The 72,089-nt window shown below is 43.3% G+C and overlaps 2 protein-coding genes and 1 long non-coding RNA gene across 3 annotated transcripts; 2 read left to right on the forward strand and 1 right to left on the reverse strand.

The window, feature by feature from the left end:
- Window positions 1-15,065: 15,065 nt before the first annotated feature.
- Window positions 15,066-20,025, forward strand: LOC149113602 (uncharacterized). The gene is made up of 6 exons (XM_089287362.1): window positions 15,066-15,081; window positions 15,380-15,403; window positions 16,196-16,325; window positions 18,617-18,719; window positions 19,213-19,294; window positions 19,928-20,025. The coding sequence occupies exons 1-6, from the start codon at window positions 15,066-15,068 to the stop codon at window positions 19,963-19,965; spliced, it is 393 nt and encodes a 130-aa protein (XP_089143488.1). The 3' UTR covers window positions 19,966-20,025.
- Window positions 20,026-26,575: 6,550 nt separating this feature from the next.
- LOC149113603 (uncharacterized) lies at window positions 26,576-40,931 on the reverse strand. Its single transcript, XR_016206307.1, has 3 exons — window positions 40,367-40,931; window positions 35,546-35,613; window positions 26,576-27,206 (listed from the first exon to the last, which is right to left on the reverse strand). It is a non-coding gene; the product is annotated as an uncharacterized LOC149113603 (long non-coding RNA).
- On the forward strand, window positions 33,622-35,552 carry LOC149113604 (uncharacterized). Its single transcript, XM_089286158.1, has 2 exons — window positions 33,622-34,988; window positions 35,489-35,552. The coding sequence occupies exon 1, from the start codon at window positions 34,306-34,308 to the stop codon at window positions 34,639-34,641; it is 336 nt and encodes a 111-aa protein (XP_089142284.1). The 5' UTR covers window positions 33,622-34,305; the 3' UTR covers window positions 34,642-34,988; window positions 35,489-35,552.
- Window positions 40,932-72,089: the final 31,158 nt, after the last annotated feature.

Raw genomic sequence — 72,089 nt, forward strand, 5'->3', positions numbered from 1 at the left:
TCGCCCTACGCGCATTGTGATTTTGACCAACTTCGGCTCGATTTCCCGGAATTTTGGAGATATTTTCCAAACCCGGGAACCCTAAACTAACTCCTGATGGCCTTGGTTTGCAGTGAAATGGACACAGGTGAAACGACTGCACGCTCACTTTCGAGCTTCAAGGCTGAAATATAGCCCAACTTCACTTTAATACTGAAAGAATATTCGAGACCGCCTTACGCGCATCGTGATCTTCACCAACTTCGGCTCGATTTCCCTGAACTTGGAGGATATTTTCCAGGCCCGGGGACTCTAAACTAACTCCTGACGGCCTTGGTTTGCAGTGAAATGGACACAAAAATTTTTTGAACGCTCAGTTTCGAGCTTCTGTGCCGAAATATAGCCCAACTTCACTTTAACACTGAAAGAGTAGGCGACATCGCCTTACGCGCATTGTGATTTTCACCAACTTCGGCTCGATTTCCCGGAACTTTGGAGATATTTTCCAAACCCGGGAACTCTAAACTAACTCCTGATGACCTTGGTTTGCAGTGCAATAGACAACTGTAAAACGATCGTACGGTCACTTTGGAGCTGCTAGGCCGAAATATAGCCCCACTTCACCTTAAGACTGAAAGAGTAGCCGAGACCGCCTTACGCGCATCGTGATTTTCACCAACTTCGGCTGGATTTCTCGGGGCTTGGGGCATATTTTCACTCCTGATGGTCTTGGTTGGCAGTGAAATGGACGCAGCAAAACTTTTTGAACGCTCCCTTTCGAGCTTCTGGGCCGAAATATATGAAGTTGGGCCAACTTCACTTTAAAACTGAAAGAGTAGTTGACACCGCCTTAGGCGCATCGTGATTTTGACCAACTTTGGCTCGATTTCCCGGAACTTGGGGGAAATTTTCCAGTCCCGGGGACTCTAAACTAACTCCTAATGGCCTTAGTTTTCACTGAAATGGACACAGGCAAAAGGATCGCATGCTCGGTGTCGTTGTTCTAGTCCGAAATATAGGCCCACTTCATTTTAAGACTCAAAGAGTAGCCGAGACCGCCTCACGCCCATCGTGATTTTGAGCAATTTTGGCTCGATTTGCCGAAACTTGGGAGATATTTTCCAGTCCCAGGATCTATAACCTAACTCCTGATGGCCTTAGTTTTCAGTGAAATGGACACAGGTAAAAGAAGGATACGCTCGGTGTTGAGCTTCTAGGCCGAAATATAGCCCTACTTTATTTTAAGGCTAAAAGAATAGCCGAGACTGCCTGACGCGCATCGTGATTTTCAGCAACTTTGGCTCGATTTGCCGGACATTGAGCGATATTTTCCAGTCCCAGCGTCTTTAAGCTAACTCCTGATGGGCTTAGTTTTCAGTGAAATGGACACAGGTAAAAGAAGCGCACGCTGCGTGTCGAGGTTCTAGGCCGAAATATAGCCCCACTTCATTTTAAGACTAATAGAGTAGCCGAGACCGCCTTCCGCGCTTCGTGATTTTCACCAACTTGGGCTCGACTTCCCGGAGCTTGGGGGATATTTTCCAGTCCTGGGTACTCTAAACTAACTCCTTATGGCCTTGGTTTGCAGTGACATGGACACAGCAAAACTTTTTGAACGCTCCCTTTCGAGCTTCTGGGCCGAAATAAAGCCCCACTTAACTATAAGATTTATAGACTAGCCCAGACCACCTTGCGCGCATCGTGATTTGACCAACTTCGCCTCGATTTCCCGCAACTTGGGGTATATCTTCCAGTTCGCCGGACTCTAAACTTACTCTTGATGGCCTTGGTTTGAAGTGAAATGGACACAGCAAAACGTTTTTAACGCTCAGTTTCGAGCTTCTGGACCGAAATATAGCCCAACTTTTTTCTACGACTCATAGAGTAGCCGAGACCGCCTTCCGCGCTCCGTGATTTTCGCCAACTTCGGCTCAATTTTCCGGAAGTTGGGGGATATTTTCCAGTCCCGGGGACTCTAATCTAACTCCTGATGGCCTTGGTTTGCAGTGAAATGGACACAGCAAAACTTTTTTAACGCTCCCTTTCGAGCTTCTGGGCCGAAATATAGCCCCACTTCACTTTAAGACTCCTAGAGTAGCCGAGACCGCCTTGCGCGCATCGTTATTTTGACAAACTTCGGCTCGATTTCCAGGACCTTGAGCGATATTTTGCAGTCCCGGAGACTTTAAATTAACTGCTCATTGCCTTGGTTTGCGGTGAAATACACACAGCAAAACTGTTTTACGCTTACTTTCGAGCTTCTGGGCCGAAATATAGCCCCACTTCTTTTTAAGACTTATAGAGTAGCCGAGACCGCCTTGCGAGCATCGTGATTTTGACCAACTTCGGCTCGATTTCCCGGAATTTGGGGGATATTGTCCAGTCGCGGGAACTCTAAACTAACTCCTGGTGGCCTTGGTTAGCAGTGAAATGGACACAGTAAAGTTTTTTGAACCCTCCCTTTGGAGCTTCTGGGCCGAAATATAGCCCCACTTCTTTTTAACACTCATAGAGCAGCAGGGACATCCTTCCTCGCATCGTGGTTTTTTACCAACTAGGGCTCGATTTCCCGGATTTTGGGGGTTTTTTTTCCACTCCCGGGGACTCTAACATACCTCCTGATGGCTTCAAGTTTTAGTGAAATGGTCACAGGTAAAAGGAGCGCACGCTCGGTGTCGAGTTTCTTGGCCAAAATATAGCCCCACTTCATTTTAAGACTGAAAAAGTAGCCGAGACCGCCTTACGCGCATCATGATTTTCAGCAACTTTGGCTCGATTTGCCGGAACTTGGAAGATATTTTCCAGTCCCGGGGACTCTAAACTAGCATATGATTGCCTTGGTTTGCAGTGAAATTGACACAGCAAAACTTTTTTAACGCTCACTTTCGAGCTTCTGGGTCCAAATATAGCCCCACTTCACTTTAAGACTCATTGACTAGCCGAGACCGCCTCTCGCGCATCGTGATTTTAACCAACTTCGGCTCGATTTCCCGAAATTTGTTGGATATTTTACAGTCCCGGGGACTCTAAACTAACTCCTGATGGGCTTGGTTTGCAGTGAAATGGACACAGCAAAACTTTTTGAACGCTTCCTTGCGAGCTTCAAGGCCAAAATATAGCCCCACTTCTTTTTAAGACTCATAGAGCAGGCGGGACCTCTTTCCGCGCATCGTGATTTTGACCAACTTCGGCTCGATTTCCTAGAACTTGGGGGTTATTTTCCAGTCCCGGGGACTCTAAAGTAACTCCTGATGGCCTTAATTTTTAGTGAAATGGACACAGGTAAAAGGAGCGCACGCTCTTGGAAGAAATATAGCCCCACTTCATTTTAAGACTGAAAAAGTAGCCGAGACCACCTTACGCGCATCGTGATTTTCAGCAACTTTGGCTCGATTTGCCGGAACTTAGGGGATATTTTCCAGTCCCGGGGACTCTAAACTATCTCTTGATTGTCTTGGTTTGCAGTGAAATGGACACAGGAAAACTTTTTGAACGCTCCCTTTGGACCTTCTGGGCTGATATATAGCCCACTTCACTTTAAGACTTCTGCCTTCTGTGCATCGTGATTTTGACCAATTTCGGCTCGATTTCCCAGAACTTGGGGGATATTTTCCAGTCCCGGGGACTCTAAACTAACTCCTGATTGCCTTGGCTTACAGTGAAAGAGACACTGGAAAAGATTTTGAACCCTCCTTTTTGAGGTTTATGGCCAAAATATAGCCTCACTTCACGTTAAGACTGATAGAGTAGCCGAGAGCGCTTTGCGCGCATCGTGATTTTGGCCACTTCGGCTCGATTTGCCGAAACTTAAGGGATATTTTTCAGTCCCGTGAACTCTAAACTAACTCCTGATTGCCTTGGTTTGCACTGAAATGGACACAGCAAAAGTTTTTGAACGCTCACTATCGAGCGTCTTGGCCGAAATATACTAAAACTTCACTTTAAGACTGAAAGACTAGCCAAAACCGCCTTGCGCGCATGGTGATTTTGCTTAACTTCGGCTCGATTTCCCGGAACTTGGGGGATATTTTTTTGTTCCGGGGACTCTAAACTAACTCCTGATGTCCTTAGTTCTCAGTAAAATGCACACAGCAAAACTTTTTGAACGCTCCTTTTCGAGCTTCTTGGGCCGAAATTTAGCCCCACTTCACTTTAAGACTCCTAGAGTAGCCGAGACCGCCTTACGCGCATCGTGATTTTCACCAACTTTCGCTTGATATGCGCGAACTCGGGTAATATTTTCCAGTCCCGGGGACTCTAAAATAACTCTTGATTGCCTTAGATTTCAGTGAAATGTACACATGTAAAAGGAGCCCACGCTCGGTGTCAAGCTTCTAGGCCAAAATATAGCCCTACTTTATTTTAACACAGAATTAGTAGCCGAGACCGCCTGACGCGCATCGTGATTTTCAGCAACTTTGGCTCGATTTGCCGGAACTTGGGGGATATTTTCCAGTCCTGCGGACTCTAAACTAAGTCGTAATAGCGTTAGTTTTCAGTGAAAAGGACACAGATAAAAGGCGCGCACGCTGGGTGTCGAGCTTCTAGGCCGAATTATAGCCCCACTTCATTTTAAGACTGAAAGAGTCGCCGAGACCGCCTTACGCGCATCAAGATTTTGAGCAACTTTGGCTCCATTTGCCGGAAGTCGGGGGATATTTTCCCGTCGCGGGAACTTTAAACCAACTCCTGATGGTCTTAGTTTTCAGTAAAATAGACAAGGTAAAAGGAGCGCACGCTGGGTACCGAAATTGTAGGCCAAACTATAGCCCCACTTCATTTTAAGACTGAAAGAGTAGCCGAGACCGCCTTACGCGCATCGTGATTTTGAGCAACTTTGGCTTGATTTGCCGTGACTTGGGAGATATTTTCCAGTCCCGGAGACTCTGAACTAATTCTTGATGGCCTAAGTTTTCACTGAAATGGACACAGGTAAAAGGAGCGCACGCTGGGTGTCGAGCTTCTAGGCCGAAATATAGCCCCACTTAATTCATTTTAAGACTAAAAGAGTAGCCGAGACTGCCTTATGCGCATCGTGATTTTCAGCAAATTTGGCTCAATTTGCCGGAACTTGGGGGTTATTTTACAGTCCTGGGCACTCTAAACTAACTCTTGATGGCCTTGGTTTGCAGTGAAATGGACACAGCAAAACTTTTTCAACGCTCACTTTCGAACTTCTGGGCCGAAATATAGCCCCACTTTACTTTAAGACACAAAGACTAGCCCAGACGGCCTTGCGCGCATCGTGATTTTGACCAACTTCGGCTCGATTTCCCTGAACTTGGGGCATATTTTCGAGTCCCAGGGACTCTAAACAAAATGGTGATGGCCTTGGTTTACAGTCAATTGGACACAGCAAAACGTTTGAACGCTCGGTCTCCAGCTTCAAGGCCGAAAGATAGCCCCACTTCCCTTTAAGACTCATAGAGTTGCGAAAACCGCCCTGTGCGCATCGTGATTCTGACCAACTTCGGCTCGACTTTCTGGAACTTGGGAGTTATTTTCCAGTTCCGTGGACTCTAAACTAACACCTGCTGGCCTTGGTTTGCAGTGAAATGGACACAGCAAAACTTTTTGAACGCTCAGTTTCGAGCTTCTGAGCCGAAATATAGCCTAACCTTATATTAAGACTCATAGAGTAGCCGAGACCGCCTTACGCGCATCGTGATGTTGACCAACATTAGCTTGATTTCCCGGAAGTTGGGTGATATTTTCCAGTCCCAGGGACTCTAAACTAACTCCTGAAGGCCTTGGTTTGTAGTGAAATGGACACAGCAAAACTTTTTCAACGCTCACTTACGAGCTTCTGGACCGAAATATAGCCCCACATCACTTTAAGACTGAATGACTAGCCGAGACCGCCTTGCGCGCATCATGATTTTGACCAACTTCAACTCGATTTCCAAGAACTTGGGGGATATTTTCCAGTCCTGAGGACTCTAAACTAACTCCTGATGCCCTTGGTTTGCAGTGAAATTGACACAGCAAAACTTTTTGAACGCTCGCTTTCGAGCTTCTGGGCCGAAATATAGCCCCACTTCACTTTAAGACTCATAGAGTAGCCGAGATCGCCTTCCGCGCATCGTTATTTTGAGCAACTTTTGCTCGATTTCCCGGAACTTGGGGAATATTTTCCACTACCGGGGACTCTAAACTAACTCCTGATGGGCTTGGTTTGCAGTGAAATGGACAGAGAAAACTTTTTGAATGCTCACTTTAGAGCTTCTGGGCCGACATATAGCCCCACTTCACCTTAAGACTGAAAGACTAGCCGAGACCGCCTTACACGCATCGTGATTTTGAGCAACTTCCGCTCGATTTCCCGGAACTTGCGGGATATTTTACAGTCCTGACAACTCTAAACTAACTCCTGATGGCCTTGGTTTGCAGTGAAATGGACACAGCAAAACTTTTTGAACGCTCGCTTTCGAGCTTCTGGGCCAAAATATAGCCCCACTTCACCTTAAGACTAAAAGAGTAGCCGAGACCGTCTTCCGCGCATCGTTATTTTGAGCAACTTTTGCTCAATATCCCGGAACTTGGGGAATATTTTCCACTACCGGGGGCTCTAAGCTAACTCCTGATGGCCTTGGTTTGGAGTGAAATTGACACAGCAAAATTCTATGAACGCTCACTTTCAAGCTTCTTGGCCGAAATATAGGCCCACTCTACTTTAAGACCCATAGAGTAGGCGAGACCGTTTTACGGGCATCGTGATTTTGACAAACTTCGGCTCGATTTCCGGGAATTTGGGGGATATTTTCCAGTCGCGGGCACTCTAAGCTAACTCCTGATGGCCTTGGTTTGGAGTGAAATTGACACAGCAAAACTTTTTGAACGCTCGCTTTCAAGCTTCTTGGCCGAAATATAGCCCCACTTCACTTTAAAACTCATAGAGTAGCGGAGACCACCTTGCGCGCATCGTGACTTTGACCAACTTCGGCTCGCTTTCCCGGAACTTGGGGGATATTTTCCAGTCCCGGGGACTCTAAACTAACTGATGATGCCCTTGGTTTCCAGTGCAATGGTTACAGAAAATTTTTTTCAACGGTCACTTTAGTTTCTGGGCCGAAATATAGCGCCACTTCACTTTAAGACTGCAAGACTAGCCGAGACCACCTTGCGCGCATCGTGATTTAGATCAACTGCGGCTCCATTGACCTAAACTTGGGGGATATTTTCCAGTCCTGGAGACTCTCAATACACTCCTTATGGCCTTGGTTGGCAGTAAGATGGACACAGCAAAACTTTTTGAACGCTCACTTTTGACCTTCTGGGCCGAAATATAGCCCCACTTCAATTTAAGACTCATTGAGTAGCCAAGACCGCCTTACGGGCATCGTTATTTTGACCATTTTCGGCTCGATTTCCCGGAACTTGGGGGATATATTCCAGTGCCGGGGACTCTAAACTAACTCCTGATGTGCTTGGTTTGAAGTGAAATGGACACAGCAAAACTGTTTGAATGTTAACTTTTGAGCTTCTGGGCCGAAATATATCCCCACTCTATTTTAACACTCATAGAGTAGCCGAGACCGCCTTCCACGCATCGTGATTTTGACCAACTTCGGCTCGATTTCCAGGAACTTAGGAGATATTTTCTAGTACCGGGGACTCTAAACTAACTGCAGATGGCTTTCGTTTGCAGTGAAATGGACAGAGCAAAATCTGTTGAACATTCCGTTTCGAGCTTCTGGGCCGAAATATAGCCGAGACTTCATTGCCCGCATTGTGATTTTGTTCATATTCGGCTCCATTTCTCGGAAATTGGGGGATATTTTCCAGTCCTGGGGACTCTAAACTAACTCCTGATGGGCTTAGTTTTCAGTGAAATGGACACAGGCAAAAGGAGCGCACGCTCGGTGTCGAGCTTCTAGGCCGAACTGTAGCCCCACTTCATTTTAAGACTGAAAGAGTAGCTGAGACCGCCTTACGCGCATCGTGATCTTGAGGTACTTTGGCTCCAATTGCCGGAACTTGGGGGATATTTTCCAGTCTCGGGGAGTCTAAACTTACTCCTGATGGCGTTAGGTTTCAGTGAAATGGAGACAGGCAAAAGGAGCGCACGCTCGGTTTCAAGCTTCTAGGCCGAAATAGCTTCACTTCATTTTAAGACTGAAAGAGTGGCCGAGACCGCCTTACGCCCATCGTGATTTTGAGCGACTTTGGCTCGATTTGCTGGAACTTGGGGGATATTTTCCGGTGCGAGGGACTCTAAACTAACTCCTGATGGCCTTAGTTTTCAGTGAAATGGACACAGGCAAAAGGAGCGCACGCTTGGTGTCGAGCTTCTAGGCCAAAAAATATAGCCCGACTTCATTTTAAGACTTAAAGAGTAGCCGAGACCACCTTTCGCGCATCGTGATTTTGAGCAACTTTGGCCCGATTTGTTGCAACTTGGGGGATAGTTTCCAGTCGCGGGGACTCTAACCTAACTCCTGATGGCCTTACTTTTCAGTTAAATTGAGACAGCCAAAAGGAGCGCACGCTCGGTGTCGAGCTTCTAGGCCAAATTATAGCCCCACTTCATTTTAAGACTGAAAGAGTAGCCGAGACCACCTTACGCCCATCGTGATTTTGAGCAACTTTGGCTCGATTTGCCGGAACTTGGGGAATATTATCCCGACCCGAGGAGTCCACACTAACTCCTGAATGCCTTAGTTTTCAGTGAAATGTACACAGACAAAAGGAGCGCACGCTCGGTGTAGAGCTTCTGGGCCGAAATATAGCCCCACTTCATTTTAAGACTGAAAGAGTAGCCGAGACCGCCTTACGCGCACCGTGATTTTGAGCAACTTTAGCTCGATTTACTGGAAATTGGGGGATATTTTCCAGTGCCGGGGACTCTAAACTAACTGCTGATGGCTTTAGTCTTTAGTGAAATGGACACAGGTAAGACGAGTGCACGCTTGGTGTCGAGCTTCTAGGCCGAAATATAGCCCCACTTCATTTTAAGACTGAAAGAGTAGCCGAGACCCCCTTACGCGTATCGTGATTTTGAGCAACTTTGGCTTTATTTGCGGAACTTGGGGGATATTTTCCAGTCCCAGGGACTCTAAAGTAACTCCTGACGACCTTAGTTTTCAGTGAAATGGACACAGGCAAAAGTAGCGCAGGCTCGGTGTCTAGCTTGTAGGCCGAAATATAGCCCTGCTTCATTTTAAGACTGAAAAAGTAGCCGAGACCGCCTTACGGGCATCGTGATTTTTGCAGCTTTGGCTCCATTTGCCGAAACTTGGGGGATATTTTCCAGTCGCGGGGACTCTAAACTAACTCCTGATGGCCTTAGTTCTCAGTGAAATGGACACAGGTAAAAGGAGCGCACGCTGGGTGTCGAGCTTCTAGGCCGAAATATAGCCCCACTCTATTTTGAGACTGGAAGAGTAGCTGAGACCGCCTTACGCGCATCGTGATTTTGAGCAACTTTGGCTTGATTAGCTGAAACTAGGGGGATATTTTCCAGTCCGGGGGACTCTAAACTAACTCCTGATGGGCTTTGTTCTCAGTGAAATAAACAGAGGTAAACGGAGCGCGCGCTCGGTGTCGAGCTTCTAAGCCGAAATATAGACGCACTTCTTTTTAAGAGTGAAAGAGTAGCCGAGACCGCCTTACGCGCATAGTGATTTTCCGCAACTTTGGCTCGATTTGCCGGAACTTGGGGGATATTTTCCAGTCCCGGAAACTCTAAACTAAATCCTGATGGACTTACTTCTCAGTGAAATGGACACCGGTAAAAGGAGCGCACGCTCGGTGTCGAGCTTTTAGGCCGAAATATAGCCACACTTTATTTTAAGACAGAAAGAGTAGCCGAAACCGCCTTGAGCGCATCGTGATTTTGACCAACTTCAGCTCAATTTCTTGGAACTTGGGGGATATTTTCCAGTCCCGGGTACTCTAAACTAACTCCTGATGGGCTTGGTTTGCAGTGAAATGGACACAGTAAAACTTTTTGAACGCTCATTTTCGAGCTTCTGGGCAGAAATCTAGCCCCACTTAACCTCAAGACTGAAGACTAGCCGAGACCGCCTTGCGCGCATCAGGATTTTGACCAACTTCGGCTCGATTTCCCGGAACTTCGGGGATATTTTTTAGTCCCGGCGACTCTAAAGTAACTCCTGGTGGCCTTGGTTTGCAGTGAAATGGACACAGCAAAACGTTTTAAACGCTCACTTTCGATCTTCTGGGTCGAAATATAGCCCCACTTCACTTTAAGACTGAAACACTAGCCGAGACCGCCTTGCGCGCATTGTGATTTTGACCAACTTCGGCTCGATTTCCCGCAATCTGGGGGATATTTTCCAGTCCCGAGGACTCTAAACTAACTTCTGATTGCCTTGGTTTGCAGTGAAATGGACATTGGAAAACGTTTTGAACGCTCACTTTCGAGCTTCTGGGCCGAAATCTAGCCCCACTTAACCTTAAGACTGAAAGACTAGCCGAGACCGCCTTGCGCGCATTGTGATTTTTACAAACTTTGGTTCGATTTTGCGGAACTTGGGGGATATTTTTCATCCCCGAAGACTCTAAACTAACTTCTGGTGGCCTTGGTTTCCAGTCCAATGGACACAGCAAAACTTTTTGAACGCTTACTTTCGAGCTTCTGGGCCGAAATATAGCCCCACTTCACTTTAAGACTGAAAGACTAGCCAAGACCGCCTTGCGCGCATAGTAATTTTGACCAACAATTCGGCTCGATTTCCCGGAACTTGGGGGATGTTTTTCATTCCCGGGGACTCTAAACAAACTCCTGATTGCCTTGGTTTGCAGTGAAATGGACACAGCAAAACTTTTTCATCACTCACTTTCGAGCTTCTTGGCCGAAATATAGCCCCACTTCACTTTAAGACTGAAAGAGTAGCCGATATCCCCTTACGCGGAATGTGATTTCCCGGAATTTTGGAGATATTTTCCAAACTCGGGAACTCTAAACTAACTCCTGATGACCTTGGTTTGCAGTGAAATGGACACAGGTAAAACGACTGAGCGCTCACTTTCGAGCTTCTAGGCCGAAATATAGCCCAACTTCACTTTAACACTGAAAAAGTAGCCGAGACCGCTTTACGCGCATCGTGATTTTCACCAACTTCGGCTGGATTTCCCGGAGCTTGGGGCATATTTTCACTCCTCATGGCCTTGGTTTGCAGTGAAATGGACACAGCAAAACCTTTTGAACGATTACTTTCGAGCTTCTGACCGAAATATAGCCCAACTTCACTTTAAAACTGAAAGAGTAGTTGACACCGCCTTACACGCATCGTGATTTTGACCAACTTTGGCTCGATTTCCCGGAACTTGGGGGAAATTTTCCAGTCCCGGGGACTCTAAACTAACTCCTAATGGCCTTAGTTTTCACTGAAATGGACACAGGCAAAAGGATCGCATGCTCGGTGTCGTTGTTCTAGTCCGAAATATAGGCCCACTTCATTTTAAGACTCAAAGAGTAGCCGAGACCGCCTCACGCCCATCGTGATTTTGAGCAATTTTGGCTCGATTTGCCGTAACTTGGGAGATATTTTCCAGTCCCAGGGACTCTAACCTAACTCCTGATGGCCTTAGTTTTCAGTGAAATGGACACAGGTAAAAGAAGGATACGCTCGGTGTTGAGCTTCTAGGCCGAAATATAGCCCTACTTCATTTTAAGACTAAAAGAATAGCCGAGACTGCCTGACGCGCATCGTGATTTTGGGCAACTTTGGCTCGATTTGCCGGACATTGAGGGATATTTTCCAGTCCCAGGGACTCTAAACTAACTCCGGATGGGCTTAGTTTTCAGTGAAATGGACACAGGTAAAAGAAGCGCTTCCTCGGTGTCGAGCTTCTAGGCCGAAATATAGCCCCACTTCATTTTAAGACTGAAACAGTAGCCGAGACCGCCTTACGCGCATCGTGATTCTCAGCAACTTTGGCTTGATTTGCCGGAACTTAAGGGGATATTTTCCAGTCCCAGGGACTCTTAATTAACCCTTGATGGCCTTAGTTTTCAGTGAAACGGACACAGGTAAAAGAAGCGCACGCTGCGTGTCGAGGGTCTAGGCCGAAATATAGCCCCACTTTATTTTAAGACTGAAAGAGTAGCCGAGAGCGCCTTACGCGCAGCGTGATTTTCAGCAACTTTGGCTCGAATTGCCGGAACTTGAATGATATTTTCCAGTGCCGGGGACTCTAAACTAACTCCTGATGGCCTTAGTTTTTAGTGAAATGCACACAGGTAAAAGTAGCTTACGCTGGGTTTCAAGCTTCTAGACCGAAATATTGCCCCACTTCATTTCAAGACTAAAAGAGTAGCCGAGACCGCCTTACGCGCATCGTCATTTTGAGCAACTTTGGCCCGAATTGCCGGAACTTGAGGGACTTTTTCCAGTCCCGGGTACTCTAAACTAACTCCAGATGGCCTTAGTTTTCACTGAAATGGACACACGTAAAAGTAGCGCACACTGGGTGTCGAGCTTCTAGGTCCAAATATAGCCCCACCTCACTTTAAGACTCATAGAGTAGCCGTGCCGCCTTGGGCGGATCGTGATTTTCACCAAATTGAGCTCTATTTCCCGGAACTTGGGGAATATTTTCCAGTCCCGGGGACTCTAAACTAACTCCTAATTCCGTTTCCTTCTAAGATTTCCCTTTTGAACGATCACTCTTGCCAATTCAAATATTGACAAATGCATTGGCTGCAACCGAATGTCAGGTCTCATTAGAAATTTTAAATGTTGAGCTTAGGAACGTGTTGGAATTAACGAGCAGAACAAGACATCACGTCTTTATACGCACTAGACCCAGTTAAAAACAAGTCTCAGAAATGATATCAAAACTGCTAAATCCCAGTAGTTCGATATAACAGTTTTTATGTCAAACTACAGCGATTGAACAGTTTTTAAAACGTGTCTAAGAGCTTTTTTGTAAATTCGTCTAGGTCTGTTCTCCTCGAATGTCAGGTTCAGTTGAGATACTGGTGACTCTCCTAGTATCTGATACAGCCCTGGCCTTTCCCTAGGCTGGGTTTCTAGCAACAACTTCCCTCTCAGGAGAGAACTAATGGTTCCAAGAAGGTAAAACCGGGAGGGTATTCAGAGAACCTATGTGGGGAAGTGCGGTGCGTTTGTTGAAGCTCCTACCGGCCTAATTCAGAACAAAACATGTGATTTCGGAGGTGACTCTAAAATGGATACCTTATTTAAACTCTTTATATCTAAGGATAGGTACACGCTGTTAGAACTCTTTCCGTCACGTGATTTTTTCAGCCAATACTTCCCTCTGAGGAAAGGACTAATTGTTCCAAGTTGTAGCAGACAAACCCGGGGACTCCCCGAGATTAGGTGGGGATGTGCAGTGCGTTCCTTGAAACCCTTACCCTAATTCAGACCAAAGTATAGTGACTTTCGATTCCCTTTTTCAGACCTGGGGCCCTTTTCTCGAAACCCCAGGAAACTCTGTTCCGACCCGTAAAGCCATAGCAAAATCTCGAACCTAACGATTACAGAGCTGTTTTATTCACATATTCTTAATATGAAGAGAGGTTCCCTTCATATAAGAAGTTTCAGGCGTATAAACTTCTCCGTTTTTAGATACACATGAACTAAAAATGGCTTTACGGGCCCTAAAACTGATACCCCTAAAACTGATACCCTATTTCAGCTCTCTATATCTGGACTTGTTCAACCAGGAATGCCTTCAACTGAGACTGCTTATATATGGTAGTTCCCTGAACTTGCGGCAAACAGAATAATTTTGAACAGTAAAATTTAGAATATAGGTAACTTATTTGAGTTTAGATCTATCGTCAATTGATTTACTCTTTTAAGCAACCTGCACGAAATTGTATCAGAGTTCTATGATCTTGATGTGGGCACTGTGGAGAGGATTGAGATAAGACCAAGAAGAGTCAAAAACAGCTTTTTCGGAAGTGATACCTGGAACCTTAACGAGGTAGGTAGGAAAATGGTAAAGTCTGCATACGAGCCAAGTGGCCCATCAGGCCGGAGCTTATCCTGGTTTCAGCAGCATGAAGTGACCAGGAGTATTTCTAATCCCCCCTGGATGGGATGCTAGTCCATCGCAAGGTTCCGTGAGAGTAAAGTGTCTTGCCCAAGAAAATAACACAATGTCCCGGCCAGGGACAGAGGAACAGCAGTGTACGACTGCTTTTATTATTATTAAATTCCATTCCACACACGACATATAATACTTATTATAAAATACATTTAGTACAATGCATTGCTCAGTTATATATCATTACTTTGTTTCCATGCGTTTACTAATTTATGAATGACACATAAATTACCTACAATACATTACTTTCTCACTTACCTACCTACCTATCTACCTGCCTACTTACTTCATTTATGCTTGCTCGCTTACGTTTGCCACCGGTGGGCGAAAGACTGGTTTATATTGACAAACAAGCGGAAAAGATGCGCATGTTTAGACCTGGTATCTGCAGTAAGAGTAATACAATAAGTAGCTCTAAACTAGCCATTAATTTTGTGTCACTCAAATGCTCAGAACATGTCACTTAAAGAATATTTGGTGTGTTTTTGTATCAGGTAAAGGTTACAAAGGGAGACGAAACGCGAACTGCAGTGTTCAAGGAAACTATTCCAGTATGGCCCTCCGACATCCGCTGGTATTCTGGTACGTCCTGACGCCAAAACAACAGCTGGAAAATATTATTTGTTCTAGAAATCTAATGCCCATGTGTACTCTTAAAACTAGACCTTATTCAAGCTAAAACTTTCCAATGCACCCATAGTAGTCTAATTGGTAAGTAATTGGTTTGGTTTTGGTTTTAGGACACTCAATTGAAAACCACTCTATGCTCAAGGTTTCCTAGTACCGTATGATAATTTTCTGAACTCTATTATTAGTATAGGAAATCGTATGAAAGCGAGTGCAATTAAGGACTACACCACGAAAATGAAACCTCTCTAATTGTTAAAAAATTGTACGATTGCTCATTCCTGGCTTATTTATTATACGCCTACCCGCTATATATTATGCATTGTATTGGATTTACTTTTAAGTGTGATTATGCATTTGATATATTTTATCCACTTTAACTGGTAGGTTACTTAGATACTAGTTAGTTACACATGACCCCTCAAGCATGTAATGCTTTTAATCTTATCGTATTTAAATAAAGGATTTTACTAACTTACTTACCTCCTCCCCCGAAAGTTGACGCTCACGCGTTCAGCCGTCTCTTCTCGCGGAGGAACGTAGACCAGACTCGAGAGAGCGGCGGAAATCGAGCCTTCATCAGAGAAGGCAGAATAATTCTCCTATTCATGCTCTCTTGACCGCACTGCGTAATAATAGTGGCATATGGCCATTATGATATTAAAGTGTAACACAAACAGCTTTATGAAGTCAATTTAATAAACTTATCTCGTATTTTGCTTTGCAGTTAGAGCCTGGCTTAATCCATACGGTAAGTAGAATGAGAATGACGCAAAAAAGTATAAATAAATTTAAATATGATGAAAGAAATTATTGAGATAAAGTTAAGAAACCATTCTTATGAGGGTATTTAGAGCTACTTAGAAGCCGCTGCGTACAGAACCACTGTGTTTTGGCCTTGGACCTGAAATTCTCAGTCGAAAGCTTTCAATCGTCAACGGCTTAAAACTGTATATATTGTATCAACTTCGGTGATTTACAAGGATTTCCGGCCCTGAGAAAAGCCGAAATTGAACATGTGAGTAAACCTACGATAATTTAACTGTAATGATATCAATGACGTGATGTTTGATATCAAGGCATGCTTGACCCTTTCACTGTACTTAAATTTGTTGGTGTTAATCGAAACATCTTCAGATGTTCCTCGAAAGTCTTCTGCAACTTCGGTAATCTTCGGAAATTTTCGGAAAATGTCTTCGGAAACGTGCGTGGGCTTAGGAATCGTTTGGAGAATACTTAAAAATTTTCGGAAACTGGTCGGAAATCTTCCAAAAATCGTCAAAAACGTCGTTATTTTTATGTTTATGTAACAAACAAAATAATACATGGTTGCTTTTAGATATGGAATTTCTATTCTCGTGTTCAACTTTATATCTTAGGAGTGAGCGCAGTTCACTCGTAAGATATCCAGTAGAACACTTGAAGTTCCTTATCTACGATTACCCATGCATACATGTACGTATCATTCTAGAAAAAAATGCATGTGGAGCCTGTCTTATTTCATAGCATGCTCCTTTCATGTTCATTCTGTTTATTTCAACAGTTTCCTACTCGGTCAAAGTTTACGGATCGGACACAGAGACTAAAAATATCTTGTCACTGGCTGTTGTGATTGAAGGAGAAGATAACACAGAAACTAAATTCAAATACTTGACCAACAAAGCGACAGAAGGGTATGAAATGTTCATCATGTCTTCAGCCGAAATGGCGGGTCCCGGTCGGGGGGCTGGAGGGGGGGGGGGGGGGGCTGGTATAGCTTAGCATGTTTAATAAATTGATCAATGTTTATCCTGGCAGCTGGGAACACAATACGTTTGGAATCAGAGAGAACTGATACCTTTTATAGGTGAAGAAGGGGGAGACGGCATGGCCGAGTGGTTAGGGCGCTCTGACCACTAAGCTGGATTTGTTTCTCAGTAGACCCTAGTTCAACTCTTCGGCAACGCTTGTAAATAGCCAAGTGTTCTGCCTCCTTCCAGTTGGGATTTGCAACTATGTTATGTTCATTTGCAATATTTGTTTCATAAGGTCTAGATAGCAGCAGACACGTAAAGATTTTGAGGAAAACGACCAATTTTTTAAGTTTAAAAGACATGTTTCGACAGAACTTCTGTCATCTTCAGTTGAATGAATGATTACAAAGCAAGTTGAACAATAAGTAGTACTTTTGTACAGGACATTCAATCTTTATCTATGTTTGGTAAATTTATGGTTTCCTTCGATGTTGAAAGTCTCTTTACTAACATACCTCTTGAGGAATGTATTGATCTGGCGGTCAATTACATTTCCGAGGGCAATCCTGACCTCAAGTTAAGTAAGCCTGAACTTAGAAGCCTTTTCACTGTAGCCACCGCCCAGACCCATTTCTTATTTAACGGTTCTTTCTATGACCAAATTGACGGTGTGGCCATGGGGTCTCCCCTTGCTCCCGTATTAGCCAATCTTTTTATGGGGCATCATGAAAAACTATGGTTGGAAAATTTTCAATATTCTAAAATTTTATTTTATCGTAGGTATGTTGACGACACTTTTGTTTATTTCACTCGGAGCACGATGCTGTTATATTTTTTGACTACATTAACTCTAGGCACCCCAACATAAGGTTTACTATGGAAAAAGAACTTAATCGCAAATTACCCTTTCTAGATGTCCTTATTGATAATAGTGACACTAATTCCTTCCTAACTAGGGTTTACCGTAAGAAAACCTTCACTGGGTTATTAACTAATTATTTTAGCTTCACCTCGTACTCATTTAAAGTAGGTCTCATTAGGACTCTTGTTGACAGGGCCTACAAGATCAACAACACTTGGTCGGGGTTACACGAGGATATAACCAAGCTTACTGAAATTCTCAAAAAGAACCTTTTCCCTGCCCATTTAATTGAAAAAGTGGTTAACCGTTACATCACTGGGACCCATAGCAATCATTGTCCCCGGGGCTACCCCCTTACCACCTCGCCCACGTTTTACTTTAAGCTGCCGTACATAGGCCATTTCTCTGTCATCACTCAGAAGAAGATTCGACACTTAATCAAGCGCTATTGTAATGATTTAGACATGAAATTAGCTTTTTCTTCCTTTAAGATAGGTAACCTTTTTGGTGTGAAAGACCCTATCCCCGGCGGGCTTCGTTCACGTGTGGCTTATAAGTTTACATGTGCGGGCTGTAATGCCTGTTATGTCCGCGAAACCTCCCGACATATTTTTCCACACGCGTACGTGAGCACTTAGCCGTTGATAGGGCCTCTCACATCTTCAAACAGCTTCAGAATTCTGAACGTTGTCGCTCATTGTGTTCAATAGACTGCTTTCATATTTTAGATCACGCCACTACCAGCTTTCAACTCAAGATAAAGGAGGCTATCCATATTCAAAAAGAACTACCTTGCCTCAATCAGCAATTACACCATGTAAATCTAAAATTATCCTTTTAATATACACCTTTTCACGTTCTGTTGTTAATATTTGTCTCAATCAGCATTTTTGTCTACTTATTATTCAACTTGCTTTGTAATCATTCATTCAACTGAAGATGACAGAAGTTCTGTCGAAACATGTCTTTTAAACTTAAAAAATTGGTCGTTTTCCTTAAAATCTTTATTTGTTTCATCATTTGGTTTCTTTGGCCCTGAAAAGCCCCATCGGGGAAGTAGTCAATTAATTAATTTATTTATTTATTTAGTTAGTTATTTAGTTATTTATTTATTTACTTATTTATTTATTGATGTAAAAAGAATTCCAGCAGCGCCCACAAAATGCGATTCCGGTCCTCTTTCTCGTCCCCAGAGCCTCCGTTTCTTTTGGTCATGTGGTCGGCAATTTTAAAACGAGTAGCACTGGGATCGAGAACTGGGACTACCGATGATAGCTCTCGTCAAATTTATCTCCCGTACGGTTACAGGGAGGAAAAATCTATAAAAATCGGTTCTTATTGCCAATTTTCTCTTGTTTACTCCCTTTAGTAACCAACTCGTCATCAAAGGCAGTTTCAGGGATATTAATGTGGGTATTATGGAATGGATTCGGGTAAGAGCAGCGACAACAATTGATTGGACTCTTAAAGAGGTACAGTGATATTTCCGGTAAAAGTATCTTTAGTGACGTAGTTCAAAAAGTTCAGGCACTGGCACTTGAAGTAATTTGCCTCTACAAAAGTTAACACTTAGAGCGGTTTTCAATTGTGTATTGTAAAACCAAAACCGATGACATCCCTCTGACCAACCATGAAGGAGGTAGCCAGTCCAATTAACCAATCAACACTCGAAGCAAATGCATGAAGTCGGCCCGATGCGCGGGAAAATCTGCGCGAACGAGTTTTACAGGCCTGCAAATGATCTCGGGACTGCAAATCATCCCCAAATTGTACCGCAAATGATCCCCCGACCAGAAGTTGTCGCTTCGCTATTTTAAGCCAATTACTTAGCGTGGTAATTTAAAACCAAAGAAAATGGCCTGCTGCATGATCTACTAGCACTAAACTGAAACTTTACTCCTGCCTCTACCCCGTTTTATTGATTCCAAGGGTCGCCGAGTAATATTTGTTTTGCTTGTGTATCAGGTAAAGGTTACAAAGGGAAGGGAGACGGTAACTGCAGTGTTCAACAAAAAGACTACCGCATTTAATCTAAATAATTATCGAGGTAGGTCAGATCAGCTGACTTGAAACTACTCAAAATAGTATTTACTTTTTGTTTTTGTTGTCAGAAGTGTTTTAGCTCTCGTAAGCTTGTAATATTTTTTTTCCTGCTAGCAGCTGTTATTGTTTTGAGGCTAGGGGCATTGTTTCTGTTGTTTTGTCTATTGTCCTCTCAAAGGGTATCAAGCCATTCGTATGAGACCTTGCGAGAGCTACCACCCGACCCCTTGTTGTTGGTTCCCTAGACTCAAGTTGTTATGGGAACACGCTTCACTTCTCGAATACAGCCAATTTGGGTTTTAATTTTCCTAGCTAGCGGTCCGAATTACCATGAAAGTATTGATCAAAAAAAATTATGACAACACTTCGAAGATAGAATTGATATTCCTACTTAATTCAAGTCCTATTTTTTCTTTTGATTTCCACTGTGTATTGGTTTCGCGTTTTTCATCTATCTGTAGGAAATTTGGTGGCCAAAGATAAATTTTATAACATTAACTGAGTAAATAAAGCAGTATCGGACTAATAATAGTTTCGAGGAAAGTTGGCTGTATAATGCTGTAAGCTGATTAAAGTTCGAACTAATAGAGCCAGTTATTGATTATCAGTTAAAATGATTTTGCATTTTGTTTTGCAGCTAGGGCACAGGCGTCTAGCCCACCGTCTGGGTCATAACGGTCAGCGGAATGGGAACGGAGCACAAATAGCATGCGCATAATCTGCAATGAGAGAAAACGAGTGAAAAAAAAATAAATAAAAAATTTATGATTGAAGTTTCTTTTACGACTTATTCAAGTCCAGTTCTTAAGTTTCACGGATTCCCAGACGGTTACAGTGAAATCGTTATTTCTCAGTGAGTTTGAAACTTGCTCGGTATAAGAAGGGACTTTAGATATCTTGAGCGCTTACCATCTGTGTAGAAAACCAGCAATCAAAATGAGAAGGGATGAGTGTGTACCATTTGACAACATTTGAAAACCTTCCATTGGAAAGGACATTCTCGACTCCAGAGCTACTCTCTTTTGCGCATGCCTGATGGCTTCGTGTCTTATATACCTAGTCCAGAACGCGAAGGTCTGAAGCGGGAATGGTGGAAAGGACTGTTTCCATTTCCCAGTTTCCCACCGAAACGACTGCGTATTTCCCGGCGGGCTGAAGTTGTCTTCCAATTCACTACAGAATCTCCTGCTGCCAATTCCCCCGCTAGAAGTACACTACCAATTTGTTTCCCTTTTGATTTTATACAACTGCTGCAATCACTAGCTTTCTAACCCCGCACGCAACCGGAAAATATCATTTGCGCACATGCAGAACTAAACAACACAAATGTAATATGGTTTACGTATCAAGACTTACTTAGAAGCACGCATAACTATGGATTTTCACACGGTAATAACCTTTTAGGAATGCTTTCGCTATTTTCCAAACAATATAACATGCTTTTCGAACGCATATTTCACCTCTTGGTATTAGAACCCTGTCTCTTAAACATTGGATGGAAATATAATCCCTAACATGTGAGTCATGGCTCATAAACGTAGTGCCAACTTGCCACGACGTCTAATATTTGGGTCCAATAACTTGTTATGTAGTGCCTTGGTAGTTTTTGGCTGATATCAAAAGATACCACAGTCGCCAAAACCTTCATCTCTCGCTAATAGAATCACGTCTCTTTCACGGGTCGAAAAAGAGTATGATGTCAAACTTTGGATAGGTATTACTTATATTCCACCATCTTGAAACTAGATTTAACCTTTGGGATCTAATATCTTTTACTGTAGGACCTTGCCAACAGTAGTCCATCTTGATATTCAGTCCGCAAAAAGGACCAAGGTACAACACAAAACGTTATTAGACTCGAAAAAGTGGACATAGTTTTAAGACAAGAATTGGTTGGAAGCTGCCGGCAGGTTGGTGAAAAAATGCTGGGAAACTTGGAGTGATAAATTACAACATGGCTTTTAACATAGTATCCAGTCTCGGACCACTTCAAGATTATGTAATCTACTGCTCATATGGTGTTTGTAAGCTTAGACAACCCCTGTGCTGTTAAATATAGAGACTGAGGGGTCACAAAGCCACCGCGCCCTAAAGGTACTATTACAAAAAAAACAAATATTTGCTCTTTCCCTGGTCCCCAGGGCTCCACTTCCTTAAATCCACGGTCTTTTTCAGTCTCGCATGGAATATAAACAAAATACTTGGGAAGAGTGTGACTTTTCCGTCCAAGTACTTTAAAAGTGTATGCCAGCGAATTTTACATTGTGGACCTTACAACCCGTTCTGCCTTTTTATTAGTCCGTCAAGCGAAAAGGGACAGAAACAAAACGCATGTGATGACATAAGGCGTGCGCGAGAACACAAGCGGCCGAGACGCGCCCGCATAATGTGACGGAGGTTTAGCCGGCCGCATCATACAGCAGATGGTTTCAGGGGCACAGCACAAGGGCGCGCTCCGTGTTCGTGTATCGCGCTTTGAGTATCGGAGCTCTGCCCCGCTAAACCACCTGCTGCGGGCTACAGAAATCACAGGAGAACCTGATGAGAGCAGGAAGACTTGTTTGTCCACAGCCATTTCTTCTTTTCTTTCTAAGTAAGCGCGAGTTCCATTTCCCGAACAACGCCGACTGGTAATCGAGCCTAGGCTACGCCTTACGCACACCCCCCGTGAGCGGACATCGGTCAAGAAACATCTCAGGTTTTATTTCCCATGAGCGGGACCCCCTCCCAGCTGGGTCTTTTTCACTTGCTAAAAGCGTACGCTAAACGGAAGATTTGTCTAACTCCGTAAACACGTTACATTATACTGTGATTAAACACAAGGAAGTTCTACTGAAGTCTCCTAAGCATGCTCTAACGAAATATAAAATAAGCCCTTAAATAAGGGGACGTTATTCCTGCGTGTTTGGGAGGTGTGGAGGAGTTTCTTTTTTTTTCACCTATCGGGCACCTTTCCCCTGCGAGACATGACAGAAAATCGAGCGATATAGCTTACATAAATGCAGAATTTTGAACATTTCACGATGTGGCTTTTGCAGAGGACAAATGGCTAACCTGTAACCTTCATTTAACCTTTAGCTGTGCGGTATTTTCGAGTGTTTTCTCATAAGAAACCCCAAGAAACCCATAGCAAAACCATTTAAAGGCCAGTGCAATTAAAAAAGCCAATCAGAAACCAGACCTTACCCACGTGGGTCAGGAAGCCAATAAGAAATAAGGTTTAACCTAGGTGTTAAGGATTACTCAATTTCGCGGGTCCTCTTCGTCCTTGAAAGTCTACTTTAAAATCTTGAATGGCGAGAAGAAACGGGAAATATTCACAGAATTCGAAGTTATATCTTCTAAAACATCTTAAACTTACAGTTTTCAAACTGCGTAATGGCTTTTTTCATCAAATTGAAAGTCACTGACAGTCAATGACGTAGTCGACGAAAGCCCGTGCAACGAAACAAGCCAATCAGCGCAGAGTAGTTTATCACGTGATGTGCGGCCGAAAAAAGCGCTGCTTTCAAAATTTCATTCCCCGCCAAATATGCACCTCGAAGGAAGTGAATTTTTTTCACTGAAGAAGCTCGGAATTTCTATTCTTTACCGACTTAATTGACGGTGTAACCAGCTTCAGCAACATTCTTGCAGTTACGAGAAGCTAACTGCGATAAACATGTGAGTGTATTATTGTTTCAGGCCACAAAATGTTTCAAAAATCAACACATGTTTGCGAGTTAATGTTGCTTCATTCGCGGCGAAGAAAAGCTCGTTTTCCGTTCACGTACGTTTTCCTCAAAAAATTATACGTACGAACTAGTTCCTCTTTAGTAATTAATTGTAATTTTGTATTTGTAGGCAGAGTTTGCCAGAGAAAATGAGAACATTGGTCGTACACCTCCGTACACAAATTTGCTGTACACTCGCCCTCGCCATGCCGGATTAAAAACCATGTTGACAGTTCACAAATCGACAGGTAGGCGAAATTCACTCGTTACACTTGAGCTAAATTTAAAAAAAGTAGCTGGAATTATTTTTATACGCAAAATTTTCTTTCAAGTTCCCTTATTATTCTAGAAATGAGGAACGCTAGAGAGTTCCCGCGCGAAGCGCGACGTTTGCCGCCAAACTGAACCAAAATGTTTCTCAAGTGGTTATGCGTTTTTCGCGGAATGAAATTTTTTTTTTCGAAGTCGCTCTATAAAGGTAAATTACTATTCTTTTCTTTAAATTATTGTTGCTGCTTCTAAATTCCGCAATTAAAAGTTAGGGAAAAGTGAAATTCCTTAGAAAGTCGCCATAATTATCTGAAGATGCGACTTACGATTTATAGTCAAATTTCTTGTTAGCACCTACGTAAACAATATTCTGTTTTGGACTATGAGCGTATTTGGTTTTGGAGCGATTTTACAATACCGGGCCACTTGTTAACATATCAAAAAGAATCATTCAAATTAAGTGAGATGCAAATGAGTTGTCCGTTTTTCTAAAATCGTGCCTAGGTTTTATGGGATCTTGAATTTAAGTTGTAAATAACGGCCTGAAAATGTTTAAATCAGTTATGTGACACTCGAGTTTCTAACACCGACTTCAACAACAGTTTGCTGTACAGATAATTACCATTTCCTTTAAAATCCTTAAACTTGAGTTAAGCAAAGTGCTTCTTTTAAAAACTTTAATTTCTGTACGTAGAGTTAATTACTTTTAATTACTTCGGCCGCTTTACAGTTCATGTAACTCCGCACACTCGCGTTCTGAATATTTTGTTGCGAACTGCATGAGACAAACATGACTTGGTAAATAATCTTGAAGGAAATAACTGGATCATCGTTCAATGAAAAATAAACTGACTTAATAGTTGTTGTATCGAGAAATGTGTTTTTAATTATAGATGCAAAGAAGCTTACATTATATTCGAGACCTACGTTTTCCTAACATTTTGTGACTAGAATAGTAAACCCATTCAAAGTCGGCTGAAACATTTGCGAGTAATTCAATTTACGGGTTTGAATGGTCTTTTTAATCCACAGTAACCAAATCTGATTCCAAAATCACTTTACTGTAATAATAATAATAATAATAATAATAACAATAACAATAACAATAACAATAATAATAATAATAATAATAATAATAACAATAACAATAATCATAATAATAAAAAACAAACAATAGACTGTAATATTCCAAAGAGCGAAATTTATAAAAATTGTGACATCAGTCTTGGTGATATCCTCCCACGTAGAACAAAAAAAAAAAATGCACACTTATAAACTTTGCCAGGAGTCACATCCTTTGTTCCACTTGGAACTTAAAGGATTAATCCAGTCAGCTGTTTTTAATTGTATGTATGATGTGTTGCAATTTCTGGAGCAAACTTGTTACCAGCATACCTTGTGTAATTAGTTCTTGTTATCTTTCCTTGGTTTAGTGTTTCTTGACCTTGGAGGAGGAACAGGCTTGGTCCATCACTTCAGCACCATACAGTCCACCTGTGCAAGACAAGGCCTGACTCTGACCTGATCGACTCTGATGGGGACATTATAAGATGCAAGGATAATGTAAGGGTGGGGAAGATGAAGTAACCTCTTCTCTTTCCCCCTTCCCATTGTCTACTGCTACTTATGATTTACTCAGAGGAGGAGAGTGGGAACGAGTCAGTTCAAAGATTCTGAAGGAAGACTCTTTTGCATATCTAAACATATGCAGTTGGTTGGTAACATTGATTGTGGGTTGGTAGGGGAGGTTTTAAAATACTGTAAAGCTCTGGATGAACCTTAACACTAAATTTCGGCCAGAGGTCAACAAACCTCTGATTCGGCTTAACTTAATGTAGTTAGATTAGCTAGTTGGGTCCCAAGGTTTTGGGTGGTTCCTCCCTTAAGGTTTGTCCATTGGGTTCCTTTTCAGGTTATTTCGGTCAAGATTCGACTTTTCTTCAATTCGATGCTGGGTCTGCTTTGAGGATTTATTCGGACAAGATTCAACTTTGTTCAACTGGACACTGGCTCTACAATGTGGATATTTTCGGCATCCACTTTGGCTTGACATTTTCATGACTGCGTCTCCCGCTTAGCTGCGCAATAAAAACTTTAATTCTTTCCATGCTTTACTTGATGACAGGGACTGTGATCAAGTGAAACTATTTCGACCAAAATTTTTCAAAAAACTTTTCATCATTAAAACCATTTCGGCCTAAAGGTTCAACCAGACATGACTTAAAAGTAGATAACTGGAGATTTCAGGTCATTCAGCTGAAAGGAGGAAGGCTGGTTTCCTACTCCTATGCAGTTTAGTGGCTTGACTGTGGTTGTAGCTAATAGTTAAGGCCAGGAATACAAAGCAGTTTAGGAGGGAATATAGGGGACAAAACACACACTTCAGTTTAGTTCGCTTGCATACATTTAGGCCAATTGTCTGATGTCATATTTTGACAGTTTCACAACTGTCAGTCAAAATTTTGGGCCATTGTGTACATTTTAGGGTTTAAGCCAATTGTCTTGTTGTGGCAGTTTGTCAACTGTCTGCTAAATTATTACATCAACATCGCACAAATAAAAAGGTTGTCAGTTTTCAAGTTTCCACAATGGCCCATACAGTTGTTTTCACTTCACACTTTAGGCCAATTGTCTTGACACGGCAGTTTCAGCTGCCCGCCAAATTTTCATAACTTAAATTATCGCCAATCTTGTGATGAACATGGAAAGGAGGAGGAGCACTGGTGTTTAACAGCAATCCATGTAAGGTAGGGCAAGTTCTACACCCTGGCATCAGGTACGTGGTGTAATTTAAGGACGACAAATTTCGCTTTTGGATTCGGTTTTCGGTTCGGCTTTCAACTCGGAACACCAATTGGCGCTAATTTACAAACAAAGGCTTGGTATTGACTATAACTCGTTAGCAAGCCGCTAATAACCCCCATGTACCATCCGGGGCACCCTAAGTGTTCATTTCGGGGTGTCGACATTTACTGACACAGAACACTTGAGGTTTCTCAGGATGTCAAATTTTTCACATAGGAATGCGCGTCCCCTTAATTAGGTCCTGTGGATAATGTAGGAAACATGTAACATACTTTAAATAATAAATCCAACACAACTGTGTGTCTGTGTCATTTTTTTAAACCTATTAGCTAAGATTAATTCAAGGCAGTTATGGATAGCGTGAAGCATTGTTGAACAGTGCAAAACAAGATAAATTAAGTACTAACCATTTTCAATTTCAGGACCTTCGACTATGGTAAGTATTTTATCCGCACTGAGCCCATTTTCGGGGGCACGCCCATGTTAGTGTAGCATAATGTAGCAAACATGTAATATATTTCAAACAATAAATCCAACAAAACTGTGTCTCTGTGTCTTTTTTTAGCCTAATGACTAACATTAATTTACAGCAATAATGCATAGTGTGAAGCATTGTTGAACGATGCAAAACAAGACAAATTTAGTGCTAACCATTTGCAAATGGTAAGTTACTTGAGCCCATTTTCGGGGGTTCGCCCATTTTCGGGGGTTCACCCATTTTCGGGGGCGCACTTGCAGCCAACGCACAGTTAAACAAATTTAAAAATAAGGTGAGTAGTCAAGGCATTTCTGGCCCACTTTTAAGGGCTGGCTCATTTTCGGGAGCAATATCTCCAGTCTAGTATACGGGTGTAGCTGTGCAACGTGGTCCTGAGGGCAACACCATCACAGGAGCCATCAGGAAGGAACTTGAGGAAGTTTGAGAGAACAGTTGTCTACATGAAATTAACATCTGTCTGAGTTTCCAGGAGGATTTTGGATCATGTGTGTTTGGGTGGTAAGTCATACATGCATACATGTAAATAGGAACATGAACATGATAACATTTGTGCTCTCATTTAAGTTTCCAGGAAGCCTCCACACAGCCAGTGACACCAGTCACAAGGAAAGAGCCTCTTCCAATGCAACCTAAAAAAAAAACAGGTAATGACACAAATAAATTCTGCCATTTAGCTGCTGACTTTTTTTTTTTTACATGGATCATTTTTAAGCAATTAAGTTCTTTCATCATCTTCATCATCATCACATCCTTTTCCCATCTGGGAAATAAGGCTTTATGAATTGCCTGTGGATGAATTATTGGAAAAAAAAATTACCTGAAGGTGCCTTTTTTTTTTTCAACAGCACAAAAGATGAGGCAAAACACTCAAGATCAATTGTCTGTGAAGGAACCAAATTATATACCCTTATTTATGGCATTTACAAAATATTTTTGACACGATATATTCAAGGTAAATTGTCTGAAATGAGATCAAATTTTACACCATCTTTCACCATCGACTGTGGACAGAGGAGGTCAAAATTTTGGTTTATTCATTAATCAGTTATCACTACTAAATTATTGACTGTTATTTTTATCAGGTACAACTGATGTCACCACTAGCTATTGACAAGACAGTTATCTGTTGAGGAGCTCAAATTGATCATATGTCGCTTATCAGCGTAAAACAACAGTGCATTTATCCTTATTTTAAGACAACAGGGCCCTATTGATGACAGTGATGTGTAGAGGCTACCCTGTATGATGCAGAGTGATGTGAATAATATGTCTCTGTATGTCTTTTCCAGTGTCATAAAGAAAATACACAAAGCCAATTATAATACCTTTGGATGCTTTAAGCCAATTGTCTGTCAAGCAGCTCAAATTATAGACAGTTTTTCGCAGTATAACTGAAAAAAATAATGGATTACATGGATTATTCCTTTTGGAAGGATGCTATATGCCCAATTGTCTGTTGATGGGAAAAATAATGGGCAACATTTTTCAGCAGTGTGCAAAAAACATTGCACCAGGATAATTGTCTGTCACTGCAAAATTGTTTTAAAAAATAATGGGCAACATGTTTCTGCAGAGTACAAAAGACATTGCACCAGGATAATTGTCTGTCACTTCGAAATTGTTTTAAAAAACTTTATTCCACATTATGCCTCAACAGTGTCTAGTTTTAAATTTTGCTAGGAGCAGGATAATCTGAGGAACAACAACCTTGAGGTTGAGCAGCCAACAACACAGATGACCTCCAGACGCCATAGTACCAATGGTCTCAGTGGAGAAACTTATCCATGCTTAACTGGTTCTGCCGCAAACTTGGAAAGAACCTGGTAGCAAAGAAGGATGACACACCAACACTAAACAGTTATGTGCATTTCAAAGGAACCCGACAGGAAGTAGCAGGTCACATCTCAAAAGCAACAAGTGAGGACTGGTAGTGAAATGAAAGATGGACTAAATGGAACTGCTTGTCATGTTTGATGGTGAGGGGCTTTTTTGAATGCTATGCGTCACTCTTTTACTCTGCTGGAATAGAGAAGTCTCTCAAGGTGATTTGGATGCAGTTATAGAATTTACTCTCCTGTAGTAAAGTCATAACCCCTATCAAATGACTCTTCATTGTCCAGCCGTTTCATTTGTCGATAATGATATGCTGCCTCTTCAGTTGGCAGAGTTTGTCTGTCATCTTGACATGTTAGTCAACATGCAGAGGAAATAATATTCTAGTCAGGGAAGCATTGTGTTCTTTGACAAACCACTGCATACTGCAGGGTCCTATATAAACTGTGCCCTTGAACCCAAAGACTTTTAATACAGAGATGACATTGCTCTTGATGCAATGTTTTGTCATGTTACATGTAAGTCATGGGGTGATCAATGTTGGCACAATTCTACTCACTGATGAACAATTAGTTTATGTTTTGGAAGCTGTGCAAGGGATCATCAGTGTCGCTGAGCAGGGGCCGCTACATTAGTCCAATATTGTAATCATGCCTTGTATTTCTCAAGAATCACACTTTCTTTCAAGGTTTGATTTTTCTGCCTGTAACATCTAGTACACCTGGTAACATCTGATACACAGATACCAGGCCAGAATACTGTACTTCAGTGGCCTATCAGGAATCACAATTTATTTCAAGGTTTGATTTTTCTGCTTGTAACATCTGGTACACCTGATAACATCTGATACATGGATACCAGGTCAGAATACTATACTGCAGTGGCTTATCAGGAATCACACTTTATTTCAAGGTTTGATTTTTCTGCCTGTATGTCCCTGTTCACATTCCATTAGACTATAGATAGTGATGGCCTCCAGCCATGATTTGAATTGGTTATACATTCAAATGAACTGACATCAATTTCCAATCCTCTGACAAAGACTTTAAACTTAAGTCTTTTACAGGCTCAGTTAAGCAGTCCTTTTCAGGACTCTTCCCCCCAGACAGTCACACTAGAGGAGTGTGATTCTTTACAACTTACAATTTTTCTTCTTTCTGGAATACATATACCACAACAATTAACCAGACTCCTCACTTATCGTTGGATGGACTACATTGCTAATTTAGTGATCGAGTTGACAGGGAAAAATGTTCAGCTCTGGACAAATAAGACCTCCACTGCAACATTAATTAATTGGAGCCAAAAGTCTTTCTGTGACTTCCTGTGCTATCAGTCTGTCCTCTGTCAGTGCTTTTGATGATGTAGTAAATTGTGGTAACATCTGATATATGGATACCAGGCCAGAATACTGTACTGCAGTAGCTAATTATGCTTGTGCAAATGCAAATAATAAGGTAATAAATGTACTCAGTATCTGATGATCTGCTTGCGAATATTACCAGTAACATTATATGGAACAATGTAAAGGTGCACCTTTGAGCAACAGAATGCAACAACTTAGAGCATGTGTATCTATCTCTGTCCTTTTACAGCCTTTGTTTTTATCAGCTTGCATCTGAATGCAACCAACACACAAGGGACTCCAGTAAGCAGCTGTTGAGCTCTAAGTCTTTCTCTTTCACAATGTAGAGCTTGGTTGTCCTCAGGTATTATTACCAGTCCAGTACTATTTGTGTATGTTGTATGGCTATCTGAGGCCAGAATTCTGCACCCTGAAGATGTGATGTGGCACATTGGCAGCAAAATTAAAATTACTTTATGATCTTGTCAAAAGAGATGGCAAAATCAGCCAGCAAGACCAAAACAATCATGAAGACACACAGTGACAAAAGAGTTGGAGTGCACCAGGACGAAAAAGGGTGAGACTGAACTGATTGCAAACAACAGAGTACAGTGAAGAGCTACATGTATGGTACAAGACCTGTGCCTCACAAGGGGCAAACACAATTGAGACTAAGACTCAATCTAACATTAAATTTGCTTGCCTCAAACCTTTGTGTCAACACTGCATTTAGCTCTGTACTCTTCCACATTAAAGGAGTTGTTATAAGCTGAGTAAAGATCTGTGCTTGAATAAAAACTGCGCAGAAAAACTCTGCAGGTATTCTCATTTCTACAACAGACTGAAAAAGCTCATTTGGCCTAGCTCTAATCATCACAAAACAACTATGTGAATTTAATGCTGAAACTTAAGGGGTTATTTGATCTTTCTGACAGACTGTAGAACTTGATGTTATTGACTGTGTTTTCATTCACTTGTAAATTTCTATTTGCTTTGCTGATGCTTTCAACGAGTGCTTCATCATCAAATCTACAAAAAATTTAGTGGATACCAGGCTTTAATACTGCAACCAAGTAGCTTGTGTTCTGTGAATTGAAGTGCAAATATTTCTCCATGCCCACATGAGCTCCACTCTAATTTTGATTAAATGTCTTTGCTCAAAGACTACCAACAACAATCACAATGCAGCTGCCCCCACTAAACCACAGAGATTTCTGTGCTAACACTCAACTACAGTGTGCATAGGTATGGCTTATTTGTTACTTTCCCTACTTGCAATAATTCAGTTCAGTCCTTTAAAGCCAACTTGGACCATGATTTTCCAGATTACATTGCTCTGACTGGCTCTGGCCTTGACCATCACATCACATCACATCACATCACATCACATCACATCACATCACATCACATCACATCACATCACATCACATCACCCTTGACTAGAATGTACACTACAATGTAAACAGCTCTGGTATGTTTCTACAAAAGTGGGGCCACTGGAGGACAACAGTAATCTCATTCAAGATGGCAAAGAGCTTACTAGAGATATCAGACATTGGATAGAGATTAATCAAGTGTGCATCAGCAAAATTACAGAAAGATGGGGGAACTTACTGTAAATATGGACCTCATGGTGGACAGGAAGATTATTTTAGACTGCTGTGGAGACCTAATCTAATTTCATTACATTAGTTATTAAAGAGCAAGCTGCACATCTTAAAAGGAAACCTGCAAATTAATAATGGTGCTTGAGTGTCTGAGGGACCTGGAAGATGTTTATTTTGTGTCTCACATCCAATAAATAGCAAAACTTACAGCTTACTCACAACATCCTGCACATTTCCTGGGAGGAAAGATCACCGAGAAAGGAACTTTGGAAGAAAATAAGGCAAGATAGACATTTGGACCTGCTTAATTCAATGGGAGAAGACTGTCCACCACTGAAACATCACCATCAAAAACTGGTTTCAGTCACTTAATGTCTGCATGGCTGCTTGTTTCTCAATGCTGTCTAGCTTCATGGCTAAGCCAGAAGCTATTTGTGTCAGAGACACAAAAGACCTGTCCTTTAAGGGCACTACCCCCTGCTGCCATAGCAAAGTACTCATATGCCACAGCTTGAACCTGTGGTCACTGGGATCCTTGCCTAAATATACCCCAGGCCTGCAAAATCTTCTAGTTTTCTTCCTGGTGATTCATCAAATTAAAGATGAGTTGAAGGGTGGGACCTTTTGTTGCCCCCAGAACCTCCAACAGCAGTTCTATTGACCTGCATTTCTTCAAGTGGCTAAAGAATTAGAGCACCTGGAAGTTAACATTGTTCCTCCTAGTTCACTCCTGCATTATCCTTGTCATCATTGATTGCAGCATTAACACTACTTGATCATCTCTTCTTGCGATGAAGACTCCACCAATTACAATGTACCACTGCAACCACATACAGGATTTAGCTTTCAGTTCCATATCTAAATCATCTCTCAATGAAATTTTAAGAAGCATCGATGATGTATTTTGCCTGGGAAGCCTTTTCTCTCTTCATTGGTTACCCCCTCCAAGCTGACTTTGCTTGCAGCCATGTGAAGGAGATATTCATCACAACTTACGACAATTCTTGGTTTGCCATTTCAAGTAAATCAAACAATATATTTGGAGTGTAATCACATACAATCTACAGCTGGATACAATTTGGACTTCACCTTTACATGACACATCAAGTAATCTTCAGTGCAATCATCTTGTGAAACCTTTCTCTACTTGATGACACATCCCCCTATTGGAAAATCAACGGGAAAAAAAATATGGAAGATAATCTGCCCCAAACTAGATTGCATTGTGTGATTCTGCTCTTATTTACTGTATGCTGTAAATACCTGTCATGACTGATCTACATGCAAGAGAATTTCAACCCCTTGGCTCCTGTGGACTGATCAAAACTTGGATCACCCCTTTTGAGGCCTTACCTACTCTTACAATATTTCAATACTGGTTTAAACAATGTTTGCTAAAAGTACTGAGCTATTCTCTTCTCAGCAGTATCTCAGGTTTAACACTATTCAATTTCTTGCTAGACAGAACACTCACATGCCCCTGACATATCAAGAATTGATGATTATAAATTTTCTGTTATTTTTGAGAATTCACTCTTCACAACCTCACATAGAATTGGTCTACAGTTTTGTTCCCCTTCTGGATACTCAAACATCTTCCTCCAAATTGATGCTTTTCGAAGTGCACATCTGTCCTCAAGTTTCATTAGTTTTCAAATTGCAGACCAATTGTCTCTGACCAGCTTTATTTCCTTGCCTCCTTGAGCTAATCATGCTGCTGAAAACTTCAATAAACATGGCATACTTCAGCCAGCAAACTGGGTCACAATGGTTTTCTTGACCTGAGGGTCAGGTTGTGGTTTGTTGTCTCACATCATCATCTTTGTCCTTTCTCTATTCTGAGTGATTTAGGCTGTTTTTGCTTGTCTATACTCTACACAACTCTTTTTTGGTAGGATTTTCTGACTCCTATCAGTCAAACCCCATCTGCCACACTGATCTATTTTTGTTTATTCTCAACAGTTTTCCGCATTTCATAAATAATCATTCTTCTCCCGTTTTGAAACATTTTAAGTTCAAAACAAACTGTCATATTTTTTTGGGAAAGCAAGTAACAAAATGTATTCAAGCTAACAAAGGGATTCAAACCCATAACCTTTCCATAGGTTATTGGTTTCAAGTGCTGAGCTGTCAAATCCACTGGAAGTGTTTGAGGCCACTTACAGTGTTTAAAAAATTGTCTTACCTATATATGGATACTGTGAAAATTGTTTGCTGTTCAGAATTTTCTCCAGAGTTTGAACAGAATTACGTTATTATGTAGTGACTGGTCAGCCAGCAAAGTGTTTAACAAAAGTGAAAATTTAGGCTTGAATGGGATTCAAACCCACGATAAAAGACTGCAGTCTTGTACACCTCACCGTGCAAATTACAATGTGTTAGTCACTTCAGGATCAAGTCAATTATTGGATAAACTTGATTTTTAAAATCACAAAAAAGGAACAGAGTTGTTCAAATAATCTTTTTAAACTTATTTTCATCAAAATGTGATGCCTGTTTACTTCTGACACCAAAAGAATCATGTGAAAGGAAATTTCAAGCAAATTCCGTTAACAAAAGAAGGTAAGTAGGTAAAAAGGAAAAATGTAAAGGGTTCAATGGGATTCAAACCCATGAAAAGGGACTGCAGTTCAACTGCTCAATCAGAGCTTCAAAGCTACTGGGAGCATGTAAGATACAAATATCTTAGCCTATGAAAAGAAGACTACATGATAAATCACTATGAAATAAATCATGTAAACTGAGGGTGAAATTCATTGCTTTGAATTTCAGTCACTGTTCACATGTATGATTTATTTCATATAACTGTACTATCATGAAAAGTAATTTGTGTGCTATAGAGTTCCAGTCCTCAGCAACTGTCAACCACAAGCGGGATTTGTCAGTCCTTACAGAGTCAGGTCAGACCATCAGGACCAACCAGGACAGTGGATCTGTCAGCCCATGGAGAGCAGTCAAGTCAGACCATCAGGACCAGCCAGGACAGTGGATCTGTCAGCCCATGCAGAGCAGCCAACTCAGACCAACAGGACCAACCAGGACAGGGGATCTGTCAGCCCATGCAGAGCAGTCAAGTCAGACCATCAGGACCAACCAGGACAGTGGATCTGTCAGCCCATGCAGAGCAGTCAAGTCAGACCATCAGGACCAACCAGGACAGTGGATCTGTCAGCCCATAAAGAGCAGTCAAGTCAGACCATCAGGACTAACCAGGACAGTGGAACTGTCAGCCCATACAGAGTGTTCAAGCCAGACCATCAGGACCAACCAGGACAGTGAATCTGTCAGCCCAAAGAGAGCAGTCAAGTCGGACCATCACGACCAACCAGGACAGTGGATCTGTCAGCCCATAAAGAGCAGTCAAGTCAGACCATCAGGACCAACCAGGACAGTGTATCTGTCTTCATACATGTAGAGTAGTCAGGACCAACTAGGACCGTGTAACAGGCCAGCCAGGACAATGGATCTGACTAAACAAAGCAGTCAGGACCAACTAGGACCACGGACCTCAATGTTAACCTATACACTGCAGTCAAGTTGGACCATCCACTAACAGGCCAGCCAGAACAGTGGATCTAGATGCAAACCTATACCGTGCAGTTAAGTTTGAAAGCCAGCCAAGCCAGGTACAGTGTATATACAAGAATTCTACATCCCAGTCATAACAGCTAGCTAGTAATCACCTAATATTACACAAGTTTAAGACAGTACCACTAACCACAAGGCATACTAAACCCATTCTAATGCATGTGTGATATATATCACTGCTCTTAGCTATATAGAAGTAAATTATGTTCCTGACCAATTATTCACCTAGTACTGGGCCAACTTAATAAAAATGTTGGCCTCAACATAAAATAGGAGGAGCGTTAAGTAATCATAAAAGTTAGTGCCAAAAACCACTCTGCTCCAACTGCTTTGAAAGCTTTCATTGAAATATTTTGATTTAGTCTAAAAGTCAAGAAGAGACTGTACAATGTCATCTGTAGAACTAGCATTTTATATATTTCAGATTTAACAAACGAATAGCAGTCTTTATTGATAATCAGACATGAGGTATTCAGACCTAATGAAAATTACATTTCTGATACCTTGTCAGTAACATTTGTTTTCTTGCACATTTTAGCTCCATGTAAAAATTTGTCTGAGATGACTGCTTATACAAGCAATTGCAGATGTGTACCTGTTATGCAGCTCATCATGATGCCATAGTCACAAGAGGCAATAGAACAGCAGCCCAGTTGGATCAACCTGAAAGGAATTGAAGAAAAATTAACACGAGCAAGCTACCCTGGTCTTGAAAGGTAAAAAAAATACAGTATATTAAAAATGGTTATCATTAACGACTTATTTTAAATTACCCAACCTTTCCTGACCTACACTATGACAATGTCAGAGTTCACAAAGAGACAAGAAATGTTTATAAGACAGGCTATTATTATTTTATTATTAAAAGAAAATTGTTGGAGAGCAAGACTTTGATCTCTAGTTACATGTACTGTCAACTTTTATATAAAATCCTCAAAATTTTGTTAAACATTCAAAGCACTATAGTTTTCCTTAAATGTCCCTGGTCAGTCAAGCTACATGAATGTCAACAATGTTGCTAATTGCATTGAATGCTCTTTCCATTTCTAAAGGTTGTGGTCTTTTACATGTAGTTGAAGCCCTTTAGTTAAAATATTTTTTCTTCACAAAAATAGGTCCTTATGATTATTATACATGCAGGATCCCTTCAAAACTAATTTTCAGCAATCATTAATTGAAACACAAGCACAAGCATGAACGGATCATGTGCCCCCAAGGAAGTGTTGAACGAAACTCTGGATATATATACCCTTGATTTAGATCTTGATCGATACTTACTCGACACTGAATCGACACTGAATCGACACTGAATCAACAGCCAGATGATAGTCGGCTGAGTGTTGACCAACATATATGCATCAATTGAAAATTAGTCTACTCCTGACCAACTGTCAACCAAGATGTCAATTGAGTGTCAACCGAGGTGTCGATTGAGTGTCCATCGAGTGTATCAATTGAGGGTATCGATTGACACTCAATCACAGATGCCACGATAAACTAGAGAGGTCAGCAAGGGAGTCCAAGTGTAACGACATTCTCTCTCTTCTTAGGCCATGGTCAAACAACAAAATTTGCAGGAACTGAACCTATTATGCAAATCATGGTGTTGGTGACACAGTGCAGGACGACACATGAAGAGTAAGTACCTGTTTGTTGTTTTGATACTTTCCCTTATGTTGCTAACAGTTATATACTTTTTGACTCATAAACATTGTTTACTTAGACCTTCTAAATTTTATGTACATGTAGATACATATGTACACATAATTGAATTCTAAAATCTCCATAATCAACAGTTTCTAACATTTCTCAAGCAAGGGAAGAAATTTATTCCTGTGCAGAAACATTGTATGTTTTACAGGCAGTCCTAGTTACATGATTTTATGCCCATTTGCAAGAAATGAGTCTGAGAACAATTTACTCACTAACAAAAGTCACGTGTGCAAATATGGTGATTTTCGTTTTGTTATTTTCAGTCAACAATCACAGATGATTGCTGGACAGGAAAAAGGCAAATCACTGGATCACACAAAGGACAAGCAACTTGATGATGACTCACTGAAGATGGCGGCAGACGATCAAGACAATGCAAAGTATTCTGGAGGACTTATAATTTTTAATTTATTTTCATTATTAATTATGTTTGTCATGCTATTTCTTTTCAGTAGACAGCCATTAGTCACATAAAGATTTATGTTGTGCATCAAATGAAAATTCTAAAAAACTAATATTCTTGTTCTGTACAAATAATAGCAACAAAGCTATTTATTTAAAGTCAAATAAATAGCTTAAAATGCTAATATTTAACAGTAACAGTCAAGCATTATTAAGAAATAATAGCCTAATGCTATCATTAATGAAATGATAGCTTGAATGCAATTATTTCAAAATAATAGCTTGATGAATTTTTCCTATTCAAAAATTTTAGCTTCCTGCAAGCTATAATTTTTGAATAGACTCTTGAAAATTATTCTTTGTGATATATAAGGATAGCTCAGGAGAGTTCTTATAAATTAGAAATTTCATTTGATGTTAAAGACCCACTTCTGTATGTGATTAGATTTGTCTTCTGAAAAGAAACTGATACAGACATGACAATTAAGCTTGTTGGCAAAACTGGACAAGATGAACTCTTTACGTCAATAACTTGATTTCTGTCGGAGTCTGCATAGTGAATATCAAGATCATTAAATGCAAGGTAGACTTGAATTTTAAACCACAAGATTAATCAATTGATATTAATTATTATCATTAGAAGTTCGAAAGGAAACATCTGGACAGTATGAACTCTTCTTGATTAACATAAGCTAAGCTGATAATAACATAACCCCAAACAACAACTAATGCTCTTAGTAACTCATGGAGAGTTCTACATGTTTCAGTATGCATTGAAAAAAAAAAAAAAAGAATCAAAAACCTTTTTGCATGATTTAAATCTGCTTTAAAATTCAAGTCTACCTGATACTTGGCAGTTTTCATGAGTTTTAAAGTGCTAGTAAGAATAAAATTAAACCTTGTTTTGCTGAAGAGAAAATTTCTTTTTAACTATCCGAAGTAAAGTACAAGTTCTGGTCAGTTGTTAGGGCCTAGGCTTTTTGCAGTATTGATTCAAGTTACATTTGTCATTTATGAGATGTCAAATATTTACAGTAATGAAATTAAATTGGCCATGAATTTTTATGACTAGCCTGCTGGACAAACATGAAAGTTAGTCTGTGAGAACTCAAAATTTGGGGACCTGGGATGGATTGGGACTGTTGGGGGTTTAGGGTTCCAAGGGCAAGGAATTTTGGCTATTGAGATTAGGGTTAAGGTTTGGGCCAGGAATTTGGGCTTGGGACTTGGTTAAGGGAAAGGGTTGGAGTTGGGGATTGGGTCTAATGGGTTAGAGTTAGGGATTTGGGACTGGACTAGGGTATGGGTCAGGGATTAGGGTTTGGGTCAGGGAAAAGAACCAGGGATTTGGGTAAAGGTTAGGGTGACTGGGTTTTTGAGTTTTCACAATCTCACTCAAGTGTTTGCAGCCAGCTAAGTTACATGAACCTTTGATGTGCTAGTCATGATATTAATGTCCTTTTACATTGTTATTTATAACATGTATCCTTGAAAGATAATTATTCTTCCCTTGATGCTGGCCTGTTCTGTACAGTACTTGGGATTGTTTTGTTATTGCTTAGGTTTAGTTTTATTCATCAACGATTAATTGTATACATGCAAGAGTTTTCATAGCCTCAACCCAGAGGTTTAGGTGAGGTGCAGTGGTTTGGAGAATATGCTTCCAGTTTTTCTCTGATTGAGTTTTTACTGGTTTGTGCATCCGGAATTTCACCACTATTAATATGTATTTGTGTATATGTATAAAATTTATAATAAATTGGACCGTGTTTGACTAAGGTACACTTAGAGCTATTTTGAGCTGTAAACTCCAGAAGTTTAGGTAAAATGCAGTGGTTGGGAGAATATGTTTCCAGTTTTCTCCAGTTCAGGAGTTTTTTCTGTTTTTTTGCATCCAACATTTCACCACTATAGTGTTGCTGTGTATTCCAATAAATTATTCCATAATTTTCAATTTGCCTCACAAGAATATGTTTAACAAATCATCCTCAGTTACTCCTTTTTTAAAATCAACAAGAATGAATTTATTACCTTTAAATTATTAATAATAAAAATAATAATTATTTTATGGCAATACATATAACTGTTGTTTTACTTCTGCTCAAAATTTTTTCAAGGCGAAAAGACAGGTCCACTTTGCCCATATCACCTGTAGGGAGCTAGCTAACACTAACTGCCGCCTGTCCAATGATCTGTATGACCCGGAGGGGACAGGTCGAGGATGCTCGTCAGAAAATTTGGACTGAACCCTTAAAGGAGACCAACCTGGGAATGGCTTGAGTTTTATTTTGACCCCTAAAAGGTAGTACGCTTATCAGTTAAGTAAGGCACGACCGAGCTTTGGTGATGAAGTTTTAGACTTGAAATTACGGTGTTGCCACAGGCAACTTTCCTCATTTCCAATGGTAAAAATATTGTCGCTTGCAATTTCGCGTGCTTTGCTGCCAATGATGTCAATGGTTGACAGGTTGCTATTAGAAATGAAGCCAGTTGCCTGTAACAACAACACAAGTTGAACGTTGAAACCTGGTTGCCAAACTTTTGATGTGCCTTACTCAACTGATAACCGTAGTACCACTTTAAATGGAATAAGCCTTACTTTCAGCCCCTGCTCAGCAAAGGAGCCCGCCCTGGTGGGGGGGGGGGGGGGGGGGACGGGGTACTTCTGGAAGAATTGGGTGAGGGTGTGCAGCCTGCTTCCCAAAACCCTTACCCTATCTATGACCAAAATCTGTGTTTTACCTACCCTATTTATGGGCCTGAGCAAAATTGGATATCGTAGTTATGACTGTTGTGGCTGACACAGTTGAAAAGGTAGCTTCTTCTAAAAGAACATACCTAATTCAAGACTAGAGTGCAAAAACCACACCCTATTTATGATGACAAGTGGCCAAAATCGATACCCTGTTTATGATCAATACGCCTGAAAAACGATACCATTTGGAGCAGCCCCCCCCCCCCCTCCCCCGCAACCCCGGGTTTATACCCCTTCCACTAAAGGAAGAGTACGACCTTTTCATATGGGAGTCCCCCCGCCCCCCTCGGCTGGATGACTTTAATCCCACTCTGTATTTATTTTCTCCAGGAGTGGAATGGTGCGGACCGTGAAAGAAATAATCAAAGTTATACCTGAGCCATTGAAATCACACGACACGAGTGGAAATCGATCAGAAGGGCGAGCATTACAATCGCAGAAAATACTTTACCCTAGCAAAAACCGTGGTGAAAAAGAATAACTACAGCTTGAGATCACTTTACGAGTTTATACCACCTTCGTTGAAATCAAACTCGTCATGCTTACCTTCGATCATAAGCTGCAATAGTCATACCAGTGTTTGAAAGTGTTCACAAAACTATCAAGCAAAGGAAGGCAAAAGTGCGTTTAGTTTGACCGCGTGAAAGTTGGGGCGAGGGAGGACAAAATGTTTTGAGCGGTGGGTCGCTCAGCCACACAGCATAAGGTCCTGTAAGTTGGATAACGTCACCATGCCAATGCATCAATCTCAGCCAAACATTATTTTAAGTCCAAAATAAAATATTCTGCAATTTCGGCACAAGTGGCTCTGAACATAGGCTCAATCTCCAGCCGTGGGTGTTTCGGTGCGCCCGTGTCCCCCACGGGTGGAGACCGATCACCGGTGGAAAGGTGGAAAGTGTCGCCATATCAACGTTCTAGAATCTCAGCCAGTCAGTATTTTGCGTCCAAAATTTGGACGCACTGATTCAGAATTCGCTACGATGCGGGCAGGGTCTTCTTCTCCTCTTCTGTCCTTTCTTACCATACGAAGAGCTTGCCCCAAGTGTAATAAATATTTTAACTCTTAAAAGAGTTATGGCCGAAATATAAGAGTTTATTATGAACATTAGGAGATGACATTGAAATCGGTCTGATGTATGTGTAATTCACCGAATAAAGACTCTTGAACATCTAATGGTACCATTTCTTCTCATCCTGGAAATATAAAATGAAGCATCGTGGAACATCCAGTTGTCGACATGTCGCGAGATAAGTGGAATATATCATTTTTTTCTCTGTGCATCGTTATTTTCACGTTATTATGCTAATTAGAACGGCGGTCTTTGTTGACAAAAACACAGCTTAAACTTCTTCTAACATTTTACAGTTTTAACTGCCCCAAAATTTTATTGCATGTTTTTACAGGTGAGACATTGCTCTTTAAGTGGAGGGTAGTTTTGGGATCTCAAGTGATGTACTTTTGGCGATATTTTCCTTTAAACGTCGCCTTTTTTATGGCGCTTCATGAGTAGTCCGAAAGGGAAGAAATTTAAAATTCTGTAGAAAAATCAGGTGATGATCAAATTGCCAAAACAGCCTCTCAATGTAACAAGAAACATTTGCTTGTCTCGAAGAAAGGGTTTTTACCCGGAGTTAGATCGTTTTCTTTGTATGGCAAATTGTTAAAAATGTGCCCTAAAATGGCCGCTAAAAGCCCTCTCAGAGGGGCAAAACCAAGATAGTGGCCCCAGCGCTAAAATACGAATCGAATTGAACTGAAAGTTATATTTTTGTGAATCACTTATCTAGACCATTCATTTGAGAAAGTTTAAGGAATTTGATTTTTTCTGGTCCAAATGGCCATAGTTGAAAATTACAGAGGGCACCTCTTAAAGTGAAGTAAGGCTATATTTCGGCCCAGAAGCTCGAAAGTGAGCGTTCAAATATTTTTGCTCGGTCCATTTCACTGCAAACAAAGACCATCAGGAGTTAGTTTAGAGTCCACGGGACTAAAAAATATCCCCCAAGTTTTAAGAAATCGAGCCGAAGTTGGTTAAAATTACGAGGCGCGTAAGGCGGTCTCGGCTGCTCAATTAGTCTTAAAGTAAAGTGGGTCCATATTGGGGCCCAGAAGCTCGAAAGTGAGCGTTCAAATATTTTTGCTCTGTCCATTTCACTACAAACCAAGGCCATCAGGAGTTAATTTAGAGTCCCTGGGACTGGAAAATATCCTCCAAGTTTTGGGTAATCGAGCCGAAGTTGGTCAAAATCATGAGGCGCGTGAGGCGGTCTCGGCTACTCTATCAGTCTTGAAGTGAAGTGGGGCTATATTTCGTCCCAGAAGCTCGAAAGTGAGCGTTCAAAAATTTTTGCTCTGTCCATTTCACTGCAAACCAAGGCCATCAGGAGTTAGTATAGAGTCCCCGGGACTGGAAAATATTTCTCAAGTTCCAAGAAATCGAGCCCAAGTTGGTCAAAATCACGAGGCGCGTAAGGCGGCCTCGCCTACCCCTATTAGTCTTAAAGTGAAGTGGGGGTATGTTTTGGCCCAGAAGCTCGAAATTGAGCGTTCAAAAATTTTTGCTCTGTTCATTTCTCTGCAAACGAAGGCAATCAGGAGTTAGTTTAGAGTCCCCGCGACTGGAAAATATTTCCCAAGTTCCAAGAAATCGAGGCGAAGTTGGTCAAAATCACGATGCGCGTAAGGCGGTCTCGGCTACTCTATCAGTCTTAAAATGAAGTGAGGTTATATTTTGGCCAAGAAGCTCGAAAGTGGGCATTTAAATATTTTTGCTCTGTCCATTTCACTCCAAACCAAGGCCATCAGGAGTTAGTTTAGAGTCCGTCGGACTGGAAAATATCCCCCAAGTTTTGGGTAATCGAGCCGAAGTTTGTCAAAATCACAAGGCGCGTAAGGCGGTCTCCGCTACTCTACCAGTCTTAAAGTAAAGTAGGGCTATATTTCAGCAAAGAAGCTCGAAAGTGAGCGTTGAAAAATTTTTGCTCTATCCATTTCACTGCAAACCAAGGCTATTAGGAGTTATTTTAGAGTCCTCGGGACTGGAAAATATCCCCCCAAGTTCCGGGAAATCGAGGCGAAGATGGTCAAAATCACGAGGCGCGTAAGACGGTCTCGGCTACTCTATCATTCTTAAAAAGAAGTGGGGCTATATTTTGGCCAAGAAGCTTAAAAATGAGCGTTCAAAAATTTTTGCTCTGTCCATTTTACTGCAAACCAAGGCCATCAGGAGTTAGTGTAGAGTTCCCTAGACTGGAAAATATCCCCCAAGTTTCGGGAAATCGAGCCGAAGTTGGTCAAAATCACGAGGCGCGTAAGGCGGTCTCCGCTACTCTATCAGTCTTAATGTGAAATGGGGCTATATTCTGGCCCAGAAGCTCGAAAGTACGCGTTCACAAAATTTTGGTCTGTCCATTTCACTGCAAACCAAGGCCATCAGGAGTTAGTTTAGAGTCCCCAAGACTGGAAAATATCCCCCAAGTTCGGGCAAATCGAGCCGAAATTGGTCAAAATGACGAGGCGAATAAATCGGTCTTGGCTACTCTATCAGTCTTAAAGTGAAGTGGGGCTATATTTCGGCCCAGAAGCTCGAGACCGCCTTACGCGCCCCGTTATTTTGACCAACTTCGGGTGGATTTCGCGGAACTTGGGAGATGTTTTCCAGTCCCGGGGACTGTAAACTAATTCCTGATGGCTTTGTTTTGGAGTGAAATCGACAGAGCAAAAATATTTGAACGCTCCCTTTCGAGCTTCTAGGCCGAAATATACCCCCACTTCACTTTAAGACTGATAGAATAGCCGCGACCGCCTTACGCGCCTCGTGATTTTGACCAACTTCGGGTCGATTTCCCGGAGCTTGGGAGACATTTTACAGTCCTTGGACTCTAAAGTAACTCCCGATGGCCTTGGTTTGCAGAAAAATGGACAGAACAAAAATATTTGAACTCTCACTTTCGAGCTTGTTGGTCGAAATATAGCCCCACTTCACCTTAAGACTGATAGAGTAGCCGAAACCGCCTTACGCGCATCGTGATTTTGACCAACTTCGGCTTGATTTCCCGGAACTTGGGAAATATTTTCCAGTCCCGGGGACTCTAAACTTTCTCCTAATGACCTTGGTTTGCATTGAAATGGACTGAGCAAAAATTTTTGAACGCTCACTTTCGGCTCACGGCTACCCTATCAAAGTAAAGTGGGGCTATATCTTGGCCCAGAAACTGGATAGTGAGCGTTCAGAAATTTTTGCTCTGTCCTTTTCACTGCAAAACAAGGCCATCAGGAGTTAATTTAGAGTCCCCGGAACTGGAAAATATTCCCCAAGTTTCGGCAAATCTAGCCGAAGTTGGTCAAAATCACCAGGCGCGTAAGGCGGTCTCGGCAACTCTATAAGTCTTAAAAAGAAGTGGGGCTATATTTCGGCCCAGAAGCTCGAACGTGAGCGTTCAAAAATTTTTGTTCTGTCTATTTAACTGTAAACTAAGGCCATCAGGAGTTAGTTTAGAGTCCCCGGGGCTGGAAAATATCCCGCAAGTTCCGGGAAATCGAGTCGAAGTTGGTCAAAATCACGAAGCGCGTAAGGCGGTTTTGGCTACTCTATCAGTCTTAAAGTGAAGTGGGGCTATATTTCGGCTAAGAAGGTCGAAGGTAAGCGTTCAAAAATTTTTGGTGTCTCCATTTCACTGCAAACCAAGGAATACAGGAGTTAGTTTAGAGTCTACGGGACTGGAAAATATCCCCCAAGCTCCGGGAAATCAAGCCGAAATTGGTCAAAATCACGAGGCGTGTTAGTTGGTCCCGGCTAGACTATCAGTCTTAAAGTTAAGTGGGGCTATATTTTGGACCAGAAGCTCGAAAGTGAGCGTTCAAATATTTTTGCTGTGTCCATTTCACTGCAAACCAAGGCCATCAGAAGTTAGTTTAGAGTCCCCGGGACTGGAAAATATCCCCCAAGTTCCGGCAAATCTTGCCGAAGTTGGTCAAAATCACGATGCGCGTAAGGCGGTGTCGGCTACTCTATCAGTCTCAAAGTGAAGTGGGGCTATATTTCGGCATAAGAGCTCGAGACCCAGCGTACAATCATTTTACCTGTGTCTATTTTTCTGCAAACTAAGGCCATCAGGAGTTAGTTTACAGTCCCGGAAACTGGAAAATATCCCCCAGGTTTCGGGAAATCGAGCCAAAGTTGGTCAAAATCACGATGCGCGGGAGGTGATCTCGGCTGCTCTTTAGTCTCAAAATAAAGTGGGGCTACACTTCGGCCTGAAAGCTCGAAACCGAGCGTGCGATCGTTTTACCTGTGTCCATTTCTCTGCAAACCAAGGCCATCAGCAGTTACAGCGAAAGTTGGTAAAAATCACGATGGGCGTAAGGCGGTCTAGGCTATTCTTTCCGTCTTAAAATGAAGTGGGGGCATATTCCGGCCTAAAAGCTCGAAACCGAGCGTGCAACTGTTTTACCTGTGTCCATTTTTCTGCAAAGCAAGGCCATCAGAAGTTAGTTTAGAGTCCGCAGGACTGGGAAATATCCGCCAAGCTCCGGGAAATCGAGCCAAAGTAGGTAAAAGTCACGCTGTCCGTAAGCCGGTCTCGGCTACTCTTTCAGTCTTAAAATGAAGTGGGGCTATATTTCGGCCTAGAAGCTTAAAACCGAGTGTTCAAATATTTTTCCTCTGTCCATTTCTCTGAAAACCAACACCGTCACGAGTTAGTTTAGAGTCCCCGGGACTGGAAAATGTCTCCCAAGTTGTGGGAAATCGAGCCAAAGGTGGTCAAAATTACGCTGCGCGTAAGCCGGTCTCAGCTGCCTTTTTTCAGTGTTAAAATGAAGTGGGGCTATTTTGGGGCTAGAAATTAGCTCCAAAGCGAGCGTGCGATCGTTTTACCTGTGTCCATTTCTCTGCAAACCAAGGCCATCAGAAGTTAGTTTAGAGTCCCCGGGACTAAAAAACTATTCCTGAAGTTCCGGGAAATCGAGCCAAAGTTGGTCAAAATCACGTTGCGGGTAAATCGGTCTCGGCTACTCTTTCAGTCTTAAAATGAAGTGGGGCTATATTTCGGCCTAGAAGCTCGAAATCGAGCGTTCAAGTATTTTTCCTCTGTCCATTTCACTGAAAACCAAGGCAATCACGACTTAGTTTAGAGCCTGCGGGACTGGGAAATATCCCCCACGTTCCGGGAAATCGAGCCAAAGTTGGTCAAAATCACGATGCGCGTAAGGCGGTCTCGGTTACTCTATCAGTCTTAAAATAAAGTGGGACTATATTTCGGCCTAGAAGCTCGAAACCAAACGTTCAAATATTTTTCGTCTGTCTATTTCACTAAAAACCAAGGCCATCACAAGTTAATTTAGAGTCCGCGGGACTGGGAAATATTCCCCAAGTTCCGGGAAATCGAGCCAAAGCTGGTCAAAGTGACGATGCGCGTAAGGCGGTCTCGGCTACTGTATGAGTCTTAAAATGAAGTGGGGCTATATTTCGGCCTAGAAGCTTGAAACCGAACTTTCAAATATTTCTCCTCTGTCTATTTCACTCAAAACTTAGGCCATCAGGACTTAGTTTATAGTCCGCGGGACTGGAAAATATCCCGCAAGTTCCGCGAAATCGAGCCAAAGTTGGGCAAAATCACGATGCGCGTAAGGCGGTCTTGGCTACTCTATTAGTCTTAGAGTGAAGTGGGGCTATATTTCGGCCTAGAAGCTCGAAACCGAGCGTTCAAATATGTTTCCTCTGTCCATTTCACTGAAAACCAAGGCCATCAGGAGTTAGTTTAGAGTTGCCGGGACTGGAAAATATCTCCAAGTTCCGGGAAATCGAGCCAAAGTTGGTCAAAATCACATAGCGAAAGGTGGTCTCGGCAACTCGATCAGTCTTAAAATGAAGTAGGGCTATATTTTGGCCTAAAAGCTAGAAACCGAGCGTTCAAATATTTTTCCTCTGTCCATTTCAATGAAAACCAAGGCCATCACGAGTTAGTTCAGAGTCCTTGGGAATAGAAAATATCCTCCTATTTCCGGGAAATGGAGCCAAAGTTGGTCAAAATCACGATGCGCGTAAGGCGGTCTCGGCTGCTCTATCAGTCTTAAAATGAAGTGGGTCTATATTTCGGCCTAGAAGCTCGAAACCGAGCGTTCAAATATTTTTCCTCTGTCCATTTCACTTAAAATCAAGGCCATCAGAAGTTAATTTAGAGTCCCCGGGACTGGAAAATATGCAAGAAGTACTGGGAAATCGAGCCAAACTTGGTCAAAGTGACGATGCGCGTAAGGCGGTCTTGGCTACTCTATCAGTCTTAAAATGAAGTGGGGTTATATTTCGGCCTACAATGCAAGCTTAAAACCGAGCGTTCAAATATTTTTCCTCTGTCCATTTCACTGAAAACCAAGGCAATCACGAGTTAGTTTAAAGTCCCTGGGACTGGAAATTATCGCCCAAGTTCCGGGAAATCGAGCCAAAAAGGTCAAAATCACGGTACGCGTAAGGCGGTCTCAGCTACTCTATGAGTCTTAAAATGAAGTGGGGCTATATTTTGGCCTAGAATCTCGAAACCGAGCGTTCAAATATTTTTCCTCTGTCCATTTTACTAAAAACCTATGCCATCACGAAATAGTTTAGAGTCCCCGGGACTGGAAAATATCTCCCAAGTTCCGGGAAATCGAGCCAAAGTTGGTCAAAATCACGATGCGGGGAAGGCGCTCTCGGCTACTCTATCATTTTTAAAATGAAGTGGGGCTATATTTCGGCTAAGAAGCTCGAAACCGAACGTTCAGATATTTTTCCTCTCTCCATTTCACTGAAAACCAAGGCCATCACAAGTTGGTTTAGATTCCCTGGGACTGAAAAATATCCCCCAAGTTCCGGCAAATCGAGCTAAAGTTGGTCAAAATCACAATGCGCGTAAGGCGGTCTCGGCTGCTCTATCAGTCTTAAAATGAGGTGGGGCTATATTTCGGCCTAGAAGCTCGAAACCGAGCATTCAAATATTTTTCCTCTGTGCATTTCACTAAAAACGAAGGCCATCACGAGTTAGTTTATAGTCCCTGGGACTGGAAAATATACCAGATGTTCCGGAAAATCGAGCCAAAGTTGGTCAAATGCACGATGCGCGTAAGGCGGTCTCGGCTACTCTATGAGTCTTAAAATGAAGTGGGGCTATATTTCGGCGTAGAAGCTCGGAACCGAGGGTTTAAAAATTTTTCCTCTGTCCATTTCACTGAAAACCAAGGCCATCACGACTTAGTTTAGAGTCCCCGGGACTAGAAAATATCCCCGAAATTCCGGGAAATAGAGCCAAAGTTAGTCAATATCACGATGCGCGTAAGGCGGTCCCGGCTACTCTATCAGTCTTAAAATAAAGTGAGGCTCTATTTCGGCCTAGAAGCTCGAAACCGAGTGTTGAAATATCTTTCCTCTATCCATTTCACTGAAAACCAAGGCCATCACGAGTTAGTTTAAACTCCCCGGGACTGGAACATATCCACCAAGTTCCGGGAAATCGAGCCAAAGTTGGTCAAAATGACGATGCGCGTAAGGCGGTTTTGGCTACTCTATCAGTCTTAAAATGAAGATTTTGCCTTCACTACACAAGCGAAGACACTGAAAGGTTGAGGCATGGGCGCGTTGGTCAGCCAGGCCCAAGATGTGTTTTATTTGCGACAATAAGCTTAGAACAAAGTCGATAAGAGATACATTAAGTAAAGTCCTATATGCGCCAAAGCCGGACACGTAAACCCCAAAAACCTTTTGTTAGGAAAAATAGGGACCGTGTACCCTCGACCAAATGCAGTGGCGCCACCTTTGGGGTTTTAACGTTGACCTATAAGCAACAGAATGAAAAAAACAAATCATATGACGCTAATTTCACAATAACAATAAACCTTATGGGAAAGTGCTAGTGGCCTTGTAGTGGCCTTGTACCTAGCCTTATAGCTAGCCTTGTACCTAGCCTTGTACTGCTCCTCATTGCTCTTTTTGTTGATGTGAGGAACGGAATCTCGCTTCAGCCTCTTAATCTCTGACATCTGTTGGGAAGTGATGGACTCGTTAGACCGTTTGAGGTCAGAAATCGAAGTATTTATGAGATCTTTGATCTGAACGATAAGATCTTGGTTGTTTTCAGCGATGACTTTCCTGACGCCTGCTTCATCCATAAATAGCCAAGGAAAAGTGATGAAGAGAAGAAATAAACCTTATGGGAAAGTGCTAGTGGCAAGGCTGACCGTAGAATGTCACAAGTTTCTCAACCGTCTCTTTTTACAAACGTACTACCCATGAGCCTTCGCGTACTACTCTCCCACCCAGTTCTCTGTTCCGTGATGGCAAAATATTAATTTATGTCAATACCGATTATCACAAATTACATTAGGTTATATTTCGGCCTAGAAGCTCGAAACCGAGCGTTCAAATATTTTTCATCTGTCCATTTCACTGAAAACCAAGGCCATCACGAGTTAGTTTAGAGTCCCCGGGACTGGAAAATATCCCCCAAGTTCCAGGAAATCGAGCCAAACTTGGTCAAAATTTACGATGCGCGTAAGGCGGTCATGGTCTCGGCTACTCTGTCAGACTTAAAATGAAGTGGGGGTATATTTCGGCCTAGAACCTCGAAACCGAGCATTCAAATATTTTTCCTCTGTCCATTTCACTGATGACCTAGGCCATCCCGAGTTAGTTTAAAGTCCCCAGGACTGGAAAATATCCCCCAAGTTCCGCGAAATCGAGCCAAAGTTGGTCAAAATCGCGATCCAGGCCTAGCGACTCTCAACTAATTCCAGAAGACTTTGGTTTTCTGTCAAATGGACAGAGGAAAAATATTTGAACGCTTACTTTGGAGCAATCTGACCGAAATATAGCCCCACTTAATTTTAAGACTGAAAAAGTCGCCGAAACCGCCTTGCGCGCAGCGTGATTTTGACCAACTTTGGGTCGATTTGGAGAAACTTGAGCGATATTTCCCAGCAATAGGGACTCTAAACTAATTCTGGAAGACTTTGGTTTTTACTCAAATGGACAGAGGAAAAATAATTGAACGGTTACTTTGGAGAAATCTGGCCGAAATATAGTCCCACTTAATTTTAACACTGAAAAAGTGGACGAAACCGCCTTGCGCGCAACGTGATTTTGACCAACTTTAGGTCGACTTGCAGGAACTTGGGCGATATTTCCCAGCCCTAGGGACTCTAAACTAATTCCGGAAGACTTTGGTTTTCAGTCAAATGGACAGAGGAAAAATAATTGAACGCTTACTTTGGAGAAATCTGGCCGAAATATAGTCCCACTTAATTTTAACACTGAAAAAGTAGCCGAAAGCACCTTGCGCGCAGCGTGATTTTGACCAACTTTGGGTCGATTTGCAGCAACTTGAGCGATATTACCCAGCCCTAGGGACTCTAAACTAATTCCGGAAGACTTTGGTTTTCAGTCAAATGGACAGAGGAAAAATAATTGAACGCTTACTTTGGAGCAATATGAGTTAATATGGCCGAAATATAGCCCCACTAAACTGACTTAGTGAGTATGACTAGAAAGTCGCGGAGATCGGGCTGCGCGCAGCGTGATTTTGACCAACTTTGGGCCGATTTCTAGGAAGTTGGGCGATATTTCCCAATCCTAGGAACTCTAAACTAATTCGAGAAGACTTTGGTTCTCAGTGAAATGGCAAGAAGAAAAATAATTGAACGCTTTCTAATGAGCAGTCTAGCCGAAATATTAATTGTCTCAGTGAGTATGACTTGAACGTCGCCGTGACCGCGCTACGCGCAGGGTGATTTTGACCAACTTTGGGCCAATTTCCAGAGACTTAAGCGATATTTCCCAGTCTTGGGAAGTCTAAACTAATTCGACAAGACTTTGATTTGCAGTGAAATGGCCAGAACAAAAATAATTGAACGCTTAGTTATGAGCAGTCTAGCCGAAATATTAACTCACTTAGTGACTATAACTAGAAAGTCGCCGAGACCGGGCTACGCGCAGCGTGATTTTGACCAACTTTGGGTCGATTTCTAGGAACTTGGGCGATATTTCCCAATCCTAGGAACTCTAAACTAATTCGAGAAGACTTTGGTTTTCAGTGAAATGGCCAGAAGAAGAAAAATTGAACGTTTACTTATGAGCAGTCTAGCCAAAATATTAACTGACTTAGTGACTATGCCTAGAGGGTCGCCGAGACCCCGCTACGCGTAGGGTGATTATGGCCAACTTTGGGTTGATTTCCAGGAACTTGAGCGATATTTCCGAGTCCTAAAAGCTCTAAACTAATTCGCGAAGACTTTGGTTTGCAGTGAAATGGCCAGGAGAAAAATAATTGAAGGCTTACTTATGAGTAGTCTGGCCCAAATATTAACTCACTTAGTGATTGTGAGTAGAAAGTCGCCGAGACCGGGCGCGCAGCGTGATTTTGACCAACTTTGGGCCGATTTCCAGGAATTGGGCCATATTTCCGAGTCCCAGGGACTCTAAACTAATTCGAAAAGACTTTGCTTTTCAGTGAAATGGCCAGAAGAAATATTATTGAACGCTTACTTATGAGCAGTTTGGGCGAAATACTAATAACTCACTTAGTGACTATGGCTAGAAAGTGGCCGAGACCGGGCTACGCGCAGGGTGATTTTGACCATTTTTGGGTCGATTTCCAGGATCTTCTGACATATTTCCGAATCTCAGGGACTGTAAAGTAATTCGGAAAGACTTTGGTTTTCAGTGAATTTCCCAGAAGAAAAATTATTGAACGCTTACTTATGAGGAGTCTGGCCGGAATATTAACTGACTTAGTGACTCCAAAAAACCAAAGTTTGTGTTGTTAACTTGCTTGCTGCCATTTTTGACGACCGAAGGATCAAGGGTTTTAGAGAAAAAGGTGAATGAAACTCAGGCATCAAAAACTGTGTTCAGCCACCTTAAGGACTCTCAAAGTGCTCAATTTAAAGAGTGTTAAACTACGCACTTAAAGAAGTGTTGAAGCGCGCAATGAATTTAACCGGGGCTATATATTTCGGCCAGCATGCACATAACCAAGCTTAAGATTATTCTTACTCTGCCTATTTCACTGCAAGCCGAGACCTTCTCGAGTTAGTTATAAGTCCCTGGGACTCGAATTTATCGTCGAAGCTCTCTGAAATTGACCCTTACTAGGTCAAAATCAAGGTGTGCGTAGCCCGGTCTCTGCAACTTTCCAGTCTCTAAGTGAGTTTAACAGAGGCTATATATTTCGGCCAGACTGCACATAAACAAGCTTGCGATTATTTTTCCTCTGCCGATTACACTGAAAGCCAAGGCCTTCTCGAGTTAGTTCAAAGTCCCTGGAACTCGGATTTATTGTCGAGGCTCTTGGAAATCGACCCTAAGTAGGTCAAAATCAAGGTGGGCATAGCCCGATCTCTACGACTTTCCAGTCTCTAAGCGAGTTGAAGAGGGTTATATTTCGGCCAGTCTGCACATAACCAAGCTTGCAATTATTTTTCCTCTGCCGATTTCACTGAACGCCATGGTCTTCTCGAGTTCGTTTTGAGTCCCTAGGACTCGGAAATATCGTCCAATCTCTTGGAAATCGGATTTACGGAGTTACGTCTTTCTAGTGTGGATTGTTTTCGCAAATCTTCGTTTCTCCGTTGGGTAAGACTTTTTCCACGGGGTGACACCCTTAAAAATGAAGAATACAAAAGCATAAACTGATACGACGAAGAATAATAATAATCATCATCATCATCATCATCAACTTTATTTATTGAGGGTAGCACATAACAGTAATAAGTGAAAAACCAGTGGCCCTCATATAAATAATTTTACAAAATAAAAGAAAAACACAAGTTGAAAATTAAAAATATAGAAACTGATTCTCAAATATGGAACGATTATATAAAAATAACTGAAATATGAGATACACTAAAATATTGAAAAGCAAAGCATCTTAAAAGACTGAAAGAAAAGCCGAGACCGCCTTAGGCGCATCGTGATTTTGAGCAACTTTGGGTCAATTTGCTGGAACTTGGGGGATGTTTTCCAGTTTCGGTGACTCTAAATTAGCTCCTGATGGCCTTAGTTTTCAGTGAAATAGACACAGGTAAAACGACCGAACGCTGGGTGTCGAGTTTCTAGGCCGAAATATAGCCCCACGTCATTTCAAGACTAAAAAAGCAGCCGAGACCGCCTTACGCGCATCGTGATTTTCAGCAACTTTGGCTCGATTTGCCGGAACTTGGGGAATATTTTCCAGTCCCGGGGACTCTAAACTAACTCCTGATGACCTTAGTTTTCAGTGAAATGGACAGCGGTAAAAGGAGCGCACGCTGGGTGTCGAGTCTCTAGGCCGAAATATAGCCCCACTTCAGTTTAAGACTGAAAGAGTAGCCGAGACCGCCTTACGCGCATCGTGATTTTCAGCAACTTTGTCTCGATTTGCCGGAACTTGGGGGATATTTTCCACTCCCGGGACTCCAAACTAATTCCTGATGGCCTTAGTTTTAAGTGAAATGGACACAGGTAAAAGGACTCCACGCTAGGTGTCGAGCTTCTAGGCCGAAATATAGCCTCACTTCACTTCAAAACTAAAAGAGTAGTCAAGACCGCCTTACGCGCATCGTGATTTTAAACAACCTTGGCTCGATTTGCCGGAACTTAGGGGATATTTTCCAGTGTCGGGGACTCTAAACTAACTCCTGATGGCCTTAATTTTCAGTGAAATGGACACAGGTAAAAGGAGCGCGCGCTCGGTCTCGAGCTTCTAGGCCGAAATAAAGCCTTACTGCATTTTAAGACTGAAAGAGTAGCCGAGACCGCCTTACGCGCATCGTGATTTTCAGCAACTTTCGCTCGATCTGCCGGAACTTGGATGATATTTTCCAGTCCCGGGGACTCTAAACTAACTCCTGATTGCCTTAGTTTTCTGAGAAATGGACACAGGTAAAACGATCGCATGTTCGGGTTCGAGCTTCTGGGCCGAGATATAGCCGCACTTCACTTTAAGACTGAAAGAGTAGCCGAGACCGCGTTACGCGCATCGTTATTTTGACCAACTTCGGCTCGATTTGCCGGAACTTGGCGTATATTTTCCATTCCCGGGAAATCTAAACTAACTCCTGATGGCCTTGGTTTGCAGTAAAATGGACACAGCAAAACTTTTTGAACGCTCACTTTCGAGCTTCTGGGCTGAAATATAGCCCCAATTCACTTTAAGACTGAAAGAGTAGCCGAGATCCTCTTACGCGCATCCTCAATTTAAGAAAATTCAGCTCGATTTCCCGGAACTTGGAGGATGTTTTCCAGTCCCGGGGACTCTAAACTAGTTCCTGATGGCCTTGGTTTGCAGCGAAATAGACACAGGTAAAACGATCGGACGCTCGGTTTCGAGCTTGTGGGCCGAAGTATAGCCCCACTTCACTTTAAGAGTGAAAGAGTAGCCGAGACCGCCTTACGCGCATCGTGATTTTGACCAACTTCGCCTAAATTTACCGGAACTTGGGGGATATTTTCCAGTCCCGGGGACTCTAAACTAACTTATGATGGCCTTGATTAGCAGTGAAATGGACACAGCATAACTTTTTCAACGCTCACTTTCGAGCTTCTGGGCCAAAATATACCCCCACTTCACTATAAGACTGAAAGAGTAGCCGAGACCGCCTTACGCGCATCGTGATTTTGAATAACTACAGCTCGATTCCCCGGAACTTGGAGGATATTTTCCAGTCCCGGGGACTCTAAATTAGCTCTTGCTGGCCTTGGTTTGCAGTGAAAGGGACACAGCAAAACTTGTTGAACGTTCGGTTTCGAGCTTATCGGCCGAAAAATAGCCCCACTTCACATAAGACTGAAAGAGTAGCCGAGACCGGCTTACGCGCATCGTGGTTTTGACCAACTTCGCCTCGATTTGCCGGAACTTGGGGGATATTTTCCAGTCCCGGGGACTCTAAACTAACTTATGATGGCCTTGATTAGCAGTGAAATGGACACAGCATAACTTTTTGAACGCTCACTTTCGAGCTTCTTGGCCAAAATATAGCCCCACCTCACTTTAAGACTGAAACAGTAGGAAGGCCGCCTTACGCGCATCGTGATTTTGACCAACTTCGGCTCAATTTCCCAGAACTTGAAGGATATTTTCCATTCCCGGGGACTCTAAACTAACTCGTTATGGCCTTGGTTTACAGTGAAATGGACACAGCAAAACTTTTTGAACGCTCACTTTCGAGCTTCTGGACCGAAATATAGCCGCACTTCACCTAAAGACTTAAAGAGTAGCCAAGAACGCCGTACGCCCATCGTGATTTTCATCAACTTTGGCTCGATTTGCCGGAACTTGGGGGATATTTTCCAGCCCCGGCGACTCTAACCTAACTCCTGATGGCCTTAGTTTTGAGTGAAATGGACACAGGTAAAAGGAGCGCACGCTCGGTGTCGAGCTGCTACGAAGAAATATAGCCCCATTTTATTCTAAAACTGAAAGAGTAGCCGAGACCGCCTTAAGCGCATTATAATTTTGAGCAGCTTTGGCTCGATTTGCCGGAACTTGGGCAATCTTTTCCAGTCCCGGGGACTCTAAACTAACTCCTGATGGCCTTAGTTTTCGGTGAAATGGACACAGGGAAAAGGGGCGCACGCTGGGAGTCGAGCTTCTAGGCCAAAATATACCCCCACCTCATTTTAAGACTAAAAGAGTAGCCGAGACCGCCTTACGCGCATCGTGATTTTCAGCAACTTTGGCTCGATTTGCCGGAACTTGGAGGATATTTTCCAATCCCAGGAACTCTAAACTAACTCCTGATGGCATTAGTTTTAGGTGAAACGGGCACAGGTAAAAGAACCTCACGCTGGGTGTGGAGCTTCTAGGCCAAAATATAGCCCCACTTTATTTTAAGACTGAAAGAGTAGCCGAGACCGCCTTACGCGCATCGTGATTTTCAGCAACTTTGGCTCGATTTGCCAGAACTTTGAGGATATTTTTGAGTCCTCGAGACTCTACACTATCTCCTGATGGCCTTAGTTTGCAGTGAAAATGGACACAGGTAAAAGGAGCGCACGCTCGGTGTCGATCTTCTAGGCCGAAATATGGCCCCACTTCATTTTGAGACTTAAAGAGTAGCCGAGGGCGCCCTACGCGCAACGTGGTTTTCAGCAACTTTGGCTCGATTTGCCGGAACTTGGATGATATTTTCCAGTCCCGACGACTTTAAAATAACTCCTGATGGCCTTGGTTTTCGGTGAAATGGACACAGGTAAAAGGAGCGCACGCTGGGAGTCGAGCTTGTAGGCCAAAATATACCCCCATTTCAATTTAAGACTAAAAGAGTAGCCGAGACCGCCTTACGTGCATCGTGATTTTCAGCAACTTTGGCTCGATTTGCCGGAACTTGGAGGATATTTTCCAATCCCAGGAACTCTAAACTAACTCCTAATGGCCTTAGTGTTCAGTGACATGGACACAGGTAAAAGATGCGCACGCTGGGATTCGAGCTTCTATGCCGAAATATAGCCCCACTTTATTTTAAGACTGAAAGAGTAGCCGAGACCGCCTTACGCCCATGTGATTTTCAGTAACTTTGGCTCGATTTGACGGAAATTGTGGGATATTTCCCAGTCCCGGGGTCTCTAAACTAACTCCTGATGGCCTTAGTTTTTAGTGAAATGGAAACAGGGAAAAGGAAAGCAGGCTGGGTTTCGAGCTTTTAGGCCGAAATATAGCCCCACTTTATTTTAAGACTGAGAGAGTAGCCGAGACCGCCTAACGCGCATCGTGATTTTTAGCGACTTTGGCTCGATTTGCCGGAACTTGGAGGATATTTTCCAATCCCAGCACCTCTAAACTAACTCGTCATGGCCTTACTTTTCACTGAAATGGACACATTTAAAAGGAGCGCACGCTGGGTGTCGAGCGTCTAGGCCGAAATATAGCCCCACTTCATTTTAAGACTAAAAGACTAGCCAAAACCGCCTTACACGCATCGTGATTTTCAGCAACTTTGGCTCGATTTGCCGTAACGAGGAAGAAATTTTTAGTCCTGGGGACACTAAAGTAATTGCTGATGGCCTTAGTTTTCAGTGAAATGGACACAGGTAAAAGGAGCGCGCGCTCGGTGTCGAGCTTCTACGCTAAAATATAGCCCCACTTCAACTTAAGACTGAAAAAGTAGCCGAGACCGCCTTACGCGCATCGTGATTTTCTGCAAATTTGGCTCGATTTGCCGAAACTTGGGGGATATTTTCTAGTCCCGAGAACTCTAAACTAACTGCTGATTCCCTTAGTTTTCAGTGAAATGGACACAAATAAAAGGAGCGCTCGGTCGGTGTCGAGCTTCAAGGCGGAAATATAGCCCCACTTCATTTTAAGACTAAAAGAGTAGCCGAGACTGCCTTACGCGCATCGTGATTTTGAGCAACTCTGGCTCGATTTTCGGGAACTTGGAGGATATTTTCCGGTCCCGGGGACTCGAAGCTAACTCCTAATGGCCTTAGTCCTTGGTGAAATGGACACAGGTAGAAGGAGCGCACGCTCGTTTCTGAGGTTCTAGGCCAAAATATAGGCCCACTTCATTTTTAGACTGAAAGAGTAGCCGAGACCGCCTTGCCCGCATCGTGATTTTCAGCAACTTTGGCTCGATTTGCCCAAACTTGAGGGGTATTTTCCAGGCCCCGGGGCTCTAAACTAACTCCTGATTGCCTTAGTTTTCAGTAAAATGGACAAAGGTAAAAGGAGCGCACGCTAGATGTCGAGCTTCTAATCCGAAATATAGCCCCAATTCACTTTAAGACTCATAGAGTAGCGGAACCGCCTTGCGCGCATCATGATTTTCACCAACTTGGGCTTAATTTCCCGGAACTTGGGGGATATTTTCCAGTCCAGGGGACTCTAAACTAACTCTCTCTGGTCTTGGTTTGCAGTGAAATGGACACACCAAAACGTTTTGAACGCTCACTTTTCACCTTCTGGGCCGACATATAACCCTACTTAACTTTAAGACTGAAAGTCTTAAGGAGAGCGCCTTGCATGCATCGTGATTTTGACCAACTTCGGCTCGATTTCGCGGAACTTGGGGGATATTTTCCAGTCCCGGGGACTCTAAACTAACTCTTGATGGCCTTAGATTGCAGTGAAATGGACACAGCAAAACTTTTAGAACGCTCACTTCAGAGCTCCTGGGCCGAAATATAGCCCCACGTCACTTTAGGACTGAAAGACTAACCGACAGCGCCTTGCGCGCATCGTGATTTTGACGAACTGCAACTCGATTTCCCGTAACTTGCAGCATATGTTCGAGTCCCGGGGACTCTAAACTAACTCCAGATGGCCTTGCTTTGCAGTGAAATGGACACAGCAAAACTCTTTGAGCGCTCACTTTCGGGCTTCTGGGAAGAAATATAGCCCCACTTCATTTTAAGACTCTTAGAGTAGCCGAGACCCCTTTACGCGCAACGTGATTTTGACCAACTTTAGTTGGATTTCCCGGAACTTGGGCGACATTTTCCAGTCCCGGGCTCTCTAACCTAACTCCTGATGGCCTTGGTTTGCAGTGAAATTAACACAGATAAAAGCATCGGACGCTCGGTTTCGAGCTTCTAGGGCGAAATATAGGCCCACCTCACTTTAAGACTGAAAGACTAGCCTAGACCGCCTTATGCGCATCGTGATTTTCACCAACTTCGGCTTCATTTCTCGGAACTTGTGAGATATTTTCCAGTCCCGGGGACGCTAAACTAACTCCTGATTGTCTTGTTTTGCAGTGAAATGGACACAGCAAAACGTTTTGAATGCTCATTTTCGAGCTTCTGAGTCGAAATATAGCCCGACTTCACTTAAAGACATAGAGTAGCGAAGACCGCCTTACGCGCATTGTGCTTTTGACCAAATTCGGCTCGATTTCCCGTAAATAAGGGGGATATTTTCCAGTCCTGGGGACTCTAAACTAACTCCTGATTGCCTTGGTTTGCAGTGAAATGGACACAGCAAAACTTTTTGAACGCTCACTTTTGAGCTCCTGGGACGAAATATAGCCCCACTTCACTTTAAGACTGAAAGACTAGCCAAGACCGCCTTGCGCGCATCGTGATTTTGACCAAGTTCGGCACGATTTACGGGAATTTGGGGGATATTTTTCAGTCCCGGGGACTCTAAACTAATTCCTGATGGCTTTGGTTTGCAGTGACATTGACACAGCAAAACTTTTTGGACCCTCGTTTTCAAACTTTTAGGAAAAAATATGGCGCCACTTTACTTTAACACTCATAGAGTGAGCCGAGACCGCCCTGCGCGTATCGTGATTTTGACCAACTTCGGCTAAATTTCCCGCAGCCTGACCGACTTGGCAAGCTTCTAGGCCAAAAAATAGCCTAACTTCATTTTAAGACTGAAAGAATAGCCGAGAACGCCTTACGCGCATCGTGATGTTCAGCAACTTTGGGTCTATTTGCCGGAACTGGGGGAATATTTTCCAGTCCCAGGGACTCTAAACTAACTCCGGATACCCTTATTTTTGAGTGAAATGGACATAGGCAAAAGGAGCGCATGCTCGGTGTCGAGCTTCTAGGCCGAATTATAGCCCAACTTTCCGCCTTACGCGCATCGTGATTTTGAGCAACTTTGGCTAGATTTGCCGGAACTTCGGGAATATTTTCCAGTCCAGGGGACTCTAAACTAACTCCTGATTGCCTTATTTCTCGGTGAAATGGAGACAGGTAAACGGAGCGCACGCTCGCTGTAGACCTTCTAGGCCGAAATATAGCCCCACTTCATTTCAAGACTGAAAGAGTCGCCGAGACCGCCTTACGCGCATCGTGATTTTCAGCAACTTTGGCCCGATTTGCCGAAATTGGGGGATATTTTCCAGTCCCGGGGACTCTAAACTAACTCTTGATGGCCTTAGTTTTCAGTGAAATGGACACAGGCAAAAAGAGTGCACGCTCGGTGTCGAGCCTCTAGGTCGAAATATAGCCCCACTTAATTTTAAGACTGAAAGAGACGCCGAGAACACCTTACGCGCATCGTGATTTTGAGCAACTTTGGCTCGATTTGCCGGAGCTTGCATGATATTTTCCAGTCCCAGGGACTCTAAACTAACTCCTGATGGCCTAAGTTTTCAGTGAAATGGACACAGGAAAAAGGAGCGCACGCTCGGTTTAGAGCTTCTAGGCTTAGATATAGCCCCACTTCATTTTAAGACTTAAAGAGTAGCCGAGACCGCCTTACGCGCATCGTGATTTTAAGGAAGTTTGGCTATATTTGCCGGGATTTCGGCGATATTTTCCAGTCCAGGAGACTCTAAAATAACGCCAGATGGCCTTAGTTTTCAGTGAAATGGACACAGGCAAAAGGTCCGCACGCTCGGTGTCGAGCTTCCAGGCCGAAATATAGCCCCATTTCATTTTAAGACTGAAAGAGTAGCCGAGATCGCCTTACGCGCATCCTGATTTTGACCAACTTTGGCTCGATTTGCCGGAACTTGTGGGATATTTTCCAGTCCCACGGACTCTAAACTAACTCCTGACTGGCTTACTTTTCAGTGAAATGGACACAGGCAAAAGAACCGCACGCTCGGTGTCGAGCCTCTAGGCCAAACTATAGCCCCACTTTATTTTAAGACTGAAAGAATAGCCGTGACCGCCTTAAGCGCATCGTGATTTTGAGCAAGTTTGGCTCCATTTGCCGGAGCTGAGGGGATATTTTCCAGTCCCGGGGACTCTAAACTAACTCCTGATGGCCTTAGTTTTCAATGAAATGTTCACAGGCAAAAGCACCCCACGCTCGGTGTCGGGTTTCTAGCCTGAGATATAGCCCCACTTTATTTTAAGACTGAAAGAGTAGCCGAGACCGCCTTACACGCATCGTGATTTTGAGCAACTTTGGCTCGATTTGCCGGAACTTGGGGGATATTTTCCAGTCCCGGGGACTCTAAACTAACTCCTGATGGCCTTAGTTTTCAATGAAATGTTCACAGGCAAAAGCACCCCACGCTCGGTGTCGGGTTTCTAGCCTGAGATATAGCCCCACTTTATTTTAAGACTGAAAGAGTAGCCGAGACCGCCTTACACGCATCGTGATTTTGAGCAACTTTGGCTCGATTTGCCGGAACTTGGAGGATATTTTCCAGTCCCGGGCACTCTAAACTAACTCCTTATGGCCTTAGTTTTCAGTGAAATGGATACAGGGAAAAGGAGCACACGCTCGGTTTCGAGCTTCTGGGCCGAAATATAGCCCCTCTTTATTTTAAGACAGAAAGAGTAGCGAAGACCACCTTACTCGCATCGTGATTTACAGCAACTTTGACTCAATTTGCTGAAACTTGCGAGATATTTTCCAGTCTCAGGAACTCTAAACTAACTGCTGATGGCGTTAGTTTTCAGTGAAATGGACACAGGCAAAAGAAGTGCACGCGCTGCGTCGAGCTTGTAGGTCGAAATATAGCTCCGCTTCATTTTAAGATTGAAAAAGTAGCCGAGACCACCTTACGCGAATGGCGATGTTGAGCAACTTTGGCTCGATTTCCCGGAACTTGGGGGATATTTTCCAGTCCTGGGGTCTGTAAACTAACTCCTGATGGCCTTAGTTTTCAGTGAAATGGACACAGGCAAAAGGAGCGCACGCTCGGTCTCGAGCTTCTAGGGCAAAATATAGCCCCACTTCATTTTGAGACTGAAAGAGTAGCCGAGACCGCCTTACGCGCATCGTGATTTTAAGCAACTTTGGCTCGATTTGCCGGAACTTGGGGGATATTTTCCAGTCCCGGGGACTCTAAACTAACTGCTGATGGCCTTAGTTTTTAGTGAAATCGACACAGGTAAAAGTAGCGCACGCTGGGTTTCAAGCTTCTAGACCGAAATATAGCCCCACTTCATTTCAAGACTAAAAGAGTAGCCGAGACCGCCTTACGCGCATCGTCATTTTGACCAACTTTGGCTCGAATTGCCGGAACTTCAGGGACTTTTTCCAGTTCCGGGGACTCTAAACTAACTTCTCATGGCCTTAGTTTTCACTGAAATGGACACAGGTAAAAGGAGCGCTCGGTCGGTGTCGAGCTTCAAGGCGGAAATATAGCCCCACTTCATTTTAAGACTAAAAGAGTAGCCGAGACTGCCTTACGCGCATCGTGATTTTGAGCAACTCTGGCTCGATTTTCGGGAACTTGGAGGATATTTTCCGGTCCCGGGGACTCGAAGCTAACTCCTAATGGCCTTAGTCCTTGGTGAAATGGACACAGGTAGAAGGAGCGCACGCTCGTTTCTGAGGTTCTAGGCCAAAATATAGGCCCACTTCATTTTTAGACTGAAAGAGTAGCCGAGACCGCCTTGCCCGCATCGTGATTTTCAGCAACTTTGGCTCGATTTGCCCAAACTTGAGGGGTATTTTCCAGGCCCCGGGGCTCTAAACTAACTCCTGATTGCCTTAGTTTTCAGTAAAATGGACAAAGGTAAAAGGAGCGCACGCTAGATGTCGAGCTTCTAATCCGAAATATAGCCCCAATTCACTTTAAGACTCATAGAGTAGCGGAACCGCCTTGCGCGCATCATGATTTTCACCAACTTGGGCTTAATTTCCCGGAACTTGGGGGATATTTTCCAGTCCAGGGGACTCTAAACTAACTCTCTCTGGTCTTGGTTTGCAGTGAAATGGACACACCAAAACGTTTTGAACGCTCACTTTTCACCTTCTGGGCCGACATATAACCCTACTTAACTTTAAGACTGAAAGTCTTAAGGAGAGCGCCTTGCATGCATCGTGATTTTGACCAACTTCGGCTCGATTTCGCGGAACTTGGGGGATATTTTCCAGTCCCGGGGACTCTAAACTAACTCTTGATGGCCTTAGATTGCAGTGAAATGGACACAGCAAAACTTTTAGAACGCTCACTTCAGAGCTCCTGGGCCGAAATATAGCCCCACGTCACTTTAGGACTGAAAGACTAACCGACAGCGCCTTGCGCGCATCGTGATTTTGACGAACTGCAACTCGATTTCCCGTAACTTGCAGCATATGTTCGAGTCCCGGGGACTCTAAACTAACTCCAGATGGCCTTGCTTTGCAGTGAAATGGACACAGCAAAACTCTTTGAGCGCTCACTTTCGGGCTTCTGGGAAGAAATATAGCCCCACTTCATTTTAAGACTCTTAGAGTAGCCGAGACCCCTTTACGCGCAACGTGATTTTGACCAACTTTAGTTGGATTTCCCGGAACTTGGGCGACATTTTCCAGTCCCGGGCTCTCTAACCTAACTCCTGATGGCCTTGGTTTGCAGTGAAATTAACACAGATAAAAGCATCGGACGCTCGGTTTCGAGCTTCTAGGGCGAAATATAGGCCCACCTCACTTTAAGACTGAAAGACTAGCCTAGACCGCCTTATGCGCATCGTGATTTTCACCAACTTCGGCTTCATTTCTCGGAACTTGTGAGATATTTTCCAGTCCCGGGGACGCTAAACTAACTCCTGATTGTCTTGTTTTGCAGTGAAATGGACACAGCAAAACGTTTTGAATGCTCATTTTCGAGCTTCTGAGTCGAAATATAGCCCGACTTCACTTAAAGACATAGAGTAGCGAAGACCGCCTTACGCGCATTGTGCTTTTGACCAAATTCGGCTCGATTTCCCGTAAATAAGGGGGATATTTTCCAGTCCTGGGGACTCTAAACTAACTCCTGATTGCCTTGGTTTGCAGTGAAATGGACACAGCAAAACTTTTTGAACGCTCACTTTTGAGCTCCTGGGACGAAATATAGCCCCACTTCACTTTAAGACTGAAAGACTAGCCAAGACCGCCTTGCGCGCATCGTGATTTTGACCAAGTTCGGCACGATTTACGGGAATTTGGGGGATATTTTTCAGTCCCGGGGACTCTAAACTAATTCCTGATGGCTTTGGTTTGCAGTGACATTGACACAGCAAAACTTTTTGGACCCTCGTTTTCAAACTTTTAGGAAAAAATATGGCGCCACTTTACTTTAACACTCATAGAGTGAGCCGAGACCGCCCTGCGCGTATCGTGATTTTGACCAACTTCGGCTAAATTTCCCGCAGCCTGACCGACTTGGCAAGCTTCTAGGCCAAAAAATAGCCTAACTTCATTTTAAGACTGAAAGAATAGCCGAGAACGCCTTACGCGCATCGTGATGTTCAGCAACTTTGGGTCTATTTGCCGGAACTGGGGGAATATTTTCCAGTCCCAGGGACTCTAAACTAACTCCGGATACCCTTATTTTTGAGTGAAATGGACATAGGCAAAAGGAGCGCATGCTCGGTGTCGAGCTTCTAGGCCGAATTATAGCCCAACTTTCCGCCTTACGCGCATCGTGATTTTGAGCAACTTTGGCTAGATTTGCCGGAACTTCGGGAATATTTTCCAGTCCAGGGGACTCTAAACTAACTCCTGATTGCCTTATTTCTCGGTGAAATGGAGACAGGTAAACGGAGCGCACGCTCGCTGTAGACCTTCTAGGCCGAAATATAGCCCCACTTCATTTCAAGACTGAAAGAGTCGCCGAGACCGCCTTACGCGCATCGTGATTTTCAGCAACTTTGGCCCGATTTGCCGAAATTGGGGGATATTTTCCAGTCCCGGGGACTCTAAACTAACTCTTGATGGCCTTAGTTTTCAGTGAAATGGACACAGGCAAAAAGAGTGCACGCTCGGTGTCGAGCCTCTAGGTCGAAATATAGCCCCACTTAATTTTAAGACTGAAAGAGACGCCGAGAACACCTTACGCGCATCGTGATTTTGAGCAACTTTGGCTCGATTTGCCGGAGCTTGCATGATATTTTCCAGTCCCAGGGACTCTAAACTAACTCCTGATGGCCTAAGTTTTCAGTGAAATGGACACAGGAAAAAGGAGCGCACGCTCGGTTTAGAGCTTCTAGGCTTAGATATAGCCCCACTTCATTTTAAGACTTAAAGAGTAGCCGAGACCGCCTTACGCGCATCGTGATTTTAAGGAAGTTTGGCTATATTTGCCGGGATTTCGGCGATATTTTCCAGTCCAGGAGACTCTAAAATAACGCCAGATGGCCTTAGTTTTCAGTGAAATGGACACAGGCAAAAGGTCCGCACGCTCGGTGTCGAGCTTCCAGGCCGAAATATAGCCCCATTTCATTTTAAGACTGAAAGAGTAGCCGAGATCGCCTTACGCGCATCCTGATTTTGACCAACTTTGGCTCGATTTGCCGGAACTTGTGGGATATTTTCCAGTCCCACGGACTCTAAACTAACTCCTGACTGGCTTACTTTTCAGTGAAATGGACACAGGCAAAAGAACCGCACGCTCGGTGTCGAGCCTCTAGGCCAAACTATAGCCCCACTTTATTTTAAGACTGAAAGAATAGCCGTGACCGCCTTAAGCGCATCGTGATTTTGAGCAAGTTTGGCTCCATTTGCCGGAGCTGAGGGGATATTTTCCAGTCCCGGGGACTCTAAACTAACTCCTGATGGCCTTAGTTTTCAATGAAATGTTCACAGGCAAAAGCACCCCACGCTCGGTGTCGGGTTTCTAGCCTGAGATATAGCCCCACTTTATTTTAAGACTGAAAGAGTAGCCGAGACCGCCTTACACGCATCGTGATTTTGAGCAACTTTGGCTCGATTTGCCGGAACTTGGGGGATATTTTCCAGTCCCGGGGACTCTAAACTAACTCCTGATGGCCTTAGTTTTCAATGAAATGTTCACAGGCAAAAGCACCCCACGCTCGGTGTCGGGTTTCTAGCCTGAGATATAGCCCCACTTTATTTTAAGACTGAAAGAGTAGCCGAGACCGCCTTACACGCATCGTGATTTTGAGCAACTTTGGCTCGATTTGCCGGAACTTGGAGGATATTTTCCAGTCCCGGGCACTCTAAACTAACTCCTTATGGCCTTAGTTTTCAGTGAAATGGATACAGGGAAAAGGAGCACACGCTCGGTTTCGAGCTTCTGGGCCGAAATATAGCCCCTCTTTATTTTAAGACAGAAAGAGTAGCGAAGACCACCTTACTCGCATCGTGATTTACAGCAACTTTGACTCAATTTGCTGAAACTTGCGAGATATTTTCCAGTCTCAGGAACTCTAAACTAACTGCTGATGGCGTTAGTTTTCAGTGAAATGGACACAGGCAAAAGAAGTGCACGCGCTGCGTCGAGCTTGTAGGTCGAAATATAGCTCCGCTTCATTTTAAGATTGAAAAAGTAGCCGAGACCACCTTACGCGAATGGCGATGTTGAGCAACTTTGGCTCGATTTCCCGGAACTTGGGGGATATTTTCCAGTCCTGGGGTCTGTAAACTAACTCCTGATGGCCTTAGTTTTCAGTGAAATGGACACAGGCAAAAGGAGCGCACGCTCGGTCTCGAGCTTCTAGGGCAAAATATAGCCCCACTTCATTTTGAGACTGAAAGAGTAGCCGAGACCGCCTTACGCGCATCGTGATTTTAAGCAACTTTGGCTCGATTTGCCGGAACTTGGGGGATATTTTCCAGTCCCGGGGACTCTAAACTAACTGCTGATGGCCTTAGTTTTTAGTGAAATCGACACAGGTAAAAGTAGCGCACGCTGGGTTTCAAGCTTCTAGACCGAAATATAGCCCCACTTCATTTCAAGACTAAAAGAGTAGCCGAGACCGCCTTACGCGCATCGTCATTTTGACCAACTTTGGCTCGAATTGCCGGAACTTCAGGGACTTTTTCCAGTTCCGGGGACTCTAAACTAACTTCTCATGGCCTTAGTTTTCACTGAAATGGACACAGGTAAAAGGAGCGCACACTGGGTTTCGAGCTTGTAGGCCTAAATATAGCCCCACCTCACTTTAAGACTCATAGAGTAGGCGAGCCGCCTTGCGCGCATCGTGATTTTTACCAACTTCGGCTCTATTTCCCGGAACTTGGGGAATATTTTCCAGTCCCGGGGGCTCTAAACTAACTCCTGATGGCTTTGGTTTGCAGTAAAAGGGAGACAGGAAAACCTTTTTAAACGCTCACTTTCAAGCTTCTCGGCCAAAATATACCCCCCTTTCACTTTAAGACTCACAGAGTAGCCGAGACCGCTTTCCGCGCTCCGTGATTTTCACCAAGTTCGGCTCGATTTCCCGGAACTTGGAGGATATTTTCCAGTCCCGGGGACTCTAAACTAACTCTTGATTGACTTGGTTTGCAGTAAAATTGACACAGCAAAACGTTTTTAACGCTCGCTTTCGAGCTTCTGGGCCGAAATACAGCCCCACGTCACTTTAAGACTCATAGAGTAGCCGAGACCGCCTTCCCCGCATCGTGATTTTTAGCAACTTTGGCTCGATTTGCCGGAACTTAAGGGATATTTTCTAGCTTCGGGGACTCTAAACTAACTCCTAATGGCCTTGGTTTACAGTGAAATGGACACAGCAAAACGTTTTGAACGCTCCCTTTCGACCTTCTGGGCTGAAATATAGCATCACTTCACTTTAAGACTGAAAGAGTAGCCGAGACCGCCTTCCGCGCATCGTGATTTTCACCAACTTCGGTTGGATTTCCCGGAACTTCGGGGATATTTTCCACTCCCGGGGACCCTAATTTAACTCCTAATGGCCTTGGTTTGCATTGAAATGGACACTGCAAAACATTTTGAATGCTCCTTTTTGAGGTTTATGGCCAAGATATAGCCTCACTTCACTTTAAGACTGATAGAGTAGCCGAGACCGCTTTGCGCGCATCGTGATTTTGGCCCACTTCGGCTCGATTTGCCGAAACTTAAGGGATATTTTTCAGTCCGGAGAACTCTAAACTAAGTCCTGATTGTCTTTGTTTGCAGTGAAATTGACACAGCAAAACTTTTTGAACGCTCACTGTCGAGCGTCTTGGACGAAATATACTCCAACTTCACTTTAAGACTGAAGGACTAGCCAAAACCGCCTTGCGCGCATGGTGATTTTGCCCAACCTCGGCTCGATTTCCCGGAACTTGGGGGATATCTTCCAGTCCCGGGGACTCGAAACTAACTCCTGATTGCCTTGGTTTGCAGTGAAATGGACAGATCAAAACTCTGTGAACGCTTCATTTCGAGCTGTCGGCCGAAATATAGCCCCACTTCTTTCTAAGACAAATAGAGTAGCGGAGACCGTCTTCCGCGCATCGCGATTTTGACCAACTTCGGTTCGATTTCCCGGAACTTGGGTGATATTTTCCAGTTCCGGGGACTATAAACTAAGTCCCTAGTTCTCAGTGAAATGCACACAGTAAAACTTTTTGAACGCTCCCTTTCGAGCTTCTGGGCCGAAATATAGCCCCACTTCACTTTAAGACTCTTAGAGTAGCCGAGACCGCCTTACGCGCATCGTGATTTTCAACAACTTCGGCTCGATTTCCCTGAACTTGGGGGATATTTTCCACTTTCGGGAACTATAAACTAACTCGTTATGGCCTTGGTTTGCAGTGAAATGGACACAGGAAAACTGTTGAACGCTTACTTTGGAGCTTTTGAGTCGAAATATAGTCTCACTTTACTTTCAGACTCATAGACTAGCCAAGATCGCCTTGCGCTCATCGTAATTTTTACTAACTTCGGCTCGATTTCTCGAAACTTGAGGGATATTTACCAGTTCCGCGGACACTAAACGAACTCCTGATCGATTTGGTTTTCAGTGAAATGGACACAGCAAAAATTTTTGAACGCTCCCTTTCAAGCTTCTGCGCTGAAATATAGCCCCACTTCACTTTAAGACTCATAGAGTAGACGAGACCGCCTTGCGCGTATCGTGATTTTGACAAACTTCGCCTCGATTTCCCGGAACTTGGGAGGTATTTTCCAGTCCCGGGGACTCTAAACTAACTCCTGATCTCGTTGGTTTGCAGTGAAAAGGACACAGCAAAACGTTTTTAACGCTCGCTTTCGAGCTTCTGGGCCGAAATACAGCCCCACGTCACTTTAAGACTCATAGAGTAGCCGAGACCGCCTTGCGCGCATCGTGATTTTTGACCAACTTCCGCTCGATTTCCCGGAACTTGGGGGATATTTTCCAGTCCGGACAACTCTAAACGAACTCTTGATGGACTTTGTTTCCAGTGAAATGGACGCAGAAAAACTTTCTTGAACGCTCCCTTTCGGGCTTCTGGGCTGAAATATAGCCCCACTTTACTTTAAGACTCATAGAGTAGCCGAGACCGCCTTGCGCACAAAGTGATTTTCACCAACTTCGGCTCGATTTCCCGGAACATGGGGGATATTTTCCAGTACCGCGGACTGTAAACTAACTCTTCATTGCCTTGGTTTGCAGTGAAATTGACACAGCAAAATTTTTTTAACGCTCACTGTCGAGCTTCTGGGACGAAATATAGCCCCACTTGTCTTTGACTCATAGAGTAGCCGAGGGCGCCTTCCGCGCATCGTGAGTTTCACCAACTTCGGCTCGATTTCGAGGATCTTGGAGGATATTTTCCAGTCCCGCGGACCCTAAACTAACTCTTCATTGCCTTGGTTTGCAGTGAAATTGACACAGCAAAATTTTTTTAACGCTCACTGTCGAGCTTCTGGGACGAAATATAGCCCCACTTCTCTTTGACTCATAGAGTAGCCGAGGGCGCCTTCCGCGCATCGTGAGTTTCATCAACTTCGGCTCGATTTCGAGGACCTTGGGGGATATTTTCCAGTCCCGCGGACCCTAAACTAACTCCTTATGGCCTTGGTTTGCAGTGAAATAGACACAGAAAAACTTTTTTAACGCTCACTTTCGAACTTCTAGGCCGAAATATAGCCACACTTTACTTTGAGAGTCATAGAGTAGCCGAGACTACCTTCCGCGCATTGTGCGCTTCTGGGCCGAAATATAGCCCCACTTCACTTTAAGACTCCTAGAGTAGCCGAGACCGCCTTGCGCGCATCGTAATTTTGACTAACTGCGGCTCGATTTGCGGGAACTTCGGGCATATTTTCCAGTCCTCGGGACGCTAAACTAACTGCTGATGGCCTTAGTTTGCAGTGAAATGGACACAGGAAACCTTTTTGAGCCCTCCCTTTGGACCCTCTGGGCTGAAATATAGCCCCACATCACTTTAAGACACATACAGTAGCCGAAACTGCCTCATCGTGATTTTGACCAACTTCGGCTCGAGTTGCCGGAACTGGGGGGATATTTTAAATTCCCGGGGACTCTAAACTAACTCCTGATAGCCTTGGTTTGCAGTGAAATGGATAGAGAAAAACTTTTTTAACACTCCCTTTCGAGCTTATGCGCCGAAATATAGCCCCACTTCACTTTATAACTCATAGAACAGCCGAGACCGCCTTTCGCGCATCGTGATTTTAAGCAACTTTGGCTCGATTTCTCTGAACTTGAGGGATATTTTCCACTTCCGGGGACTCTAAACTAACTCCTGATGCCATTGGTTTGCAGTTAAATGGACACAGCAGAACTTTTTGAAACCTCACTTTTGAGCTTCTGGGCCGAAATATAGCCCCACTTCACTTTAAGACTCATAGAGTAGCCGAGACCGCCTTACGCGTATCGTGATTTTGAGCAACTTTGGCTTGATTTGCGCGAGCTTGGGTGATATTTTCCAGTCCCGCGGACTCTAAACTAACTCCTAATGGCCTTAGTGTTCAGTGAAAGGGAGACAGGCAAAAAAAGCGCACACTGAGTGTCGAGCTTCTAGGCCGATTTATAGCCCCACGTCATTTTAAGACTGAAAGAGTAGCCGAGACCGTCTTACGCGCATCGAGATTTTTGAGCAACGTGGGCTCCATTTGCCGGAAGTTGGGGGATATTTTCCAGTCCCGGGAACTTTAAACCAACTCCTGATGGACTTCGTCTTCAGTGAAATGGACACAGGTAAAAGGAGAGTACGTTGGGTGTCGAGCTTCTAGGCCAAACTATGGCGCCACTTCATTTTAAGACTGGAAGAGTAGCCGAGAACGCCTTACGCCCATCGTGATTTTGAGCAACTTTGGCTCGATTTGCCAGAACTTGGGGGATATTTTCCAGTCCCGACGACTCTAAACTAACTCCTGATGGCCTTAGTTTTCAGTGAAATGGACACAGGTAAAAGGAGCGCACGCTGGGTGTGGAGCTTCACGGCCGAAATATAGCCCCACTTCATTTTAAGATTAAAAGAGTAGCCAAGACCGCCTTACGCGCATCGTGATTTTGAGCAACTTTGGCTTGATTTGCCGTGACTTGGGGGATATTTTCAAGTCGCGGGGACTCTAAACCAACTCCTGATGGGCTTGGTTTGCAGTGAAATGGACACAGCAAAACTTTTTGAACGCTCACGTTCGAGCTTCTGGGCCGAAATCTAGCCACACTTAACCTTAACACTGAAAGACTGGCCGAAACCGCTTTGCGCGCATCGTGATTTTTACAAACTTTGGCTCGATTTTGCGGAACTTGGGGGATATTTTTCATTCCCGAAGACTCTCAACTAACTTCTGATGGCCTTGGGTTCCAGTCACGGGGACTCTAAACTAACTCCTGACTGCCTTGGTTTTCAGTGAAATGGACACAACAAAACTTTTTGAACGCTCCCTTTCGAGCTTCTGGGCCGAAATATAGCCTCACCACTTTAAGACTCCTAGAGTAGCCGAGACCGCCTTGCGCGCGTCTTGATTTTGACCAACTTCGGCTCCATTTCCCTGAACTTGGGGGATATTTTCCACTTTCGGAAACTCTAAACTAACTCCTGATGGCCTTGGTTTGCAGTGAAATGGACACAGCAAAACGTTTTGAACGCTCACTTTCGAGCTTCTGGGCCGAAATAGAGCCCCAATTTACTTTAAGACTCCTAGCGTAGCCGAGACCGCCTTGCGCGCATCGTAATTTTGACTAACTTCGGCTCCATTTCCGGAAACTTGGGGGATATTTTCCAGTTCCGGCGACTCTACACTAACTCCTGATGCTCTTAATTTTTAGTGAAATGGAGACAGGTGAAACGAGTGCACGCTCTGTGTCGAGCTTCTTCGCCGAAATATAGCCCCACTTCATTTTAAGACTGAAAAAGTAGCCGAGACCGCCTTACGCACATCGTGATTTTCAGCAACTTTGCCTCGATTTGCCGGAACTTGGGGGATATTTTCCAGTCCCGGGGACTCTAAACTAACTCTTGATTGCCTTGGTTTGCAGTGACATTAACACAGCAAAACTTTTTTAACGCTCACTTTCGAGTCTCCGAACCAAAATATAGCCCCACTTTACTTTAAGACTCATAGAGTAGAGGAGACCGCCTTGCGCGCATCGTGATTTTCACACACTTCGGCTCGATCTCCAGGACCTTGGGGGATATTTTCCAGTTTTGGGGACTCTAAACTTACTCCTGATGGCCTTGGTTTGCAGTGAATTAGACACAGAAAACCTTTTAGAACGCTCACTGTCGAGCG

The sequence above is a fragment of the Orbicella faveolata genome, unplaced genomic scaffold (genome assembly GCF_042242905.1).
Source record: "Orbicella faveolata isolate gen_17 unplaced genomic scaffold, um_ofav_v1 contig_14, whole genome shotgun sequence".
Lineage (NCBI taxonomy): Eukaryota > Metazoa > Cnidaria > Anthozoa > Scleractinia > Merulinidae > Orbicella > Orbicella faveolata.

What these genes read in the sequence shown, in the direction of transcription:
- LOC149113602 (XM_089287362.1), top strand. An exon ending in TTGATTGGACTCTTAAAGAG is followed by an intron (nt 18,720 to 19,212) that starts GTACAGTGATAT and finishes CTTGTGTATCAG; the next exon opens with GTAAAGGTTACAAAGGGAAG. An exon ending in TAATCTAAATAATTATCGAG is followed by an intron (nt 19,295 to 19,927) that starts GTAGGTCAGATC and finishes TTTGTTTTGCAG; the next exon opens with CTAGGGCACAGGCGTCTAGC.
- LOC149113604 (XM_089286158.1), top strand. Translation starts at nt 34,306, where the DNA reads ATGGAGAGCAGTCAAGTCAGACCATCAGGACCAGCCAGGACAGTGGAT.